Source organism: Crassostrea angulata, chromosome 3, assembly GCF_025612915.1.
Source record: "Crassostrea angulata isolate pt1a10 chromosome 3, ASM2561291v2, whole genome shotgun sequence".
NCBI lineage: Eukaryota > Metazoa > Mollusca > Bivalvia > Ostreida > Ostreidae > Magallana > Magallana angulata.
The window spans coordinates 56,047,205-56,119,293 of record NC_069113.1 but is presented as its reverse complement, the minus strand read 5'-3'; the positions used below and the strand labels follow the sequence as shown (position 1 = coordinate 56,119,293).

General features: G+C 34.8%; 5 protein-coding genes across 7 annotated transcripts; 2 read left to right on the top strand and 3 right to left on the bottom strand.

Moving 5' to 3' along the window:
• The first annotated feature begins 4,146 nt into the window (after positions 1-4,146).
• Positions 4,147-4,848, top strand: LOC128176985 (uncharacterized). The gene has a single exon (XM_052843491.1). The coding sequence runs from the start codon at positions 4,147-4,149 to the stop codon at positions 4,846-4,848; it is 702 nt and encodes a 233-aa protein (XP_052699451.1).
• A 144-nt stretch (positions 4,849-4,992) lies between these two features.
• Positions 4,993-19,108, bottom strand: LOC128178637 (deleted in malignant brain tumors 1 protein-like). 2 transcript variants are annotated; one of them, XM_052845881.1, is made up of 24 exons: positions 18,938-19,108; positions 18,433-18,472; positions 17,958-18,114; positions 13,649-13,812; positions 13,296-13,452; positions 12,788-12,942; positions 11,113-11,263; positions 10,861-11,024; positions 10,561-10,711; positions 10,318-10,475; positions 10,018-10,174; positions 9,728-9,900; positions 9,506-9,647; positions 9,200-9,387; positions 8,974-9,118; positions 8,730-8,884; positions 8,456-8,600; positions 7,969-8,135; positions 7,697-7,869; positions 6,357-6,504; positions 6,040-6,242; positions 5,645-5,905; positions 5,400-5,554; positions 4,993-5,234 (listed from the first exon to the last, which is right to left on the bottom strand). In XM_052845881.1, exons 1-24 carry the CDS (start codon positions 19,019-19,021, stop codon positions 5,021-5,023), a joined length of 3,807 nt encoding a protein of 1,268 aa, XP_052701841.1. In that variant the 5' UTR covers positions 19,022-19,108; the 3' UTR covers positions 4,993-5,020. The 2 variants fall into 2 exon arrangements, with proteins under 2 accessions (XP_052701841.1, XP_052701842.1); XM_052845882.1 differs by lacking the exon at positions 18,938-19,108 and adding an exon at positions 18,569-18,597.
• Positions 19,109-22,242: 3,134 nt separating this feature from the next.
• Positions 22,243-45,097, bottom strand: LOC128175066 (C-C chemokine receptor type 1-like). Its single transcript, XM_052840472.1, has 4 exons — positions 44,971-45,097; positions 28,468-28,784; positions 27,949-28,056; positions 22,243-23,560 (listed from the first exon to the last, which is right to left on the bottom strand). The coding sequence occupies exon 4, from the start codon at positions 23,532-23,534 to the stop codon at positions 22,401-22,403; it is 1,134 nt and encodes a 377-aa protein (XP_052696432.1). The 5' UTR covers positions 23,535-23,560; positions 27,949-28,056; positions 28,468-28,784; positions 44,971-45,097; the 3' UTR covers positions 22,243-22,400.
• Positions 45,098-56,291: 11,194 nt separating this feature from the next.
• LOC128177364 (uncharacterized) lies at positions 56,292-58,362 on the bottom strand. Its single transcript, XM_052844056.1, has 3 exons — positions 58,131-58,362; positions 57,172-57,316; positions 56,292-56,907 (listed from the first exon to the last, which is right to left on the bottom strand). Exons 1-3 carry the CDS (start codon positions 58,222-58,224, stop codon positions 56,472-56,474), a joined length of 675 nt encoding a protein of 224 aa, XP_052700016.1. The 5' UTR covers positions 58,225-58,362; the 3' UTR covers positions 56,292-56,471.
• Positions 58,363-60,872: 2,510 nt separating this feature from the next.
• Positions 60,873-70,442, top strand: LOC128177285 (heterogeneous nuclear ribonucleoprotein H2-like). Of its 2 annotated transcripts, none has more exons than XM_052843942.1 (10): positions 60,873-61,039; positions 62,972-63,028; positions 63,689-63,788; positions 64,664-64,804; positions 65,560-65,694; positions 66,124-66,262; positions 66,389-66,524; positions 66,616-66,742; positions 67,598-67,699; positions 68,801-70,442. In XM_052843942.1, the coding sequence occupies exons 1-9, from the start codon at positions 60,992-60,994 to the stop codon at positions 67,651-67,653; spliced, it is 939 nt and encodes a 312-aa protein (XP_052699902.1). In that variant the 5' UTR covers positions 60,873-60,991; the 3' UTR covers positions 67,654-67,699; positions 68,801-70,442. The 2 variants fall into 2 exon arrangements, with proteins under 2 accessions (XP_052699902.1, XP_052699903.1); XM_052843943.1 differs by lacking the exon at positions 60,873-61,039 and adding an exon at positions 61,555-61,640.
• The last annotated feature ends 1,647 nt before the right edge of the window (positions 70,443-72,089 follow it).

The following is a 72,089-nucleotide window of genomic DNA, read 5'->3' as shown; positions in this document are numbered from 1 at the left end:
GAGGTAAATATGACATATTTTTATCAACAAACATGTCCAGAAGAATTTTCGCGAGCTCTGCATGTGTTTTATATCAGTAAATACGCATGCGTATTAGTATAGAAGGCTGATTCCCGTAACACGTTGCGATGTAATTTTAGATTAGAACGTTTAGATTATACGTTATTATTAATTCTAATACAATAATTAGATTTATTTCATGGAGAACTTTGTAATTTTCTGAAAGTTTATATTTTCATGAGTACAACAATACCGAACCCGATCGTACATGTTTTTCAAGTCGGTTTTTTGATAAGATGCGCCGTGCTGTCTCTTAAAAAGCCTTCACAGTTACATCTATACTACTACAGTGGAGCCTCACTTATCCGGACACTTTTGTCCCCAGGCCAAATCGTCCGGATAGGTGAAGCGTCCGGATATCTGAATTGTGATATTTACCTTTAATATTTATGGAAACATAACTCATATATTAATTATACAATTAAATATTTTATTTTAATAGCCATAAGCACTACAAAAAAAGTTTTGTAGTTTTTTTTAAATTAACAAAACAAAATATTGTTAAAAACATTATTGAAGGTATGTTTTTTCCCACAGGCACCAAGCACAACATTCTACAAGGCAACACATGACCATGTACATGTACATAACAATCACTGTATTAAACCGATAATTTAATTACATTCGCATAACAAAGCGAAGAGAAGAAAGTCGGTGTTCCACTTTATGCTGACAAATCTTTTTCTTCAAGCTAGCGGTGATCGCAACTCTCGCTCTATTGGCCGGTGGTGTTGACATGTTTGAAGCTGCTCAACATTTGATGATTGAAATTGGGTGAAAATCTGTATATATTTCCTATTGATAATTGTCCAAGCTATTTTTTCATTGACAGAACTTACCCAAGCTAATTTTACGTATCCATCTTTCTATAGAGTTAATTGTACCCAAGCGATATTTACAAGTAGCGTGAACACTCATCCACGCCATGTTTGGCATAAATTATTATTACACTGTTAATTGAACACACGCTATAAAATTAATGTCGATACCCTGAACATCCCAAGCGGTCTTAATAACTATCGTAAACAGAACTCAAATTATCAAATACGTTTTAAAATGAATAGGTGTACGAACGATCTAATCACACTACGATTAATAGAATTTTAATTCAATCAATAGATGACTTTTTTAAACACAAATTAAACAATTTTCATGACATTTTAATCAAACAATAACAGTTCATAAGTTAAATGGCGACAATTAAACATGTCGCATCCATGGTTATCGTAATATCACCGGCGAGTACATAGCGTTACACAGGTGACCCCGATTACCGGACGAAGGCATTGTTTAAAACCAACAACCAGTGTCAGATGTTTTTACACCAATTTGCACTTGCGCATAAAAAACTTTTGTGCCCCCGAACACTTAAATGTGACCGTCCGGTTAAATGAGGTAAAATTTAAAGGAAAACTGTATTATGTGGTAAAATTTGACCGTCCGGATCCGGAACGCGGAATTCCGGATAAACGAGACAAATTATTGTGTAAAAATTCCGTTCCCAATAAAAATCGACCGGAAAGTGAAGCGTCCGGATATCTGGCGTCCGGATATCTGAGGCTCCACTGTATATGAAAATAAAAGACTTCAATTTTTGAGCTTAAATACCGAGGAATCGGAGGAGTACTGCTTTTTGTTTTATACATTTTAAACATCATTGGTACTTGAAGATTATCAATTTGTTTTTATTTTTTCTAAATCAAGCTTCGCTAATTAATAATCAACGAAAATGTCTTTTAAAAATCCGGAAATCATCTGGATTTTTTGGATTTTACATTCTTGCGCATGTGCATTACATTCACGCTAAATCACAGGAGGCTCGTTAGTTTATGTTTCCACAATATCACATTTGCATTAATCAACTCAGAAACGATATTACAAATACGTGGAAATTTTCATTGAAAGTTTGTCATATACTCTGTTCATCAAAGGAAATACGGGAAATAACTCTCAGTTCATTAAATATGAAAAATCCGTCAACATGGTGTGTAAATTCGAAGCGAGTAAAAAATGTTGGTGAAAAGTGTTGAATTCTTCATTAATATGATTAAAAGTTTTAGATGAAATTAGGTATTTACAGCCTCAAAATGGTTTGTTATAAATAATTTGACTGTTATTTTCAATGCAGCTTCATTAATTTTCTCCAAAATCTTTACTGAGCGGTTCTGCAATTTTTTGCTACATTAGGAGTATATGGGATCGAGCCATTTTAAATGTGGTGAAGGTCTGTCCCGAGACAAAGTTAGATTATTCTAACTAAGCAGAGTGAAATTAAATTAATAGCATTATTGTTGACATGTAAATGTCAACAATACGGTGTGTGGATGTATCTCAGTATTTCGTATATAAATGTCCGATATCATATGCAATGTCAACTATGACCCGTGCACGCAGGGGTCAAAGTCTAGTAGAAGATTAAACTATTTGTTTTGTCATAGTGCAAAACATCGTGCATATTGAATAATAAGTACAAGAAATTGAATACTAGTTCATAAAAATAATTGACCAAGTGTAACAATAGATCAAACCATCAATGTAAGAAAGCGAGCTATATATTACTGACGGTATCGACTTGAACAATTTAAATGACGAATGGAATCAGTCTGCCGTGTCAGTGATTCCTTTTTTAAATACATGCAGTAGACCTTTCTCTTGATTATTTTGTTTTCCAATAGAGTTAAATTTTGTCTACTTCTTTAAATATATATGTACCATAAGGTAAAGTGCATTGTCTTAGGTAGGGGCAAATCAATGACTTCTCTGCATGAACATAGCGACTCTAAGGACAGTGTTACTCCATCGACAAGCGACACTGTCCCTAAATCTTCGCCTGAGACCACCAAGTCCAGCAGCCGCGATAAGAATTCATCTAGGTATGTCAAATGCAGCCAATGCACCGAAAGTGTGAACGCTGTCTACTTCTGTGATCAATGTGATAAATATTTCTGCAGAACTTGCCGATCTAAACACAGCAAAGACATACTGAGTGGCGCAAAACATAAAATGCGGGAGATTTCAACCGAACTTACGATTGATGTTAAAAACGATGATAGTAGCCAAAATACAGATGCAACGCCGAAACCTCCTGTACGTCAACAAGCCACTAACACTTCATCTGAGGAAAACTTGAATATCAAAAAGCCCCTTCCGGATATCGGGAGGACGATAAAACCTAAAATCCAGACCAAAATTACTACAACAAAAGAGCAACCTCAGCTTTATTCAAAATTTGAGCGTGAGAGAAGCGAAGCCGCAACACCAAGGAGCCGGTTGCGTAGATGCTTTTCTCATCCAAGCAGGGATGTTCAACTCCACTGCTTGGAATGTAATCAAATTGTCTGTAGCGAATGCATTGTTGAAGATCACCAGCGGCATCAGTTCATAAGCATCTCAGAAGCGGGAACTAAATTGCGAAATGAGCTTCAGTCGCATGTTTTACCGATAAAAACATGGTTAGAATCGGACATAGAGAAAGCACTGACAAATCTTAATCTCTCAGAGGAGACATACACAAAAAAGTCCACGGAAAGCATCGATATCGTCAACAAGAGAGCTGAACAGCTTCACCAAGATATCGACCGAGTCAGGAACGCATTGATCGACGACATAACATCCAAAAATTCCTCCGATCTCGAGGAATTTAAAAAATCTAGAGAAGTTTTACAAGATCAGCTGAAAACAACAGAAGATATAATAAAAAGCATTGAAATGGCAATTAATGAGGCCGAGGATATTAGCATTATAAGATCAGAAAGGGATTTAAGATCTATGATGTCTTCGGTGGACATGAAGATAAAATTTCGAGAAGCCATACCACTCATTTTCATCGCAGGAACGTCAACAGATGAACAAATAAAAGAAATATTTGGACACCAACATCAGGAAAAGCCAATATCAACTCTCTCATGGTCACTAGAGGCAGAACCATTGAAATCATCTCAAAATCTTGATTTGATTCGTGTTTCCTCTATTCCTTGTGCGGACGGTCAACCAATCCACACCATGGTTCTTCTTGGTGAATCTCGGGTATGGTTGACATCACTTTCTAACCCAAAACAAATTCAACTTGTCGGTGTAGACGGATCGATGGAGAAACCCGGTGAGTTTGATTTTGTCATTCGAGACCTTGCTATATCTCGCAACGGGGATTTGTTCCTCTCCTGCTTTGAATCCCGTTGCATTAAACGTTTGCGTTTAAATGGAACTCTTGAAACTTACTTTAATGCCTCTCCACTGCATCCACAAGGAATACATATGAGTAGAAGTGGTGTCTTACTAGCTTGCCTCGTGGATTCTCCCAGCACTGATGGAAGACAAATCCGACCCTACAGCAAACGTCAGCTTGTCAAGATCACCAAGTCAGGAAAAGTGATGAAGCGCCTAGCCTTCAGTATAGACGCCCGCCTCTTCACATCACCAGTAAAGGTAGCAGAAACCGTCGAGGAAGAAATATGCGTCATCGACAAAACAGCAAAAGACAGAGGACGAGTTGTCGTATTCACACGTAACGATCAAATCAAGTTCATCTATACCGGACCACTTGGCCTGAAGATGGACTTTATGTTCAGTCCTACAGACATAACTTGCGATGTTTACGGTCACGTGATCGTGACTGATGCAAACAACAATGCAATTCACATGCTCGACAAGTATGGCGAGGTATTGAAAGTTCACCAGATGGGAAGGGACTGGATCGATGTGCCTCACTCAGTGGTGGCGGACCACAAAGGCTCAATGATTATTGGGGACTCGGCGGGTGTAGTGCATGTCATCAAATATCTCAAGTAGGCAAACCTAGTTTTATTTGACCGAGGAACAATGCATAAGAATAGTCAACGGCTTTAAATTCATTGTAATGTAGTGGAAGTTCTTTATTTCACTTTGAACACTTATGCCTGAATGTTAGATTAAAATGCACAATAAATAAATAAGTAGTCAACAAAAATGGTTTTATTTTACATTACACAAGATTATACAATTGACCAATGATGTTAAACCGTTTATGGTGGCATGTCTGAGAACATTTCGAGGACAGGTCACCAGTGGAACAAAACGTAGCATTACATGAAATGTAAACTGCATTTTGATTGGACGGGAAAACAAATGCATTAAACATAAAACGCGTTTCGTGAGTTCCTTGGGACACTATCTGAGTACTGAGATCAACAGAACATCTGGAAAGACAAAGTGTTATTTATCATTCTCAGAGGTACCGGTACTTAAATTAAACAGCAACGGGGACAAGACAAAAATTTCCAATTTGTTAAAAAAAATGAATTGCAAATAGACGTATACCCTCTTTCTCAATATTGGACATAAATCAAGTGAACCACAATTACCCATTCTTTATAATAATGTATGTGTTCTGTGGAGCTGATACAGCTTCAGGCTTTGTCTCACAGGTATCTAGCCTCATTTTGGTTCCAAAGTCGTCATTGTGTAGTGACACTTTGACATAGATATTTTCTCCAATATTTGCAGTAATAGGATTCCCCTAAAAGGATAAATAAAAAAATAATAACAATGTACTGTGATTTTTTCCGTTGTGTGACGGTGGCAAACAAAACGTTAATTCATATCTCACGTTTATTTCGTGGAAATATTGAGGGTCTGTAAAGAACTGCAGCATTATGTCATAATGACCCGTCCCCCCGACTTGATGATGAATCGTGGTCTGTGTTAACGGGGCCTCCGTGGGTTTGTAGTGCTGAGTCACGTGTTCGAATCTATCAAGGTCACAGTTAACGTCAACTCTCCATCGATAACCGTGAATGATTAGCGGAAATGGTTTAGTGGATTCTGGGTAGACCAACTGATTGCTATACGTCACAAACTGATCAGATACCTGTAACATTGTATAATGTCGCAAGATAAAATCTGAGACAAACATAGTATTAACTGTCTGGCTTAAAATTTTCCATTTTTAAACAATCAAGAAAGTAAGTTTTCTAGTAATATAAAGAATTTATAATTTTTTACCGTTTTTGACGTAGAGCAGTTAGTATAAGAATGGTCAAACACCACAGTGTCATCAATCACGTGACCATAACAAGACTGCTTGGACAAGTAAATTTGGGAAACTCCCGAGTCAGGATACATCATACGAAGCAGTGTCATGTTCACCACTATCCGCCAATTTGTTGGGTCGCAGTTCACCCTAATTGCGTCTTCCAATGTAAGGGCTGTTTTGAATGCGGTAAGAAAATGATACATGAACATAATCAAGGTTTTAAAAGAAATGTGCTTTGGGAAATAAAAGAAAAATACTCTGGGTGTAATAACTCTAGAATACACACGGGACCATTGAAGACTAAATCCACGGTAACTTGGACTGCCTGTGTCAGACGTGAAGCGGACGGCGAATTCCTTCCCTGCTACAACATTACTTCCTGGAGCATGCCCAGTAAATAAAGCAAGCGGATGTCCACCTACTCCCTCTGTAATCTATGGAAAACGTAGTCAAAATGAACATTTGAAATGGAAGATTACTTTAAAGCAAATATTATGCTTTGTTTAATTGCATGTAATAGAATCATAGAATTATTGTAAAATTGCTTTTCATAAAAGGTACGTTGTGTTTTATTTAAAGTGTTGTATTTTCTACAGTGCTACATTGTACGTGTTTTGTTATAAGTGTTGTATTTTCTACAGTGCTACACTGTCTTTTGTTATGAGTGTTGTATTTTTTACAGTGCTACACTGTGTTTTGTTATAAGTGTTGTATTTTTTACAGTGCTACACTGTGTTTTGTTATAAGTGTTGTATTTTCTACAGTGCTACACTGTTTTTTTATAAGTGTTGTATTTTCTACAGTGCTATATTGTGTTTTGTTATGAGTGTTGTATTTTCTACAGTGCTACTAAGTTGACGACTATCGTGTGCTATTTAGATAAAGAACGAGAAATGAAAAAAAAAAACCAAAGACATCTTTGTTAGTCATAATTTTACTTTCTTCTCAGGAATTTCTGAACAAGATATTTTTTTTCTTAACTTTTTTTGGAAAAAATACGATGTAATGTCAAGAAGGTTCAAATCTTTTTATTGTTTAATGGATAAGGATGGTAAGTGTATCCTTTATCTAGCGTCTTAAGCTATTCTATTTATACAACAAAACTCGAACATAACGAACACGAATATAGCGAATTAACAGTGTTACGCATTCTTCTTCATGTCCCGGCAAAGTTCTTATATAAACCTATAGAAAATTGCCTATATAATGACGCGGCTATAACGAATTTACGGCTATAACGAAGTAATTATAAAACCCCCGTTGGCAAAATTTTAATGTATTTTATCATGTATAATTTTTTTCTTTCATTGCAAATTCCATTGAAGATACATGCAATTTTCAGATGTATATATAAAATGCATCTGAAAATTCAAATATTATGCATATTTTTAAAAATAAAAAATGAGGCAAAAAGGATTTGCTGATATTTTGTTTTGTAAATGACGGTAATGTTGATTATTTTATAGGATTGTTTTATGGCAAATACGCTAAAATAATTAATACGAATTCGCTATAAACGTATAATGAATTCCTGCTATAACGAAGATTTTTTTTCTGTTTTGCTGTATAAAGCTGACCTGGTTAATAAAGAAACTCTAATTCTTTTAATGAAAGTGATGAAATCACCTCGAGAGAGTCCCCAGTACTGTTGATATCGAGGTCGCTGATGACGAGCTTGTAGATCTGATCAGTGTTGTTAGGGGGAGCAATGACGTAGAGACAGTCATTTCTGGGATATCCAATAGGGTATCCTGTCGAGGTTAGATTCCCAGTAGATGTGTTGAAGAAACCACTGCAATCTAGTAACATCAAGCGTACCAAAATATACTGTCAAAATATGACATGTTTGTCTCGTTTAACGTATTCATAAAAAGGTTTGGAAATTGTGCCCAACTAACCAAAGCACTGAACATGAGCCCCGACTGTAGAGCATCCACCAGAACTGATATATGTACATTGTTCGACATGCTCCTCCCAACCATCACACTGAAGATCTATCACATTGACAACGCCATGGCTACCGGTGGGGTGAGCTGGTCCAGAGATCATGTGAGCAGTAGTTTGTCTAAATGGTGAAAAATATAAAGATTCTTCAAATTCATTTTCATTACATGTCAAAGACAAATTTCAAAGTTTACGGATTGTGTATAAACTGCTTCTAATAAAAAGATAACATATAAATGTACATGTAAGGAAATACCAAAGCATGTGATTTTCCACTTGTTGTGGGTAATTGAGTTTTGCATTCAGAGCAAATAAACTATTACTTAACGTTAACTCAAGCAGCAAAGATACTAGTATTCAAAGTAAATTTTGATTCAAGTAACTATGTCCTTTATCATGTGAAAGTTTGTTTCATTCAAAATAAACAACAGCTCGTCTTACTTGAAGCCCATCATAGAACACAACACTTTTGCCTCGTTATCAGAGAGATCGGCTGAACATATTTCTCCCCAAGTGCCATCCTTGTAAATTTGTACTCTGCCCGAAAAATTATGAGCACTGTCGACAAAACGAGCCCGTATTCCATCTGTAAAGGTTATGCGTAATTCTGAGCACAATCATGAAGCGAGTCCTTCTTTATTTTCAAGATAACATATATATGGACAAATATACACCGTGGTTGTAATAGTTTATTAAATAGGCAATGCGAACGTACCAGTGCAGTCCACCCCGACAGATTTAAGTTTACAGCTCGCTTTATTTAGATCTGCCGTGCAATATCCTATGTCCGATTCATTGCCGAAACAACCCAGGGAGTTTACAAGGACCGGGGTATTTCCTTGTTGTGATTGGAAGAATGAACCTCCAGAACTTTAGACAAAACAAAACAATTAAATATAATAGCTCTGAATGGTGGAGAGAAAAAAAAGACAGTATTCGACAGCTGTAAAAACACTAACTTGTAGTGTAACATTTTGCAGACAACATCGGTATTGTTCTGATTCCAGCCGTCCAGACAGAACGACCCCCACTGACCGTTATAGAATACTTCCAGTCGGCCCTTTCCTGGGGCGTCGCCGTCCGATAACCGAACTGTGTGGAAACCTAAAGAACAAAAGAAGCATCTATCAAAAGTCTTATAACATAGATATATACTGTTGTTCTACAACAGAAAATATGATTTACCTAAAGCCGTAGGGGTACAGCTGACACCAGCGTCATCACTATGGGAACACGACTGATTTCCCCATTCATTTTTCAACCAACAAAAGGCAAGGTTGAGTTCAGATCCTTTGCAGTCGGGTTCAATGTTCAGAGAGGTACCATTGGCTTGTCCGAACCAGGCGTCCACGTAGACAGTTGGAGAGGAACTCCTGAAAACGCTTTGTTTATTCAATCTTTGAAGCGATGGATGCCTTTATTAGCATGTATCGTCCAAAACAACAAATTTACTGAATTTCAATATTTAACATGATACCACCTAAAACTTACCAGTATCCCATGGATCGACACAACACGCGAGCATCTTCCAAGGTCCACGAATGATCGCAGACGCTGTACCACTGGGTTCCCTGTACAATATTTACTGTCCCGGTTGTGGAGGAGGTTCCGACCAACACAACATGGTTGTTCACTACAAAAGTACCATTTCAGGGCAATGTGCTGACACATATACTGTAATAGTGTAAGAGGTGCTAAGAACGTATGTTTTACCTGAACAAGACACGCCGGCATCACGTGAGTGATCACAGTTCACTCCCCCTGTCATGTCTGCTGGGCAAGTCAGAAGGCTGACCTCTGACCCGTTACAATTGACTCGAGACATAGCGACTCTTCCTGTTCCCCTTCCGAAAAACGCCGACTTGTAAGCAATTCCGGTCACGTTTCTAAACAGCATGATTTTGTCAAAATCATAGAAATAGTGACATGCTTATAAGCTTAAATTTGTAGAAGACTTTAGTGTCACTTTATTTAAACAAATGAACAAACTATGCACAACTCACTGATCTATGGGATATTCAGTCAACATTCGGCAAACTGTTGTAGCATCCAAGTCGTCCCAATATTCGTCACAAATTGTTCTCCACTGTCCTTGAACTTTGACTTCTACTCGACCCTCCAATGGATGCGACCCACCTTGTAGTCGTATGTCTTTTGTATCTGATATCGACAACGACAAGGTTAGAATGGCTTTATGTTATTCCGGGATTTAAAAAAATACACATGTATTATCTTCAACACTGTTATCATTCAAGTTATGTAATTCATTCTTCCACATGCAAATAATTACGAAAAATACGTACGGCACCTTAGGTTTAAGCCAACACCAGACGTACATCCTCTTGATAATTCACAGCCATTGATGTCCGACAAACCGTCAGCACAGTTCAAAACACGGATCATATTGTCCCTCGAACCTCGCCCGTAAAAGTGATCTTGTTTTATTTCAGCCATAACGTCTCTGAAAGTGCACGTTTTACAAAATTAGACATTTTTATTATTCTCCAACAAATGATTAACTAGTATTTCTTGTGTGTCTTACTGACTTATCTGGAAACCCGATCATTCTACAGAGGATTTCTGCTGCCTGCTGATTAAGGTTATCGTGACAGACGCCCCTCCAGTGGCCGCTATTTTGAATTTCCACCTGGCCCTCCCATGGTCCAGCCCCTCCCACGAGGCGCATTGGAGTTGTGTCTGTAAGTCATGACTATATCAGTAATAACCAGTAACTTTTAACAATATACATGTAGATGAAGACTCGGGTTTTTGGACTGGTTTCGATGACGAAACTTATCATTTCAGTGCATTTATAATTAACCATAATGACAGTTTTATGGACTCACCACAGGTGACGCCCACTTCATTGCCCAGGGAGCACGGTCGCTCTGTGTAGGTAATATTAGTACAGGCTGAAATATCTGGCTCTGTTCCTCTACATTTTAGGTCAGATATCACTTCCGGTCTGTCCGCGTGACCAAAGACGTCACCACGATGCACTGTGACGTGGCTACAATTTAAGGAATTGGTATTTCATGTAAATCTTGTTAAAAGGATTATATGACATGAAAAGATGATACGAGTATATTAATACGTACCTGCTCTTGAATCCTAGACTTCTGCATATTACCATACCTTCAGTTAGAGAGAAGTTTTGAGAGCATATACTGCCCCATATTCCATTATGTTTAACCTCTATGCGACCCTCTGATGCCTTTCTTCCACCGATTAATCGAATATCATTGGTGTCTTAAAGAAAAAGGAAACATGCATTTACCCATCAAATGTACTAGACTTTGACCCGTGCGTGCACGGGTTGACATTGCATATGATATCGGAATAATCTAATTTTATTCTAATAGAATAATCTGTGTCTCGGGGCAGGCTTTTACCACAGTTAAAATGCCTCCCATATACCCGAAATGTAGCAAAAAACTGCAGAATCGCTCCGATACGATTTTGGGAAAATTAATGAAGCTTTATTGAAAATAACAGTCAAATTATTCATAACAAACCATTTTGAGGCTGTAAATACATTTCATCTAAAGATTTAATTCATATTAATGAAGAATTCAACACTTTTTTTCCCCAACGTTTTTACTCGCTTCAAATTTACATGTACACATGTTGACATTCGGAACTCTCGGGATTTTTCAAATCAAATGCACTGAGTTAAAGTTATATCCGTATTTTCTTTGATGAACAGAATATAAACATGAAGCAAACATTCAATGAAAATTTACACGTATTTGTATATTCGTTTCTGAGTTTATCCATGCAAATCTGATATTATAGAAACTTAAACTAAAAAGCCTCCTGTTATTTAGCGTGAATGTAATACGCATACGCAAGACTGTCAAATCCAAAAATCCAGATGATTTCCAGATTCTCAAAAGGAATTTTCGTTGATTATTAATTAGTGAAGCTTGATTGAGAAAAAAATAAAAACAAATTGGTAATCTTCAAGTACCAATGATGTTTAAAATATATAAAACAAAAGACAGTACTCTTCCGATTTCTCGGTATTAAAGCCCAAAAATTCGAGTCTATTGTATAGATAGACTATTAGGTGTCTATTGTATAGATACCTTGTAATAAATCTATATAACGCGGTATCTCATTGGCTCTAGCTAATCATGAGTCAGGGCAATGAAACTTCATATGTCCTTGCCATCTCATATTTTTATCTTATTCCACGTGAATTTTCAATTCATGCGTATAAAAAATCCCGAGGGTTAACATATGTTATCAAATGATTAATTCTAAATTTTATCCGATTATATCAATATCTTTAATCTTTTTATATCAGAAATCTAACGAACAAAAACCCGGGAATGGAATACAAAAAACATTCACTACATTCTTGTTTAAATTTTACAAGAGTGAAAAAACGATTAGAATCAAATGTATTATATACACATGTTTTATTATACTTTCATGTTAAATACTGAAATCTGATTGGTTTAGACGCAGATAATAATCCGTTCTATTACCCTCAGCGTTAGCAACACACTTGGCAACGGTAACACAATGAATTGTTACACGCGCGTAAAGTATGCGCGTATGGATTATTAACTGTGTCTAAACTATTAAGATTTCAGTATTTAACATGAAAGTATAATAAATTGCAAGCGTGGAAATGGAAGGGCAAGACTAAACGTAACCCCAACCCCACCCCCCCCCCCCCCCCACCCCCTCGAAAAAAAGTTCAAATGTCATTAATGTTGTTTGTGTTCTTTTTTGAGTATATTAATAACTCATGGTTATTCTTACTAGACACACAGTGGATTCTAAGTTGTCTTCCCTGTGAGCAGTTTGTTACTGCAAATGGTGATATGGTACATATCATGTTGTCATAGCAACCCCTATCGTTGTAGCTATAGTAACTTCTCGTCACGTGGTGTACTGAACTGACTAAACGGACTCCCCTGTTGAAAACAAGATCGTATTAATTTTTTTAAAAAATTAGCTGTTTGCACCTAGCCGCCCTAACTTTCGCAAAATCGCCTTCCTATAGCAAAAAAATCAAATCTCTGACATGGATGAGAGAGCTAAATGCAGATAAATTTTCAAGATTGGGATTTTCATTTCACTTTTCAATTTTCGATTTTAACCCAATTTATTTTGTTGAACATGCTTTAGTGTTTTTTGTTTTTGTTTTTTTTTTAAATTGCACTACCCAAATAAATATGTTGATGCTTATTTATTCTACCTTGACTCAACTATAAAGAATGTGTTCAATTAAAGTAGATAAACATTTAAATTCTGATTCAAAATTTACCCTTTGCTGTATCCCATCATTTGACAAATGCTATCGAATTGGGAGTCCGATGTTGAATTGTCACACACGGGGTGTGCTGTGTCATTCCATTCCGTAACTTGAAGATATCCTTCCGAGCTCACATTCCCACCGTCAAGTTTAAAGTACGGCAAAGGCTCTAAAGAGTTAAGCATACCAGTTGTATGGGGATTTTATTAAGATGTACATTTAGGATATATTTATGAAAAGGGTACCGTTTTGACAATTACGGGAAACTCAATACTATTTGGTGTAATGATAATATTCCATGACGTAAATCGCTTTGATGTGGATTCCTAACGGAATTATATATTCTCGATCAATTAACTAAGTACCGCATGATACCCCTGCGTCCTCGCTGTGTTGACAATCGTTGACAGTCCATCCACCGAAAGAACAACTAGAGATGTCGGACTCCGTTCCTCTACAGTTTACACCGTCCATAAGTATAACTCCAACACCTTGACCAAAGTGTGCTACACCGTAGGGCTTCGCAAATCTGTTGAAGCAGAGGGCATTTTTGATAAATTGTCAGATCAATAAATAGATTAATTTAAACGTAATACATTTAATTGCAAATTTGAAATTTGAATCTGAAAACTGTTTTAGTACCTTCCAATGACCATTTGAACTAGTAGCCTATGAATGTATCTCGCAAATATCTCAAAATCAGGAATTGTTTGGAATAAAAAAAACGATATAAGGATCATGGTAAATGCCTAATTCCGCGCGATGCTACTCACATCAAGCAAACAGTGAGCGCATGTAAACTAGGTGATGAATTTAGAAAAATCAGCAAGAAAAATGATTAGAGTGAAAGAGGTGAATTGCATTTTAAAAGTCCGTTAATATATTATTTCATGGGTCACTCATGGATCCTTGGTTTACGTAATAATCATGAAGCGAGTCTCCAAAATATTTGCTTCTAGTCGGCCAACAAAGAACATGGTTCGGAGACTAAGCATGATGAAATATACATTTTCCCCCCAAAATCAGTGTCGAGAGAAATTGATTTGCATTTTATTTGCTCAACCATTTTACCTATTTCCGTTCCCATCTAATTAATTCAAAATGAGTTAATTTTTTATTTTTGACTTTCTCTGTTTGAGTCACAGTTTAGTATTTAACAGGATATTTTTAAACATAAGTAGGTTTTGGTTTTAATAAAGATGTTTTTGTAATGTTTTAATTCCACCTAATATAGGCCTATATTTCGGAAGATGACCGTATAGTGTGTATTTTGTTAACATATATTAATTTGATTTCTACTTTCTGTTAAAAATATCATTCTTTGGAGCTACATGAATTAATCTTATTCGGGCTCTTCAAAATCGTCAGAGTTGAACTTACAATCATCGCATGTTTTTATAGTATCTAAATTTTTGATAACCTCGTATAGATAAAAAGGTTAAACAAATTTATTCGTACATATTTTCATTTACCTATTGCTTCTTTGCCGATTCTTTTTATGATTTTGTTTTTGCTCTTAACAATATGTACGTGTATCTTTTAAAACAACATACCCAGTTATTTCACAAAAAGGGGAAAAAAAAACAATTTTCGACATTGATTTTGAAATCCCTTATTCGGAAGAAAATGTTTATAATTCAAGTAAATAACGGAGACTTAACACAGCAAGTGATGTTGAAAAAATTAAACATGCATGCAGAATATTTTAAAATGACAATCGTTTAACGATCTCCCATCCTCGGCAATGTTCGATAACTCTAAATTATCAGGAACTTTTTTATCCGTACTATAAATCTGCCTTTTATATAGACAATTGGTTTATAGGTGTTATATTACTCTAAGCCTTTCAACGAATTGCTTGGCTAAGTTGATCAAATCCAAATTGCAATAACTTCGTAAAAGCATGGATACCATCAAAAAATTTCTTTTTATTTTATTTCATTTATAAAGTTTAAAGGATAGATAACATTTTTAGGATTAAAGAACTGCGTATTCACTCGACTATTCTGGACATGACTTCTACCGATTTTGCCTCAGACTTTGGTGGCAGGGGATAGTTTTTTTGGTCGAGGAAATGTGAAGCAGATAGTGCTCATATATGTGATTTAATTTTTCAGTGGATTTTTAAATTTGCTAAAATTGGTTTGCATGCAGGGGACACATGGTCCCGACTCTTGAGAATTTTTAAACATTTCAGAATAAAACAAGAATAGAATTCCAGGGTCCCCCGCCGGACAAGCAGTATACTAGTATCGAGTCTATCGACCAAGGCTGATTTAGGAACTTGACCAAGGTATTAGTGGTATAAACATTTGGTATAAATTTAATGAAAATCTGTCAAAATTTGTAGGCATGAGAGCGCTTACAAGGTCAATTTTTGGATAAAACGGAGTCATTATTGTGGTCAAAGTCCCATAACGCCAACAAAAAGTATCGACTAACGCTGATTTTCGAAGTTGACCAAGGTAATAGTGGTGTTAACATTTGGTATAAATTTAATGAAAATCTGTCAAAATTTGTAGGCATGAGAGCGCTTACAAGGTCAATTTTTGGATAAAACGGAGTCATTAACGGGTCAAAGTCCCATAACGCCAACAAAAAGTATCGACTAACGCTGATTTTCGAACTTGAACAAGGTAATAGTGGTGTTAACATTTGGTATAAATTTAATGAAAATCTGTCAAAATTTGTAGGCATGAGAGCGCTTACAATGTCAAGTTTTGGATAAAACGGAGTCATTATTGCAGTCAAAGTCCCATAACTCCAACAAAAAGTATCGACCAACGCTGATTTACGAACTTGACCAAGGTAATAGTGGTATAAACATTTAGTATAAATTTAATGAAAATCTGTCAAAATTTGTAGGCATGAGAGCGCTTACAAGGTCAATTTTTGGATAAAACGGAGTCATTATTGTGGTCAAAGTCCCATAACGCCAACAAAAAGTATCGACTAACGCTGATTTTCGAAGTTGACCAAGGTAATAGTGGTGTTAACATTTGGTATAAATTTAATGAAAATCTGTCAAAATTTGTAGGCATGAGAGCGCTTACAAGGTCAATTTTTGGATAAAACGGAGTCATTAACGGGTCAAAGTCCCATAACGCCAACAAAAAGTATCGACTAACGCTGATTTTCGAACTTGAACAAGGTAATAGTGGTGTTAACATTTGGTATAAATTTAATGAAAATCTGTCAAAATTTGTAGGCATGAGAGCGCTTACAATGTCAAGTTTTGGATAAAACGGAGTCATTATTGCAGTCAAAGTCCCATAACTCCAACAAAAAGTATCGACCAACGCTGATTTACGAACTTGACCAAGGTAATAGTGGTATAAACATTTAGTATAAATTTAATGAAAATCCGTCAAAATTTGTAGGCATGAGAGCGCTTACAAAAAAGTGTGACGGACGGACGCACGGACCCACGGACGCACGGACTCACAGACCCACGGACACACGGACCCACGGACACACGGACACGCGGACGGACGCCCGGCATTTCTATGTGCCCCCTCCGCGTTGCGGCGGGGGACAACAAGTACAAATTACATATAGCACTATATAGAATAGCCAGGGATGGTCTCAAACATTTCTGAATTTTTTTCCTTTTTTCACATTTTCACGGGTCCAGCACCACGCTCCAGTCCCGAGCAACTGCCATAAACAACCATAGGATTGGTAGCTCAATGTATACCCATGCAAATAATCACCAATTGATAGGGGGTCAATCACCTTCTCATCGAGTGACATTTCGTGTTCTGAACCCATCCTTCTTTTCAAGCACAAAACCGAAAGTGAAAATTTTGGCCACAGTTTCGCATTTTCATTCCATATCTGATGAAAAGTGCTACCAGCATTAAAGTGTCGTATATCAATGAAATTGATATGAGCTCCTCTATCCACAAAATGAATGCAATAAATCTTCTAGCAATTTATACACCCCAAATAACCAGCCAAACCTCAGGTTCTCCCTTTATTTCAAAATATTGACCGGGTCTTTCCTTCGAAACTATCCCCTGCCACCTTTCTCCGAAACACGCTACCGACCTCGGAAAATCAAGTATGTTAAATTTACATCGAGATCGAGAGTCGCCATTTTTACATGTTAACAAATTGCACCACATGAATTTACGGGACTGGTGATGGTGTTTAAAAGACTATCCGAGGCAAGTGAAGAGACGATACCAGTAGTAAATTGAATGAAGAATTTAATGGTACTAATTGTTTTCACAGAATTTGCGTATAAATAAATACGTAAATTAATCGAAAACTAGCGCACGTTTTTCTGCGCAATAAATATACAATTTTTTCAATGGGTGGCCCTGTAGCTCCCAGGTCCTCCATCCGAATTTTTTCAGACCGGGAGCTACAGACCTGCAGCTACATGTATAAGCGTGAAATCTGCTACATTTGTCTGTGTAACCATTTTCAAATTTATTTTTTGATCTTATGAAAGTTAGTACAAACTTTCCAGATAAAATTCTACACTTCTTTATGTACAACGTTACATGCAAAAACGATTTACATTAAATTCTTTAACTATAATTTTTTTTCATTTTATCTGCAACTCATTTAGGTAAAAATAGTATAGGAACTGCAACACCTACTTTTTGCTTAGTTTGTTTATACCATGCAGCGAAGCATAAGATATTTTAGATAGTTATTACTTACATTGATGTGTAACCCAGCATACGACAAACTACCGCCGCATCATCCGCGTCGAATCCATCGTCACAAACAGTTCCCCACCGCCCGCCGTGGTACACCTCCACTCGTCCCTCGTACGCATGCGCACCATTCACCAGACGAATAGGGGTCGTTTCTCCCGCTATAGGAAAACATCGTTGAGCACGTTTCTCAATGCAAGCGAAGGATTTAGGACTAAAAGTTAAGGCTAGTATAAAAACATGTTTACATGTAAATTTGAACACTTGGAGTCTATTTTGTAATCTTACACGAAGACGATGAAACAAAATTTTGAGTGGAAATGTTTCTGCTACAAAATTAATGCATAAACTAGAGATCGCTGAGATAGTGGTCATCTTATTTGTTAATTTACTTTAATTTTCCCTGTTAAAGAAAATAATAAAACTGAAATATAACAGACTTGTCGGTACATGGAGTTAAAACTGTATAAAAGACGTACCGCAAGTCGGAATGTGACTCTGCTGTAGCAGCAATGTGTACTGAAACAAGAAAAAGGCACTCAAGAGATAACATCTGTTTCAATACCTAATAAAGAGTTAAAGTATATATACGTAAACCTGTTTCATTGAACTAACCAAAATCAATTCAAGTAACCTCATTATGATCCGCACAAAGGTTTGCAGTGTCGTGAAAGATAAGAAAATAAAACGGTCACACAAAGACCGACGGTAAGACATCGTTATCTAAGTTGTCAGTTCCTCTATGCAGCTATGTACTTTTCATTTTCACAAATTTGCATATAACATCTTTGTAGTTTGTATTCATGCGCAAATATATCACAATTATTGTATAAATTGAATGAGTCACAAATTATGTTAACATATTCAAATGTGAAATAAAGATATAAACAAAAACATAAATTAGATAATAATTTAATGATAATAATAAAAATGGAAAGAAAATATCACAATAGCTAGTCTGTTCGAAATAAAAGAAATTCTAACTGTTGTATTGATTGCGAAGTTCCAAAGATTAGTCAAAGTAAGATATTTCTGCAGAAGCGAACAGTCCACTGGTCGACCAAACATGAATGTTCATTTTGATTGTCCTGTAGATTAGATTGGTGGGTCCCTCACGTTTGGCCCCCAGGCAGATTCGATTCGTGTCACGCAAATCGTAGCTCTGTCTGAGAGTATGATCGTTCCGCTTTGCTTTTCCTTAGCATATTTCAGGTAAAACCGAATAGTTTTTGTTTGCTTTCTTATCAGGCTTGTCGATTTTAAGGTTATAATCTACATTGTAGCATATGAAATGTTTCTTAAATTTGACATACAGTAACTATGTGTTCTTTCAGTGATGCTTCATGACATTTTTATAGTTTGTTCAATAAGAAGTACCGGAGCTCAATCTAAAGATAACTGGTGAAAAATACTATTTTAATCTGTCATTTGCAATGAAATATAAGGAACTCGGACTTTTTTCATTTATGATGAATGAAATATATCCAGATTGCATACACTCTTTCTTATAATTGTCTAAAATATTGTCATTGTTCTTGAACTATTCTTAAAAAAGATATTACCTTAAAACTGAACAAAAGTATCCGTGTGACTTTTTTAAAAGCATTTCAAATTGAATAGAAAAAATTTATTTTATTTTCTACATAACTATCTTAAAGCCATAACGTGCGGGAAAAATGCAATTATTGAACTAATTATCGTATCAAAATGGATTAAATACTGAAAAGACACTGACTAATATCATATTGAGGTTTCCATTGATATAAATGTTGCCGACACTGTTCGCAGTTACCCTACTTCGATTTTGTGATTTCAACTGATGGAAAATTACTTACACTCTAAACTATATCATTTATTTGCATATATTTGCGATTTTCAGTCTAAATGAACATGCATGTACAATAGAGAGGGAAGTTGCTTTGAATGTCATACATCACAGATAGATACAGAATTCTGTGTAAAACAAAGCAGCAGCATCAGTAAGGACACTGCGAGATTCCATCTGACTGTGTGTGTTTATAACATTTAGTTCAATGAATGAGTGCGTGTTATCTCAACATCAATGTTTAAATGAATATGTATGATTAAATATTTTTTTAACAAATAAAAGACCGTTAACGTTAAAGCCTTTTTGACATATATTCTGACATCCTGTTAGATTTCTAAATGGCTCAGTTCTATGCTGTTTTTACCAAATATGCCATTGTTCGAATTCTGTGCACTCATGACTGACACGATAAGAGGCAAATTGTAATGGTACCCATTCATCACATCTTGTGCCGAGACTTAAGACTGATACCGTGTCATAACATAGTGTCATGACGTCGAGTACTGACACATTGTATTGATACCATGTACAAACGCCAGGCTCAGGGATCATAGAAGTTAGACGATCGCACTTTTGATCTTAGTCTCACTTTTACCAAAGGAACATATAGTGAAAAAGTGAGACTGAGATCAAAAGTGAGCTCGTCTAAGCTTTATGGCCCCCTGGCAAGGTGCTTACACTGTGTACAAACACCCTGTACTGATTCCGTGTCATGCACTGACATATTACAGTGATGCCATATAATAGCACCAGGTGCTAGCATTGTGTACAAATATCGTGTATGGATTCCGTGTCATGACATCGTGTACCGACATATTGCATTGATGCCATGTAATAGCACCAGGTGCTAGCATTGTGTACAAATATCGTGTATGGATTCCGTGTCATGACATCGTGTACCGACATATTGCATTGATGCCATGTAATAGCACCAGGTGCTAGCATTGTGTACAAATATCGTGTATGGATTCCGTGTCATGACATCGTGTACCGACATATTGCATTGATGCCATGTAATAGCACCAGGTGCTAGCATTGTGTACAAATATCGTGTATGGATTCCGTGTCATGACATCATGTACCGACATATTGCATTGATGCCATGTAATAGCACCAGGTGCTAGCATTGTGTACAAATAACGTGTATAGGCATCGTGTACTGACACATTGTGATGACACACTGTATCGATACCTTGTACACTCGAGTGCGGATGCCATCATGACACTGTGTTACCCAACACCGTGCACTGACGGAATACCTTAAAATCAAACCAAAGGTTTGCAAAACAAATCCAAGGCTTACTCACGTTAGCTGATTATACTTTAAAAAGAACGACAATATCTACTTATGTTATCAACAGATATAATAATGTCCTCACAATATCGGATATACCAGCTATCAAACGTTTACGAGTCAGATATTTCATTTACAACTAATTTGGTTCTTTTCAGTACCTAAAACCTAAGTCGGTAGCGACGCTTTACGTTTCAAAATCACGGAATGCGTTGTGTGTTCTAGGTTTATTTTTCTATTAGAACCATTTTAACAAGACCTTGGACTCTCATTAGGACGTAGCTATCTATATCTTGCGTTAAAACAAGTTTAAAATGACGCGGTTTTAAGCGAAATATGCACCTATTGCGTAGTCTTAGCTCAAAAGCCAGACAATTCTTGTTGATTTCAAAGAGCCATGGCTGAGTGGCCAGCAATGAAATATACATGCCTGTGTCACATTACTGTTTGACACAACTAAACAAAGTCCAAGCTCTTGTTAAAATGGTACTGAATAGAGTGTTGCCACTTTTACTGCTCATCATTCCCGAACTCAAGCATAACTACCATAATTATAATATTATATATGTCAACGTTTTAACACTTTGAGATCAATTCAATTTCGCAATTTTACCTCATTTTGAATACAAATTAAAAAAATCCAACCAACAAAATTGAAGCCAATAATAACAATCGCCTCCTTGATAAATCCAACCACAACAACGATGTATAGGTTTTACATCGTATTTATCGTTAAAATGCGATGATGGGGTCTCTTTAAGCAAGATTTTCAATGGATATTCACTGTACGTAATGCATTTATTGTTTGCATAGAAGATGAGATTGTTGGGAGATGGGAAGAATTATGGTTATGCTGTATCGAAATTGTGTAATACTATAATAAGTTCTAATCCAATAACTCGTGTTAACCGTTTAATCAATCATTTATGATTTTTGGCTGGAATATGGATGGAAAATATCTAGTTTTCTATAATAAATTTCTTTCTGTTTTAGAAAAATTGTTTCCAACTTCATTGCATATTTAGAATCATTTTGTTCTCAGAAGATCACTGCATGAATCGATTTACACATTTATTTATCCTTAAATTATTCGAGAAGGGAAATAAAAACTTTATTTTATTTATTCATATTGACAACTTCAATTTAAAAAATGGATTAGAATCTTGTATTTTTTAAACATGTGAACATAAATCATTTTTTCAAAAATTCCAACGTTAACCTTTCCAAATGAAATAGTTATAATAAATAAATAATTTATCAAACCATTAAAATCAAACTTTCATTGCTACGTCACTGTAACGATAACATAACAGTCTCACGCGCAATTACACATCATCCTTGGGTTTGTTTTTCAGAAAGCTCATTTCCATGGAGGCTGTGTTAAAGGTATCAGAAAACTCATCACTGCGCATGAACGGCACAAAATAGAAGAGTTTCTTCATCTCACGCCGGAAGTGGTGGGCGGTGACAAGGTAGATAAATATGTTACAACAGTACTGCGACAAGCCGATCTCGTCCACGGTTTTTTTGGCTTTGTACCACGACAGATGATTTCTCCACACTCGGTCCTTCGCGATCTCCGACAGTGGCAGCTCGAAGTTGCCATACTTGAATTCTCCCTGAAGAGCAAATAGAATGGACACCGGGATGACAGTAATAATTCGATAAAAGGAGACACACAGTAAGGTCAAAGTAGTGGGACTGCTCTTGGCTTTGCTATGGTGTCCGTTTTTATCCGGAGTAGAAAGACCTCGACACAGCGGCACCGTACTTCTCCGTATTTTGTCCGCTTTGGAAGCCGCCCTCATTACAAGCGTATTCAAAACGAGTGACGTCACAGGGAATATTACAAAGACGAGGCTGTCGGAGACCCACATCCACACGCGAGGAAAGTCGCTGTTTGGTCCTTGACACTCGCCGTATATAACATCCCAGCAGAATATCTGAGGTAGAGCTAGGAGAAGGGCAAGCACGGTAATACCAGATATCTCAAACGGTCCTCGATTGGTTGTGGAAAACCTCTGACTTTTGAAAGGGTGTATAATGGACAAGAAACGTTCAATGGTGAACCCAAGGATCAACAATGGGCTCATGTACATAGCAAACATGTAAAAAACAAAGTAGATCTGACACCAGCCCTCGATGTCAATGGTAGCGAGGCCCCAGGCAAACTTCAGCTCCTGTATCACGTGCAACAACAGGTAAAACAGGTCCGTGATCGCAAGCACGATAAGATACAGAGCGGAAATGTTGGTCCGACTGACGCGTGTTGACCATATTTTAATGGTGAGAGAATTCCCAGTTATCCCCACACAGTACCAGAATATGGTCATGTAACGATCAAACCATATCGTCATTGGCGCAAACTCAGAGATGATACAGATGTACGCCTCCATGCTGCCATTAGAAACGGCGCACCGGAAGTCAGTGTTGTTTGTCATTCTTGATGAATTTTCCATTTTCGGAAACTTTTCATTTGCTCCCCCTGTTAAATATAAAAGTAATACAAATATGGATTGTTTAAAGTTAAGCTTTACTGCATGTTGAAACACTTTTTGAAAGCAAGCTGAATGCACACAGCCTGCACTGAAGTTTCAGGTAACGGATTCTGTCATGAAAATTCAATAGCTGTGCGTGAAGTTAGTTAGATGACAGTGGTAAGTTATATAGCTATATTTACATTCTACTGTGTTTTTCCATTAAATTCCGTGATGTTTAAATGCCTCTAAATGCAACTCCTATTCACTGCGTATGAATTCACGAGTAACTTACATAAGTAGTTCTCAAACAGTGATTTCTATGTTATCAGTTAAAAAATGTATTTCATGAATGTTGTCAAAACACCATGTTTTATAATAATTCAACAAAAAAGTTGACTTTATTGTTAAAAGCAACATTTCAAGAGTTATTTATCATGGATTATATTTTCATGCTCGTCGATCTCATCTCAACAGTCTATGTGAAAACCAGTTTAAACCGGTTTTACAAAACAGCTGTTCTTGCTGTTACTTATTCACTCCCTCCGTGATCTGCACTTTATATCGATTTATTTAAGTAAACGATTGATTTCTTCAGTAAGGGAATGTAAATATAAGCATTGAATGATTTATTTTTGACGTCGTCGTGTCAATAACTGCCGTCAGGTGAGCAGACAATCTATCATAACGCGCTAACGCGCGTTATTCAATTTGTCTGCTCACCTGACGGCAGTTATTGACACGACGACGTCAAAAATAAATCATTCAATGCTATAGTAAATATTTACATTTTTTAAATCTTTATTTCTACAGAACATACTTTTTTTAAAGAGACTTGTTGGAATTTTTACATCGAATTCGTATCATTTTTCACAGGTTCGTTTAAAATGGGATTGGGAAAGTCATTCAAACAATGCCACGCGACACATTAAGTAGAGGCTGTCTGATCGTGGCCATTATTAGACTAGATCAATTCTCATAAAAAGACGAGTGGTATAAAGATATTGAATTTTATTTTTATTATAATTACAAGCTATTCAAATTAATTGAATTTCTACTTTATTAAGCAACTGCTGGCAACTAAAAAGATACTCTATCAAAATTTAACGTAGATCTATTGACTAATTTGTTACTAATTGGTTGCCCGAACTCCTAAGAAAATTGTCATATGGCAAACGATGGATTTAATCAAAGTTTGTCCCATGTCACATGAATGAACGAAGAATGTGAAGTGATCGGGGTGGCATCATCTTGTGGCGGTAACTGTGACAGGTGTATCTCTCACAAGACTGATCAATTCTTTGAACCTCTTAAGCATGGTAATCATACTGATAGCTGGTAATTAGCCGGCGATCTGTGAGAGACTTGCAGCGGTTCCTACTTAGATTGGGTGTTTATCATCTTCCAAGATTGAGCGGTCGCTTACCTCCGAGGGGGACAAAAAAAGACATGGACAAGGCTCTTTTTGCTTGTAATTAAAATCAATTAACGGTGGATTAACAAGGAATTTACCTATTAGATCTAATTCAAATCTTACGATATGATTTCGTGAGCTTTGTATTACATGTAGTAAATTTAGTTAAGAAAAATTCCCTACATATTTAACTTGTATATAATGTTCTTTATTACCTAATCAAAGATATTTTGTTGTTTTATTACAAATTAAATATTTGCGTCTATTTTGAACTGCCGGTCAATAGACTGCGATCTATTGGACCGGCAACGTATTTCAGAACGCGGGTATGTTAATGTTACATCCTTTCGATAGTTCTCAGGGAATGTATATTCCTTTACATAGACGCTGTTTTTAGTACTTGATGAAACCAAATTCAAAATGGAGTATCAAAAAATTAATTAATCAACAGTTTTAAAGCCTCTTATAAGGTAAAAGACTATTTAAAATCTAATGGGTTGAAGACTCACCCTTCTTTGTGTAAACTTATATTAAATTGAGATGTTGTAATGCATGCAACAGGTTTTGTGCATGTAAAAGATGAAAAAAAATCTTAATACATTGCATAATGGCACGAAAACCATCTGCAATATGCAAATTGTAAACCCCGAAAACTAAAGAAGGAATTGGGTAATAAAACAATTATTTAATACTTGAACAGTCAAGGAACAGCTCAGTATGATCTATTGCCCTCGGCCATTGGCCTCGGGCAATAGATCATACTGAGCTGCTCAAGCATTAAATAATTGTGTACTATACTAAGCTATCTCTTCTGTAATTATCAAGGGGAACAGTATTAGTCTGTATATTGTTAAAGCCGGCCCACCCTCTTATATTCACTTACAGTAAAACACGGTTAAGGCGGACACGCTTATAATGAATTGACGCTTACAGGGAACTGATTTTCATTCCCCGTGACTTTATTTCATGTTGTTAACTTGACGGATATAACGAATTACGCTTATAACAAAGCAAAAATCGCCTGTTCCCGGGACTTTGTTGTAAACATGTTTTTACTGTATTTTTTTTTCCAAATCTTTTTGGATGTGAGAGCCAAAAAGTTAAATTTCCTCGACACTCCAAAAATTGAATTCTATGGTTGTTGTTTAAAAAAAAAAAGGTTAAGTATAACGTGGAATTTTTTTCCTGCTTCTCATCGGCTAAAAATGTTGCTTGTAGTCACATTTTCATATTTTAAATATGCAGTTACACAATTAATTTCTAAAACTATTATCTTGGAGTGTTTAAAACTGCTTATTTAGTCCAAATTATTTGATGCCATAGTCTCTGACCCATAGCAACTTAACAATTCGTTATTAAAAGATTAAAATGTTATTTTGTTAAAGATATTTTAAAGAAAAACTTAGTTGTAATAACGATTTTGTACAAGAGGTCCATGATAAGAGTCCAAATTCTATTGCAAAACATTCGGTCGGGGCGTTGTCAAATCCGATAAAGCCCGTGGGGCATTATGATAGATTTGACCACACTCCGACCGAAATTATCACCATAATATTCAAAGAATGATTCCTTATTACTTATATTTATATAATGTCCAATTTGTAATCTTTAAAACATTATTTAAAACCACTATTTTTTATCAGCACATGCGTATGTATTACTACGCGGCGCAGCCAATACCGTTTTTCGATTATGCTATAAGACACGCCTATTTTGTGTCATTCGTGTTTTATGAAAACTAATTCGGTTTTAGGGTTCAAAATTGATTCGTAATGTTATCACAGACAAAGACAGTGAGTTGAAAAGTAAATATTTGTAGTTAATGCCAATCGGGTCTAAAATGGTTCATCAATATGCCTGTGCATTGTTTTATTACCTTAAATGCTGTCGAAATACTTTAACATGCAACAGCCGAAACCATATTACGGTGTTCAATCTTATGTAAAGCCGAGATAAACTGTATGTAATTTTTCTGGTTGTGATGGAAAGTTTATTATAATAGTGTCTGCTGTTAGATTTTGTGGTTCCTTAGACTGTCTGATTTACTTCTTCATTGAGACAATTGTAGGAAACAGACGGTGTGAACGGAATTATAGGTAGGGCTCTGACTTTTACTCAGAGAAACAAAATAATGGAGTTGTTAAGGACACAAGTGACACGGAAACAGTTAGTGACAGAATTCTTGAAGAGCCCATATATAAATTTGTCCGAATCCATCGTTAGATCATCACATAACCACATTCTAAGTTTGCTAAACACTTTCAGTGTGAACGATAAAATAAAATAGTTTTGGAATTTGAAGGAACTTTTTTGATCGCCACATTTATCTAAGAAAACAATTTCTCTCAACGTTTCTGATAAGCAATTTTGTTTCCTGACACGCTTTAACCAAGATACTGGATGACGGCCTCCCGGGACCGTTTCATTATTGGAGGGCTTTTTTTATCAGCTCTGACGTATGATCTTTTATAAATATTCTGTAAATGAATCAGCGACCAGAGATGAAAACCATGGTGACAGTCTGAAAATTAGTGCTTCATGGAAAATCATTTTGTTAATTCAGTATTAACCTAATTACAGGATCTAATAAAGTAATATAGATTTTAAACTAATCTCATTTTTCATCAGTCGTACTTTAACAGACACACGTTCGGTGATGAGCGATAGTTTCCTACAGGAACTATTTCTTAAGGCTGTTGTGAATGCATCAGTATGATTTAGTGTCAGGCCAGATAGTTGTAGATCATGAATGCAACCAGAAATATTTCCTCTGATTAGAAATCGCTGCATTTTGTCATGAATCAAAATGAGAACTCCTGTAACCGGAAGGACGGATATCTGTGTGCGCACCAAGGAGTGAACAGAGATCCTTTATCAATGTAATTCACGTTACCAAAACAAATAACTCCAGATTAGTTAAAGCTACGGGGAATTCGTGATCAGTTGTTTTAGAATCAAATCAATTATTCACAAAATACTAACCCTAACAGGTTATCACTGGCCACAAGTGGACTTCTTAGTTGTTCAGCTGACTCATCAAAGATAATCTCAATCATCCATCTTGTCTCCTCGGTGATAAAAACTCTAACACTGCAAAGACGTAAGGTATTGACAAGAAATTAAACAGGAGAAAAATAATCATTACCAATACGTAGAAATCATTTAACGTACGGCCAATAAGCTTTAACATAAATCAATTCAAGTTCTTTATTTCCGAAAGATAATCTTCCCATCGGTTTACATATTATTAACATAACACAGGAACACGATAATTACAAACATCATAGACTAACAAAAGATAGTATAATTATTATAGTAGAAATATACACATTTTGATAACTACATATATTATGTAATTAAGTTTATTTAATAATGAAATATGATGAATGTCGTCCTCTCAATAATAAATAGATAAAAATCTAAAAAAAAAAGTAAATCATATCACAAAAAACAAGAAAACAATATAAAAGGGAACGGCTCCTGATATTAAATCTGTCTTACCTGGCCAGACAAATCCCCGATGTACCACGACGAAGACTTCAGATGAAAGAGGGATTCCCCCGGGAGGGATGTTGTAGGTGCTTCTTCCTGACAGTAACGGGATTTACAGTGAATCAGATACTGGCGGTACTACAGGGTGTTACACACATCAGGGGGGTACTCCCAGTACTACAGGGCGTCCCATACATCAGTCCGTGGATTCGTCACGTTCTTTATTTTTAGAGCTCTTGGAGTCCTCCTCTTTTTAGTACTCACTTCTTATTACGTGGGATGCCTCGGTGCCACGTAATTAGAGTTTTGATCGTATCGTGAGGACACTGTTTGTAAAGAAACAATATATGTATTCACTGCAAACAAAACGCCTCTAATGGCTGGTGTTGTGTTACTAGGGGAAATTAGGGGCTACGTAACAGTCAGATAGCAAGGAACCGAATGATGTCGGGTACAGAGTAGTCATAAATCAAACAATACGTCTATTCTTCATTTTATAAACAAGGGTGACTTTAATTAATTTGATTTCGTACTTTTCAATAATCCGAATCTTTGTTTAACATACAAGAACTCGACCTTTTATTACCCAGCAAAGACAACGTTGGTTTTGCTGATGTCGTATTTGCTAATTGAAATCATTGACGTCTGATTGGTGGTGAATGATGACGCCTTCGTCATAAAATGCAGCGTGTAATAAGTTATGTCGGGTTAACGTCGATCAGCAAGGCTTATGTATGATATGCACGTAAGATACTACAGTTGTTAATTCACCTGTGTGTACTTAAGAGGTCAGCCGTCTACACAGCAACCTTATCAGATACACATCTATTTGTCAATTGTTTTAACACACGGACATTAAACACGTGTTAAAGCTGCGACAGTCTCTGCGAATGACACTACCAAGTGCTTGCGGAGTTGATCAAATAATTATCGCAATCCTGGAATCTGTTCACACTGTAATATTTACATTCAGTGTATATTTTCCTTTATGTCTGCGACGTTCAATTTTCTATATTTACATCCTCTCTATTTCTAACGGAAACTTATAGCTCTATAGGAACAGCCAGACTGAAATCTACACGCCCCTTTTATCGATTGGTCGAAATCTACAGCGGCCGAAACTGACAGGACTGAAATTGCGATGCCCTGTTTATCGATTAGTCGAAGCCTACAGCGACCTAAGCAAAATCACGAACTGCACGAAATAATCATAATGATGTCAGACTCAAAGTCTCACATCTTCTCTATTTCTAACGGAAACTTATAGCTCTATAGGAACAGCCAGACTGAAATCTACACGCCCCTTTTATCGATTGGTCGAAATCTACAGCGGCCGAAACTGACAGGACTGAAATTGCGATGCCCTGTTTATCGATTAGTCGAAGCCTACAGCGACCTAAGAAAAATCACGAACTGCACGAAATAATCATAATGATGTCAGACTCAAAGTCTCACAGGAGACGATTTGGCTGTTTCTTTTTGCTAACGTACTTATGTACATTAACATTAATTTAGTGAATTTTACTTTCTTTTCGTAATCAATTTATTAATAATATAAGTTAAAAGAAAGATGTTAACATAAACAATGAAATGTTTTTTTTATTTTTTGGTGATTTATGCAGGTTATGAAGGTAGCGATCATTGCAGAATTTTTTTTTTCTGCAATGTCGCTACCTTCATATCCCGAATAAATCACCAAAGAAAGCATTTTATTGTTTTAATGAATACACTTTGCTAATGCATGCACCATTAGCACAGATACAAACGTGTTCACGTGTTTATAGTATATTTATTTTTGTAAGATTAAGTGAGACTTTCAATCTTACATAACCAATTTGATATGTACTCTTGAAAAACAATTATCAATATATATTTACATCTATCGACAATAATTTTTTCTATTTCTTACGGAAACTTACTGTAAATCATAGCTCTCTAGAAGCTGACAGGACTGAAATCTACATGTCCTGTTTATCGAAACCTACAAAATCACAAACTGCACGAAATAATCATGATGATGTCAGACTCCAATTCCAATATTTAATTTTTTTTACTTTTTACAATCAATGTATTATGATTTGTAAAAAGAAAGATGTACTGGAGCACTATCAGTAGATATAAACAATAAAATTCTTTCTTTGGTAATTCATGCACCTTCATATCATCAAAGATATCATTTTATTGTTGTTTAAATATTTGCATCCACTGAGTATGATTCCCTCCATTATTTGCGGAATCTAATTGTAATTCACAACTGTATATATAAATTGACAAAACTAAAATCTACACAATCCAGATCTAACCAGTTTATCGATCGGAAACCTTCAGCAACCTAAGAAAAATGACGGACTGCACAAAAACACATAGGTGACGATTTGATTGTTTCTTTAATTTTACATACTGAAGTAAGTTAACATTGATATAATTAATTTTCCTTTCTTTTTTACGACCAATATATTAATTTGTTAAAACAAAGGTGTAAATTTAAACAATAAATTGTTTTTTGATGATTCAATCATTGCAGAAAAATTAACATAACACGCTATGCATTTTTTTCTGCAATGCCGCCACCTTCGTATCCCGCATGAATCACCCACAAAAGCATTTAGTTCTTTAGATAAACCCTTAGAAGTTTTGAATATCTTTATACTGTATTACGATGTGAGATACTGATCTCAGATAGTTACAGTATTTAAAACTCAATGCCAAACAATTCTTCTAAACTCTCTCGTTATCGTGGTATGTAATGTGCACTCTGAGAACTGGAGCATAGCTTTAAAAGTACTAATCAGATTGAATTTAGTTAAATTATTCACCGACTAAATGAGTACCCATTACACCCTTTCATCATTAGAGTATACTTTATCAGTATAATCACAGCGTCAAGTGGTATTGAACGACTATTCATAGAGGAGACCTGCTTTCTCTTCTCCATCATCAATCATCTCACTGCGACCGTTCAGCCATTACCTCGCCCTGTTACCTCGTCCGATAGTTCAGCACCGATTTACTATAACACTGACAACTCTTTTATTGCATGGATCAGTTACAAATTTGCAAATTTGTATATAATTTTATATGTTTTATACTTTCCATACGTTGCTGAAAGGTTCTGACATCGCGCTAGATTAGTATGACGCATTCATTGCATACATTTTATGATTCTTGACTAAAAGACGAGATAGAGTTAATGTTACAATCGAACTTTCTTCTCAAGTTCCAATAAAGATTGGATAAAAATTCTCACTCGATGGCCAACAAAAGTTCCATAGGGTCAGCATTTTACCATTAATCAACACAGAATAAATAAGATACACGACAATAAAAATGGGAGCAAATATAGCTAATAGATATTTGCTTTGTATGGTAAAAATATTATTGTCGGAGACATGCAGAAGAGCTTTCAACGCCCTCCTTTTTTAAAATTGGGAATTGTCTGCTTTCGAAATGGGCAGTTATTAGGCGTGTGCCATTAATTCAGCGTGTAATATGACCGATAATGGACTATTACTACAGGATGTAGCTAAATATTTATTCAAAATGGTCGTATATAAATCTAATTACTTCAATCAATGTCATTTCTCCAAGAGGTGAACTGAGTGTCTTTGTTGTCCCTTTTTGGTTAAAAAATAAAAAACGAGTCCATCCTTGCCAGAAGCCTTGTCAATGACGTAAGTAGGACGATACAAAACAATTATTAATGCCGTATTATGAGAAATCAATTCCTGTATTTCTGCTTCATCAAATCAAGACAACTATTTAGGATATAAAGCACAAGAAACGCTTCTGTACAAAGCTGTATCTTAATGAATGTTTTTAATTACAATTATGCGCAAATCTTATCTCTTAAACATTATTAACGGAATTGGTTGGCTACTGTTTAATACCATTTTCAATAAAAATATATACTTGTATTTGTTCATTCAAAATTCCCTTTGCCATTACAATTGGTGAAAATTGAAAATTTCAATTGCTGATTTAAGTCCATTATACGAAGACAGTTTGGGTCATTAATACGAAAGCCGAGAAGGATCATTCGAGATTCGAGATTCAAAATACGAGATTCGAAATACGAGATTCGAGATTCGAAATTCGAGATTCAATATCTAAATTAACCAATCAAATCATGGATCTGAAACCTGTATCCTAGCAACATCAAACTGTTCTAAATAAAGATCATTCGTACATGCTCTTTCCTACAAATAAATGTCTTAATAGCTCTTATATAGTGGTTATAACATGGTTAAATTAACATTGATGAATTAACCCCACACAGTATAAACAATTAAATTAGAAATAACACTGTTGGCTTTGCGAATCTAAGTATTTCCCCCCGAACAATTTTAACCCGAAGTGTATTCGCCCCAACTGTGTAAAAATCGGCTCGCGATGAAAGATCTGTTTAATCTAAATGTTTTACCTATGAAACGAAACTCAATGAAATAATCGACATGTCAAAAGGTTATGATGAAGTTTTAAACCAAAGAAGATATAATGATTTACAACCTCAAAGACAAAAATCCAGATAAGAATATGTCGATATGAGAGAGAGAGACACAGACAGACAGACAGACAGACAGACAGTTTTGTAGTGTCAAATTCAGTTTTGATTTAGAATTTGAAATTGATTTGATTTGTTACAAGCATATATGGACAATAATTAAGCCTCTAAAAGGAGAAAAGATGGGAGGTAGCTAGGGAAGGGCAGACCAACAAGCAAGCTTTAATTTTAACGGTGTTAGCGCACCTGTGATTTACATCGACTCTCTCGATGCGGATGTTGTACTCCAATTATCTGGGGGGGGGGGGGGGGGGGGCTATAAAGTCCTAATTAGTTTGCCAGTTATTCTGTCCCCACTTTGTTTTCTCTTCGTTTTCCAGGTTTTTTTTTATTTGGCTCGGCAAATTAATATAAAACTTTTTGTGTAGCTCCATAACGATGCACTGTAGATAAATTATGAGTAGTTTTACTTTTGATAAACAGGTACATATCCGTACTTGATTTTTAATTTGACTCTTATAATCGGATTTAATATTCCAATAAATATAGGGTAGGAAATAGTAGACGGGACTTTTTTGCGCATATCCTACTGTACCATTCATTCAACACAGGTATTAGCACTCATCGAGTTCGACTTGCTTTCCATTTTTTCATCCACTGGATTTAAAGCTATTAATTTTTGAAAATATTTTGAATTTATGGCCTGATTATATATAAATAAGAGCTGCGCTGGTGCATCTATTTACCCAAATGGACCAAAATATAACCAATGAATCTAAAAAATTTGACAAAATTAGTTTTAAACGTACGACTCTTTTTCAATTCTAATCGGGTATGTCCTTTAGAAAAATCTTGAACCACACACATTTTAGCAAATAAAACGACAATTGTTTCATTTTTTTATGGGGAGGGAGGTGGTGCCGGTAAAGGACATGTATTGCTTGTGGCAGTTGTGCTATACTCTCATTTGTTATAATAGGTAATACTACATATTGATATAAAATGAAAGTTTCAAATTACACTGTACATAACTTCTATCATGCATTTTGACCCGTGCGATAGTTTAAAACAATTTTCAAAAAATGTAATGTAATTCAACCGATCATTTTTGAAATTTAATTTTCTGGATCCCCGCCTGATACGTCCGCCTTCTTGTATATTAGAATTACATGTGTACACATTAACTTAACCGGCTATGTTATGGGACGATAGCATTTTTTATCAATGTTTTTGCAGGATATGTAACAAATAACAGTCTATTTGTTGGTTTTTGCACTGATTATTTGAGATAATTTTATAATAATTTTATGCATTCCACACACCACTCACAGTTTCTTTATTTGGTGTTCTGTGTGTATGGCGACAAATTGGTAAATTTGCACCACTCACCCCTTGTAGCTTCATCCTGATTACATTTGATCTGGCTAAGTGTAATGTAGTAGTATATTAAATACACACATCTTTGTTTGCAGTGCTTATTTACATCTTTAGAGATTTACTTACAAAAAAAGTAAACATTTGTATGACTTATATGTTATTATTGTCAATTTTGGTGCGGGGGGGGGGGGGGGTAGGAAACTACAGAGAAACTTGGCTGTGAAACATATGCTTTTAATCTTTCTTATTGATATATCAATGAATGAATTATAACAAAATACATGTACAACAATTACAACAAATATTCATGCACAATCAAATTTTTAAAAAGTTTTACTGTTCTCTGCACAAGAAATCGGCAATGTGAACAAATTGGCACCCTATCATCCCTACCTTTAATTGTAAAGAGTAGGTATCCTTCTAAATTGAAAACAATTCCAAAAGTAAGACTCATAATAAGTTGTTTACTGAGGAAAAGGAAAATAAATTGTATTTATTAATAATTCCGTATAATGTGATAATATCTCAATGATTTGTTTATAATCATAGTACTAGTGTATCACTGTATGCATACATAAAAACGATAAGTAATGCTTATATTTATTAGTGAAACAGGACAGGTTATTTATATTTAGATTATTTAAATACATGTACTAATCTTCATGCGGGGATCTAGAAAGGAGGGGGTCAGGGGATCTGGACCCCCTCTTCGGGAAAATTGGAGCTTATTAAATTTACATAGTAAAATTTTTTTAAAATTGGCCTAGGACCTCCTACAGAAAAAATTAGCTACGCTTATGAAGTTCTCTACCATAAACGCATTTTTACACAAAAGGGGTGAATAAACCCGGGTTGGTGGTGAAATACCCCAGGGTTCAAACGCATCAGGTGGAAATGCACCACGGCAAACAAAATCACTTAGATCCGCGAAGCACACTGCATTATTACTAGTCTACTTAGATATTCTGTGTAAAAGTAAATAATTATTTAGTTAGGTAGGGAGAAGTGAACATAGCATTTATTAAGAGCTATAAAGACATTTATTTGTAGGAAAGAGCATGTACGAATGATCTTTATTTAGAACAGTTTGATGTTGCTAGGATACAGGTTTCAGATCCATGATTTGATTGGTTAATTTAGATATTGAATCTCGAATTTCGAATCTCGAATCTCGTATTTCGAATCTCGTATTTCGAATCTCGAATCTCGAATGATCCTTCTCGGCTTTCGTACATTCATGCAAGTCTTCATTTCAGCTGAGATGATTTGATACACTATAAACGACGGGTTAAATCAAGAATTTATGGGAGATGTCTTCACTAATTTATGTATGATTTTTTTTACAACTAACAACGCCCTTAAAAACTTTAGAATGTGCCCCTTTAAGGAACCAATGTATACAATATAAAGGTCACCCATCTCTCCCTTACCCATCCCTTCAACCCCCCCCCCCATTCAAACACACACACACACACACACACACACACACACACACACACACTCACTTACTTACACCATATATGTGTTTGCATTCTTTGTTTCAATATCTCTAATAATGTAAAAATATGGAACCACTTACAATAAAATTAATAAAATTTGAATATTTTGTTGTCCCCGTATTTTATCACGTATTTCATTTGCTATACTGAAATTTAATTTGAGAGAAAGAGGGAGTCTTGAGATTGCCTCATGAATTTGTCTAATTTTTTTTTTATTCATCTGTTTACTTAGAAACGGTTAATATGCATTTGCTGGGATGACTTATTGATATCAATAACTATCTTGCCAAACAATTATGCAAGTTTTCTTTTCGTCAAATATAAGACTGGTGGTTCTTGCGTAATGAAAACATCTGAAATGATCCATAGGAAGACAATATCACGCGTCTTCAGCCTAATGGCCAGTAATGTAGCGATGAACACGTTTTTATGAATCTCATCATCTCAATATAAAGTCAATTTTATCTCTTCTTCAATGCTGTCACTGCACAGTAAAAGTAATCGCAATTGTTTCATTGAAACCGCGACTGCTCCAGCATCACAGACCACGATGGGATTATCTGTCTGGCGTGAAATCTTTCCTGCGCCACTGCGGAAATCTTGCAAACATGCTCTGGTCTCGTAAGATAATGAAAAGAAATTTTACTTAGGCCACGCCAATATAATTCCTTGTTCGTCGGACATTCAGTGAAAAAGGGTACGAGCGGACGAGCGATTAAAAAATTAAATTATTATTTTTTGTACCCAAAACTTTTAGGCGGTACATAGATATATTTGAGCGGAGAGTTATATTTCTTCTACTTGTACATGATTTATAAATTAAAACTATAAACAATCTTAAAAATAGAGCGGAAACAGAACAAGAAATAATGCAGATGCGGGAAATTAACAATATTATTTACAAGTATAGTTTTATTTAAATACGAGCGCGCGGGGTCCGACAAAAAAGGAATTATATTTGTGTGGCCTTAAGCACTTTCATTTCTGCATCCAAGAATACAGGCGCTTGATACATTTATGATAAATGATGTCGACGTACGCACTCATCAGATCCATTCTATCCGCAATGCGAAGTAGTTCTTTACAGAAGTAAGGTCGTGAAGACCGTTAATCATTTAAAGCATTATAGATAACTAAATAATTCTCTAAGCACAAATGTTACATAGAAACAATGAAAAATGAAATACATGTATTTAAATCCTAATTTCACATTAAAGCTTGTTAGCACTAATTCATTGAATATATTGTCATAGCAGCCCAAAGCGAAGACAAGAGCTAGCAGTAGCTAACACTAACCCCGTATCTATAGACTTGCATTAAGGCTCAATTGACTACTGTTGAATACGGCAATTACATATATTCCGGAATGGATAAGGAGAGCAATATATAGCCCAGAAAAGACAACAATTTCTATGTCAATGACAGCAAGTCAGTTCAGACAGTTAATTTCCTAAATATTGATCAACTCATATTTTCTTATAAAACATTTATTTTCCATTTTTATTAAGAATATTTCCGAAGCTAACTCACTAGATAATCATATTAATCTATATAATCTATATAACAACTTTTGCTAAATCAGCAATGCTTAGACATTTGTCAAACAATAAATAATCTTACAAAATATAATTTTTTTTAATCGTTTCACCATTTTGATTGGTTAATGGTCACTGTGGGAAACTCACGACCAGTTTCAAATGCACTTATCCATACTAACTGTTGATATTTCTTGATTTTTTTGTTGATTTCAAAGATATTTTTATGAATTTAATCGAACAAATAAGGTAATTTCCCGAATTTTGAGAGGTTGTCAATTAAGATGTTTGCGTGCGTTTGCAATCACTTGATATCATACTTTCTTTCTAAAAAATTGAAACAATAGCATAAAAATGCAAAAAAATAAAACAACCAAAAAGAAAAAAAAACAACATTGGGAGCGTTCGTGAAACCGATCGCGAGAGAAAGATAATTGAGTTGGCTTGCGGTCGGTGGTCAGTGTATGAGAGACTTGCTTGGGTTTCCGACGATGGTTTTCAGCTCACCCACAAATCACCATACCCGGGGCTAGATCGTACGGTATATCTCATACACTGCCACACAAAAAATTATCCATCTCTGGAAAAACAAATCTTTGGAGATATCAGTGTTTCCTTTGACACATGAATGCGCTTATCCGCATCCACGAAACGCCCAGTTTACCTTTAAACTTGAAGGTGCTGGAAAGATTTTAAACTGGTAAATACGGTATTATAGCAAAAATAGAATAAGTAGGGAGATAGCAGGGGACCAATTAACACTAATTAGGAAGATTGTTTAACTGTCAACGATATGTTAAATATCTGTAGATTTCCGCAAAATAACCGGGAAAAGGCTAGATGACCGACTTGATGAGAAACGATGGAACTTTCATACATGAATAACTCTCTCTCTCTCTCTCTCTGTTATCTCGTGGCCGTGGTGAGGCTGATCGGCGAATAAGCGTGAAATATTGATACCATTTATGAAATGAATAAGGTATTGTTAATCACAAAGTGTACACAGTTTGACACATACACGCACATTGTTAATAAATATGCATAATGGGGCACAGACTCACTGAGCCCGGGACACTGTATAAATAGATATATGACCCAGATAAACACGGTATAAATAGAGATATGACCCAGATTAACGCTTTATTTGACTCGTTCTTACTTTGCACGTTCAGTAGCACGTGTAAATATATCAATATCACTCTGAATATATTTTGTCACCTTTAACATATTATAATAAAAAAAATCATAACGCAATTTTGTTGTGATAAATGATAGAATGACTGGACTAATTATTAATTTTTTGCTCTAGAAAATCAGCATTCAGTTTTCAGTAGGAAACAGCGCGCTTTGGTGTTATATAATGACTGTAAATTTCTTTAAAGAAAGAACTTGTAACTTATCATAAAAATAAAGAAAATAAATAATAAGAACTTCTAATTACAAAATTATACAAGATATTGTGGTTTTTCACACAATATATACTATATTTGAACTGGTTATAGATAAGAAAGCCATTGTTTTACATAAGAAAAAAATACTAGTATTCACGATGATTTAACTTTTTACAAATTAAATTATTAAGTTTGTAACTTCCCACAAATTATACATGATACTTGTATTTTAACTGCTCATAAAATATACACGACAATTAAACTAACAATGAAACACGATATTGTAAGTAGTCATAGAATATGCACGTCAATTTAACTAATGATGAAACACGATATTGTAAGTAGTCATAGAATATGCACGTCAATTATTCTAGTCATGAAACACGATATTGTAAGTAGTCATAGAATATACACGACAATTTAAGTAGTCATGAAACACGATCTATATGTTGTAAGAACTAATCGATTGTCTGATCAAGATATTCATGCAACACATTTGGACCATATTTTAAAACGAAAACATGCATAAAACCAATTGAAATCTATGAAAGGGGAAAATTTCCAAGATATCTTTATTGACACATTATCATTTTCACACACAAAAATTTACAGGAACGAAAAAAAGACTTTTTGCGCAGATTTATAATGGGGAATATTAGCATACCGGATAATGTATAACAGTTAGGGAACCCCATCCCAACCACCCCGCATGTTGTCAATCGTCGTTTTTTTTTTTATAAAATGATAAAAAAAATAAATAAACCAATTGCCCCAGAGAGATTCAGAACTTTTTGACAGACGATTCTATGCACCTGTTGAATACCAAACAGGAAAATTTGTTTTCTCTACTGTGACAGATGTTGAACAAACTGAAAAGAATATAGTGAGTACTTCATATTAGCGTGGGATAAAAATAGTTGCTTCAGGTGTATCGGATAGTTGTTGGCGCACCTAATATTCATTAACGTATTCCTATACATCCGGGTATTCATAACGGTTCATATTTGCAGATAATCCGACAGTTTCTGATGATACTCTATTGTCTGTCCCAATTTATTGCTTCTGTCGAATTTTAACGATTTTAATAGAAAGAAACTTATAAGTCAAATATATAAGTTCAATTGAAATCGATGAAGGGGGGGGGGGGGGGATTTGAGATTCATTCACTGACAATCTCTCTTTTTGTTCGGAGCAAGTCACTGGAACGGAAACACATTTCTTTGGGAGATTAATGATTAAAAGTGGTAACTTCTATTTCCATTCAAAAGTATTTGTGACAACTCGCACTTTCTTTAGCGTTATCATCCGCGGTACTTTCATCCCATTTGCAATGCAAAATCCCCGTATACTTTTTTTTATGTTCAGTCGTGTATCTGACGAAATCTGACTAACTAGAGGGAGTGTTTCATAGAAGACAAATCTTCCGATTTGTTCATAATGTTGAAAGAACATCGTTTGCACTCTGATTTATTGATAAATAACAAATACTTGAAGGAAATGCGCTGTATAAATGGGACTGGGACTGAGTAAAGATGCAGATAATCCAAACCCCAGTGATTCCGACAGCTGTACGGGATCTGGTACATATGTAAAAAAAAAATATGCTATCACTATGAGTACTGTCACTTACAGCAAAGATATTGCTCTAATTATTGCGACTAATACTTATTTATGTAAGATAGGAATAGTTGAATCAGAGTTATGTACATTTTGTAGATGTAATGCAGAAACTATTTGTCATCTTTTTTGGGAATGTGAATATGTGAGTGAAATCTGGGATAATTTACTAGTTTGGATGAAGGACGAATTTGAATTAGATATACCATTGAACAAAATAGATGTTATATTTGGTAGATATTACAAATATTATAACATTTTCAATATAATAATATGTATTGTAAAGAGACATATATATAGAAAAAGGAGTAGAAAAGAATTACCCTCCTTTACTGGAATCAAACGTGAAATACTTTATTATTACAAATGTGAAAAATTTATTTACACGAAAAATTGTGAATTAGAGATATTTCATGTAAGATGGGCGAGGTTGTCCTTTAATAATGATTGTTGATTTTAAGCCTTTTTCCCCTATGATCTTAGATATTACAAAGTAATTTATTTTTGTTTACTGTAAAATGCTGATTTTTTGTACTTGATTATGATGTAGAGTAATGTGCATATACATGCAACTGAATGAGTGGGTGTATGAATGATGTTATTTGTAAAAACACCCCGTTTCAAAATTTTTTTCAGTATATATAATGTTAACTTATAGACTCCAAGGCTCCCCAACCTCGGCTGTAAGAATACTCTTACATGTTCTGGGGTAATAAAAACAGTTACAAAAAAAAAGAAAAAGATATTGCTCTATTAAAGGTAGTACTCTTCATCATGATATACCTGAACCATACTGTGTACGACTATTTGCTGGAGTTCGTGCATGTAATAATACGTGGGCCTAATTCATGCTTGACTTGCAAAGGAAATTGTTCTTCTTGGTATACTAGTATCTAAGTTGATCATTCCGATAAACAATTCAACAAAAATATTTATACCCAGTATTAAGATCTACTTGCCTTACTATTAGAATAATGCACGGGATAATGATTCATTTTTGACTTACAAAGGTAATTGTTCCTCTTGATGTATCTTAAGTTGATAATTCTGATAAAAAAAAGTGTTTCCTCGCGGTAAAACTATATACTGATGATCTACATGGCTGCGGTTGGATTACAGTAATGTGAAAGTGTGCAAACTACATAAAATCGCTGTCAGCATACCAAGGTTTCGATAGGAAATATGGCTCCACTGCATGTCTCAATGCTAGGAGTCATTCTATCCCTAGAACCATTCCAGGACAACCTGTCTGTTGGGAAGAATCGCCAGTGCAGACAAATGGTCGCATTCTGTTTCTGGCATCAGTAGATTAAACACAATGAGAGAACTTTGACAAGCCCCATTTCCCCTAGAAACAAAATTGCTATATCAGAAATAACAACAGCTGCCTTGGCCTTGAGAGGGAGCCTTTGTTCAGGGAACCTTAACTTTTCAGTCCAATCAAAAACCTTGATATTGATGTTTTTGATTAAATTTACATGTATAATATCTAAAGGTACAGTAGATAGGCCACCAATCTTACGGTAGCCGCGGTAGATAGAACGATAAGACTTAATCTACGGAAGGAAATCTTTTTCTTTTTTTGTATAAACATAAGGATATAAGATTTCATTAAGAATGTTGTATTTATCTTTTGCTGACGAAAACCTGTGTGAATGTGTCAGACGAAATTTAAGGACCTCCGTGACAAAGATTACATCACAATGTGAAGCCACATTTTACTTGATATATATTCTCTGTGTTAATCTAGGTAATTAAGGAATTGTAATTAACGACAATTTTTCTTTAATTAACTAAACATACCCTTCGATTTCGTCACACCCGATTGCACACTGAAACCAGCTACAGTGGCCAACGTCTGGTCCTTTGCTGGTCTTTGATTTTATGCAATTGTCCGTTGTTCTTTTTGTAAACAATGCATTAACCGATAGACTGTTGCTGATCATGATATTTCCCTCGCGTGGAAAGTGTGTAAAGTGTTACCATTTTCATCATCTGTTTCTTATCCGAAAAATCCTCTACATAAAAGCTAATGAACTATATAATATGTAAATGAAATGGATTTATTTTGTTTCAATATTGTCGCTGAAATTATGATTTTTTGTATAATCACAGGATGATAGAGAAAATATGACATATGTTTATCTCTCATTGAATGATATGCATGTACATGATACATGCGCGGAGAGTTCGTTTTAAAACTGGTTAGATGTTGGTTTTATATAAATCACAATCGATAGAAGAGGGAATCCTGAGTTACTATACATGTACATCACATAAAAAGCTCGGAGTTTAAGATTATAGTTATTTACTTGATCTAACATATCTGATACTGTTTTGAATGCCCATTACAGTTCCAAGGAATTAAGTTAAATAAAGTGAAACATACCCTATAAAGACACAAGGATTACAGTTTTGTATTATGTAGGTTAATTGCGATCTGCGTGCTTTACGTAGCAGAGATGGGAAACTAAATATTAGCATCAAAATAGCAGAATTATGTCAAATGGTTTACTAGACTTTTACAAAAATATAGTTTTTATAACAAATTGCCATCGCTCCCTATTTTTACACCTCTGTTTCTCACCACATTTCATTTATTTAGCAGCTCTAATATTTAAGATTTTAAGGATGAATTTAATAACTTGATCATTCAATAACATCAGATGAAGGACTCCCCACCCAGGTTTACATCAGGGTTATGAGTAGCACAGCAGTAACTGAACATCCGGGCTCAGCTATAAAGGAAATGAAACTTTCTTCAATTTTGTTTTCAAACCACACAACCATTCTTGCTGTGTTTAGGATACATTTTTCGTGCTTTGATCTACTATTATTTACAATAATGTTATTTTGGATATCATTGAATACACGTCTTGCTAACATACATTATGTATTCAGCAGATTCAGATGATCAGTTCAAAAACTTGGACAGAACAGAGATCTTGATTTTCCTTGAATGTTGTCAATAGTTGTCCTGAGTTGTTCTTTCACTATATAAGCCTGTGTGGTGAGATGTTTGATTCTTTACGACTATCCTACTCTATTATATGTCTGCAAAATCCAGTTCATCATAGAACAGATTAATTACAATTCAAAGTGAACTAGTCAGTAGTCTCAAAGTACAGAAGCTCGATTTTGTAGCCATTTGGTAAAGATAAGGCACCATGAAAAACCCAAACACCGATTTTATTACGTCTTTTCTTCTTTTTTGGTAGATTTTTTTCCCGTACATTACAAATGCTACAAAATTTTAGTCACTGGAGATTAATGATACCTTAATTAAAAGTTTACCTCAAAAGTTTTATGAAGTTTTAAAATAGTATCAGAGTTTATGGATCACCCTGTACTATAATATACTAATCTATACTAATATCAGATTTTTTTTATACATTAACGCCATCTTTCTACAATTTCATTGTTCACGATTTCTGAAACTTTTCATTCAGAGCTTGGTAAAACAGATTAAGTATGTTTTTATCCCCGAATGTTTATTTTAGATTTTTTCCATAATTTTTAAGTATTTATGAAACTGCTTTCGATACCAGTATTTAATACAAGAAATCTCTCTCTCTCTCTCTCTCTCTCTCTCTCTCTCTCTCTCTCTCTCTCTCTCTCACATACATTAAAGGCATTTTAGGGAAATTTATGCAAATTAAAGTAACTGGAGATTTGGGGTAATTTTAAGATATGCTGCTAATGATCGGAGAGGGCTACTTTGAAGCAATCGTTTTTGGATCGTGACAAAAAAGCCGATATCTATAATTTTGGCCATTTCAATCTCCATCATCATGTTCATTAGAGGTACTAACGACTGGAGTTTGATGGATTTCTTTGGACCCCAATCGTTCATTGCCCCCGTCTTTATTTAAGTTTTATTTTTTCACCAATTGTCATTGCGGAAAACATATCAATCTTTTAAAGGCACGTAGTACCAGCGCTTTTTGTCGCATCAAATATTTTTCTTAAATTTACATATAAATAGTCCCTCCCCATTTTTGGACCATGTAAAAATTTAAAGCAAAAAAAAAAGGAAACTGTGAAATTGAAAATATAGGTATACTATGCCCTTCCCCCAAGATTTTGATGATTTTCAGAAGAAAAAAACTTGATACACATGTATTTTGGATTTTGAGTCTGCCCCCCGCCTTACTTTAAAAAACGATGCTACGTGCCCTTTTTTAATATATTTATTCAAAATCAATTGATGACAAATTATTGGCAAAAATAAACAGCAATCAATGCTTGATTAAAAAACCAAAGAACTTTATCTGTAAAAATATGACATGTGATAATATATAGCATGTGCACTTATTTTTTGTTTATAAATTCATTTCAATTGTTCTTTAATCATCGTTTCATCTAATTTTGTCGAAGTTTAAAATATTAAGAGTAAGTGATTAATAAAATATAAAACGGTTTGTATTTATACAATTGTATCAAAAATAATAATTTAATAATAAGTTTACAACAGCTAGATTCTGCATAGATGAATAAAAATACAATATGTTAAAGATTCTACGTTTAATTTTTATATAATAGTCCTATGTTTCATTTTGTCCTGACATATCAACAAAATAAAAGTCTCTTACCCCCTGAACGATGACTTCCTTTCTATCGGTTCCAGATAAGATACGGGAGAGTTGGATTTGAATGATGCTGGAAATCGTTCAACGGAGGAGAGAAGCGCACTGACTGATGAATCCCGATCCCGATCACCGGCCGACCTACAGATCGAAGTAGTCCTGTCGTTAACCGCCAATGCGGGAAATCGTTAAAATCCCATGGGAGACAGGAGCAGTTTTCTTCATCAAATCTCTCCAAAACAGACATTTATTAGATTTTTATATTAAAGTTCTGATATAATAAAGCTTTTTTTTCGCGAAAAATAAAAAAAAAACCACACAGCTTAAGCTGTTAACTGTGTTTTGTATTTCATTCGTTTCGTCTGGTTTTTTTTTTAGCTCACCTGATTTTTCTTTTTTTCTTAAAATTTTAAAACTCGGCAGTGTTTTAATAAAAAAAACCTCCAAATTTAAATTCTTATCAGCAGTTGCTATTTTCACAGTCGTGTAGCTGGAAAAATATCACTATTTTTAGTATATATATCTCAATCATTTTAGAGCATTTGGAATTTTTTTTTAATCATGCGGTTTTTCTTTACGTTGATCGACAATATTGCTAGTGTATGTCTTGAGGTTTAGAATTCAACTGCTGATTAGACCCGAAAGTAATATACAATCCGCATCTCTTATTATTTCATGTATATATCTTTTAACATCTCTAATTTATGGTATCATTTTATATTAGTTTACTTTTTCCTCAGTTTTTATAGATCTGTGTGTGAGGTCTGTAAAATATGTCAAATGAAAAACAAAATGAATAAAAGAGAGAAACAAAATATCACAGAAAAAAAGTTGGTTACTAGAACTCCGGTCAGATTTGGACAGTGTTCTTTATGAAAGAAATGTGACCCATGGACCTCTTGTTTCTTGATAAGTTTCTAAAAAATGACAAAAATTGAAAGAAGAGAAAAATAAGAATCATCATAAACCGACTGTCTCAAAGTCTACAGCATAATAAATGATGAACTTTTGCGACGACATAAACTGTTTTATAGCAGAAAATAATGAATTTCACGCAAAACCAATTCCTGTATTTTTTCATTCTACAAGAGGGGAACTCGAGACATCGGTCCATGCTTCAGAACCATCATTAGTTTTCATTGATTTTTATCATACGAAACACAGTTAAATTTTCGAACTCTTAAAAAAAGCTTTATTAAATGGGTTTTCTATGTCTGAATTAAGGAGGGGAACAGTCAACAATTTACTCGTCAGATCCGCCTTTGAATTTTAGATGTGATAATTTGGACCATAAAATAATATATAATAATAAAAAATCCACTTTGTTTTACTTTTTTTAATTTGAACATTTTCCCGTATCTTGTATTATGGATATAAGTATATAAACGACATCGACCGTTCTACAAACCCTCAGGCAAGGCAAGGGAATATATAGTCAAACTATTCTTGTTCTAACTTTATAAATATAATCCAAAAAAAAAAACAGTTAAAAACTGAAAGCTTGAACAGGTAACTAGTACAACAGGTATAAACACTAGTAAAAATGCATGAAGAATGTTATACTTATGTATATACATGTATCAGTAACTCTGGAATATGTTCCATGTTATACATATTTGTGAACACTTATATTTTGCATCTTTTGGGTTTGGTAAAGGCCTTGTATGATTACATTTACAGGTAATGAATGTTGTATTTCTTTAGGCTGTTGTTTCTGAGCTCTCTTGTGTCTTGTCGAGTGACGACCGAGGGAGGGCCGCTGATCGGTCTGTTGTTATGCCTTGTCATTTTATGGCTTGTCTGATTAATAAATGGAATGGAATCCTTTCAGACATATTAGCCAATCAACGGGCATCAATCGCTAGGGAACACCAAAATCCTTTTTTCCCTGTAAATTCCTATTTTTTTTTTTTTATCAAGATTCAGCAATGTATGATTTCCTTTCACGACTTTCCATATCCAACACTAACTCTCCAAGCGTTATCAGAGATATCAATCGTGTGGATCCTATTCATCTCAAAATCACGATAAATTGCGCGTGTTTAAAGGTTTCAGGTTTGTGATGGATCCTTGAGAGGTACAAAAAATAGTTCCTTCGCCAATTTCAAGTACATTGAACCGTGAAATTGTGTAACTTAAGTTAAATTGTCTCTTTCTTTTTTTTTTTCAATAAAAAGAAATCCATATGTGATCAATTGATAATGATTATAAAAAAAAAACAATGGCAGATTTGCAAATGGTAGGAAATATATAGGGAAGAAATTCGGGTGAATTTATAGCGGCATCATAAGTAAAAGTGAAAAATAGATTTTGAGGGCATTAGCAATTGAAATACCCCATGCTCACATTTATATCTATAACCCAATGGGCCTTAGCGAAATTTTTCATAGCATTTTCAACCAAAATTTTCTAAGACTCATCATGCAGTTAGAAGTTCTGTACAAGGTTCATTGTGCCAATAAAAAATTCAGGGATTAGAAAAGTGTATTTATTAAAGCATTGAATGATTTATTTTTTACTCCGTCCTGTCAATAACTGCCGTCATGTGAGCAAACAAATTGAATAACGCGCGTTATGATGATTTGTCTGCTTACCTAACGGCAGTTATTGATACGACGACGTCAAAAATAAATCATTCAAATCTTAAATTTACATTTCCTTATTGATGAAATCATTTTTTAAATCAAATACATTGGTATAAATTGCAGATCACAGAGGGAGTAAACTAGTAACAGCCAGGACAGCTGTATCACTTGCACTGTTGAGACGAGTCTTGAAAATATAATTCATGAACAATAACTAATATGTTGTTTTTTGGTGTTTTTTTATACAGTAAAATCAACTTAATTGTTATAAATATTTGTAATGCATGCATGGTGTTTTACCAACAAATTTGCAATATATTTTCATACCGATAACATAGAAATCAATGATTGTGGACTACTTATGTAAATTATATGAAAATACATGTAAATACGCAGTGATTAAGTTGTTGCATTTAGAGACATTTAAAGACTATAATGAAAAAACACAGTCGAATGTAAATATAAGCTATTAAACACCAGAAGCATTACTTGTACATGTATGTCTTTGGTGGCATACTTTTGTGTGATTTTTTCCGTTGAGTATTTTTATATAAATAAAATGTACATACATGTACATGTATAGATATTCTCATAAAGCGGGGTTTTTTTTTAAATAAGATATGCTGACATACGATATTCTCCAGCCAAAAATAAATGATATTTGTACGATGTAAAGTCCGGAATAATCTAATTAAGAGTCGACCTTTGTCACGCGTTTTGTTATCTTTTGTAGTCCCTTCACGAGAGGCAGCAGATACTACCGATTTAGTTAGCAAGGAGCGAGTTATAATTAGATTGGAATTCCTTCTAACATGGATGGGATTTACAGGAAACCCCAGGGATTGAAACTGACACCCCGAAATCCACCGCTGACGTCGCCCTACAGTAGAGTTAAGGGTGCAGGCAATGGTAGAAAACCGGGCTCTGTGAATATCAACTATACCACGTGTTACGATGTTCTTCATTATCTGTCTTTGTGATCTGGTCTGAACTTGCACTTTGCAATGGACTTCAATCTTAGTGAAAATAGAGATTGACTTCTATATGTTAATCTAAGAAAAATATATGTTACGAAAAAATGTGTATGTGTGTGTGTGGGGGGGGGGGGGGGGGGGGGTGCGGCCCGCTGGCCTCTCCCCTCAACTCAAACTTTGTGCCTAGTTATATCGAGGATGTAAAATAAGATCAATAATCATAAATATTGTATAAAAAATATTCGACGTATAATTATTTACGTTCAACAGTCTTCTTTAATTTTCAGGGTTCGGAAAAGTAAAGCACCATTAAACCTTCTTGGAATACTGCCGTCAAATTCCGCGTACAATAAGACTCAAAAAGATGATGAAACACAACACAAGTTTGGCGTATCCCAGAAGGATTTCCGCCAAAATTAATTATATCCATGTCTTATTCGACTTTAGAATTACAATGACAACCTCTTTGCTTCACAAGCGGCCAACAAACCCCTCTCGGCGTTCTCTACAAAAGGTCCGTGGACTTTTTGTTAGACTGGCGTTGTGGCTGCGATAATTGGATATGGCTGGTTATTTTTTTTTCGTCTTTGAGAAATGAAATGACGGTTTCTGACTTGACCACGCACGTTCAGACACGACCAGGATAGACCGGTCTGAATCCTCCAGCTGCGCGTGAGCTAAATAATAATGGTGGCAGAAACCTGTGAATTGTCTTGAAATAAAAGAGAAGATAGTAATTTTTTTCTCAGCATGCTCTCTGCAATGAAAACGAGTGACACATGTTCGATTAAGTTCTATTTAGAATTCATTTTCTTAGAAAGAATAATTTATCACTAAACGATTTAGATTTGATTGGCTAAGCCAAACTTAGTAAGTATTTGAACTATTTGAAATGCTATCCAGAAAAATATTTAAATAAAATGACGAATGCTGAAACTTGTAGTTTTTCCTTAACAAAATAGTGTATGGCTTACAAAAAATAATCTTAATATTTTACCTGACTTTGATGGGTCCCGTGTTGGCCACAAATCATCTAAACTATTCTCGCCAAGTATACCATTGCATTGTTTCTTTTTAATAAAATCATACTCGATAAATGACGTAACAAATGCACTGGAGAGAAATGGTACTAGAACATGGTTTTTAGCCATTAAAGAACAAAGGCATTTTATATATAAAAAAACACTTAAATCATCCATAAAATTCAAAGTAAAACATTACTTTAACAAAAAAGAAAAAAGAAAATATTTTCAAAAACAAATTTATTGAGAAATATTTATGAGAGAATTTAAACAAAAGACAAGACAACAATCTCATTCTACATAATGATGTTGTTAATGCAAAAAAAAAATGATAAAATCATCTTCCCAAGTAAAGGGTGCGAACCAGAAACCCTTGGGAAGATGGATGATATGGAACAAATTAATGAGGTCTCAAAGGTTTGACACTGCAATGAGAATTGCACACAGTAGAACTACTTATAAAGGAAAAAACATTATTTTATTTTCCCAATCTTTATTTTTGTTGGTTAAATTGATAATATTTCAAGACAGTATTTCAATGAAATATGATGATAAAAAACGCAATGACTCTGATGTTCATAACTTTGAGAAAACGATTACACTAAGAGGTAGATTTAAAAAGACCAACAACTTTGAAGTTGCTAACTGCAAACACGTAGTACCTTTTTTTTAAATGAAGAGTCAGATAAAATATGGATACTCCAAATGACGTGTATGCATAATGAGTACAAAAAATGTATAATTAACTTTTTTTTAGAAGTTGGAAGGGACCCCCCCCCCCCCAACCTTCGTTGATACGCGCATCGCGCGCGCTTACTCCATGATGACGGTCTGTGGGCTGTGGGTATAGGTGTAAAGTGTTCCCTGATCAGATTGGCTTGAGGTTGTGTGCTTGGTTCCAAGTAGATCCCTTGTATCAAATCAAACTTCCCTGTACATGACATGGCCGACACAAGTCCTGAATCTAACACCACTCCTCCAACCCGTCCATACATCCATCGCCATTACTCGCCAGCACGCGTCAGATCTCATTATTGGGGACACGCTTACTGTACATGGCCATCAATTCATTTCGGAAATTTGAGTCGCACTATCATAACATTGATAAATGATCCACGAGTCTTGTTACAGTTTTTATTCCCTGAAAATCTAAAACCACAGCCATAAAAAGGACAGCTTTAGTACGTGTAATTTATGTAGAAAGGTGAATAGTATATACTGAATACAAGTACTTATAAAATTATACATAATGTTGGCTTTAATTATATTTTTGTTAGTGCTACAAAATACAACTACCTTTTTTACTAACAACCTAGCTGGTGCCAATTGACAATTACGTATATGATGACGTTAGTCCTGTGGGTGCTATAAGATATTGTAACTACGACTTAAAAAAAGGCTGCGGCATAAATTCTGATTAAGGTGAAATTGAATTGAACAAGAGCTCACAGACACGGTCCTTCCATGCCATGATGACGAGATAACCCTGTATGTATGTGTCTTTCATTGAACGGCCATTAGGCATTACCCAATATCGCACAGACGGTTTGCTTGTCATTTGACGGTTCAAATCTGCAGCTATTAAGCGCCTAATAAGAGCATTTACCGGATGCCTTCGAAATAATCAGGCCATCAGAACGTCGTGGCATCTCGTCTCTCTGATCGATGCACGGTACAAGAATTAAAAGGAAGCGAGCATTGAACGCGCGACCTTGGGGACAAGGTATGGCACCCTACCGCCTAATGATGATGCACATTTTGACATCCCATGAACTCTTTTAAAACCACGGTTCTCTTCTCTCTCTCTCTCTCTCTCTCTCTCTCTCTCTCTCTCATTAAAGAGTAAAAGGTAATAGTATACCTAATTCTGATCAAATTAAATGGAAATTAAACGCTCTTTATAAAGGTGATGGTATTATAAATTCTTTCGAGTCAACGTTTTTCGGTTACATGTAAGTAGAAGATACTAGTATTATCTACCATAGTATTCTATGTCTCCCCTTTTACTTGCTATTTTACGCTTTCATCATTTGGAATTCGAAAACACGTAAAAATGTATAAATTGATAATTGGTAGGTAACAATTTATAAACACAAGACTAAGTTAATGGAGAGCAATTCAGACATGACACAGTGTAAAATCCAATGGTGTGCTTAAGCTAAGAAGTGTGGGGATGTGCATAATTGCCTTGATTAATTAACCTACATGTGTCATTATTTTACATCAATAATTGTACTCCCCATCGCCCCGGGGGAGCTCCTGTTCGTGATTCCCTGTGTGAAAGAAAACTAGTCTTGTTCGATATATAATGATATAAGTCCCAGTTTCTCAACAAGGATCAATTCTTACGAATTCCACTGAATGGGAAATATCGATAGGAATTGAATCAATTTGGCACCAACATCACTTGCCATAAATCTCTGTCATAAAAAGGTCTTAGCTTTAACACACACATTGACAAGACAAACTCGATTGCGAACGAGGTTGATGAAACTTTACGATTTGGCATCATTTTGTTTATAGAGTTGAATGCCTCTCAATTGGGGAGAGGTTTTATTGTTATGGGACATTGCCAGTCGCTGACAACTCTGATGTGCAAGTTTGCTACTTGATTAAAATTCATTCAAGGGTAAACATCACCCACTTCAATATCGGACTGATATACGATACATCAAAGTCCTGATTTGTAAAAGCAAAAGAACAATTAGTTCATATATTTGAGATAAAGAAGAAATTTTGCAAAATTTGATTGTCAAATTCATGTATTGCACATTTAATTTATACTATACAATTATAGCCTTATGATGAGGTCAATACATGTCTTTATGGGCCTGATGATGAGAGTATATAGACGGAGGACGACGTCCGAGGTTGATATACTCTCATCAGGTCTAGAAAACAATGTAGCACATGCCAAAACCAGTATTTGTCTTGAATATATATATAGTATAGCGAGGTTGCGATTTTCTATTTTTAGGCTTGTAATGTTTATAACAGAATTTATAGCACGATCGTGTAACGTCAATCGCATATGCTTGAGATAAATACGATATTATAATAAACTGGATTGTCTTTCTTTTCCCCCTTACCTTACATGCGATACTTCGGTCATGGAAATGTACGCACGTATACCGAACATTACGGACATTTTAGTACTTTGATTTTGAAATTGAGTTCAACCAATGGTTTCGAATTTATTGCACTTTGTGGGCATTGCGGTTAGGTAATCGGTTAATTTATTATAGGATGAATACCTGGAGAAGGTTCCATAAATCGTGTGGATATAATTATAATTATTGGAAATCTAGTGTAAAAGATCAGTTTATTAAAAAAAACAACCACTTCGGGAAATAATCTCTCAAAGTTCAATTGATTTTTTATTAATTTAGTCGAATCAGAACAAATTTAGTCTCTTTCCTTCTGGGACTTGAACAAATTAAAACAAAATCCATTTAACTTTGTGCAACATTTTCCCTTTGAAAACGCATAATTATAGCGTATAAAAAAGGGACTGTCTAGACAATATCTGTATTTTAGAAAATACTGTACCAGTTATCGGCTAAGACCAGTTATCAGCTAAACTGAGAGTTCAGGTTTATAGCAAGCGACTATCCGAGATTTTTCAATTCAGTCGTCTGTTTCGAATAAAGAAAAGTAAGTTTGCTTGAAAACATTCTTGAATATGTTTTAAACACAAGCTTAATTAAACAATCATTGTTTACCGCTGATTTACATCTTTGCACTTTCAGCAGTGGGGGATGTGCCGTAATAAGTTAAAAATAGAATAATACCTCTTTGTAATACGTTATTATATCCCTTGTTTGATTTGACATATAAAATCAATACATATAACATGCATAAACAAAGGGAATTCACTAAATTCCCAGAGATTCATAGCGAAGTTGAACACCTGATTACACAATTATGTATTGAATTGTGAACGATTTTGTGTATTACCGTATGATAACAAACGAATAATTTTATGAGGTTTGTTGCGTGGACCCTGAGGTCCACGTAGAAAATATATAAGCGAGGTTAAACCGGATGCTATGGGGAAAATTCAGTCTGCGCATGAGCTAGCCTGGTTCCTGTGCTTAATGGGTAGCTCAGGGAACCAGGCTAGCACAGGTTTATTTAAATCGGGATCGGGATTCCATGCCATATGCACATGTAAGTTTAAAGGCGCTGTAATTGTAAAGTTGTCGGTAAACATTACAGAAACAAAGTATTCCTTTTAAAGGAATGATCGGCATGTGACATACACTGTCAGTATTATGAAATAAGGTAATATCATGCCGAAACTATAACATGCATCAAATAGCTTTTAATTTGCAATGTTTTGTTGTTTTCCGAGTACACATGTAGCTGAACTTTACTTTTATAGATGGCGAGGCTAGAGTACTTCCCGATTAAAATTATTTAAGCATTTAAGTATGATTGAATAATTATGTGACTGTATATAATACATGATTGAATAATTATGTCACTGTATAAAAGTTTAAATCTCAAGAAAAATGCATCAAAATATGAAAAAGATTTACACAAAGCTGTCACTGCATAGTTAACAAAGTAATGCAAATCGTAATGTGTGCGCAAATAGTAGAATTCGCCGAATGCCTGATACTATACATGCAATCTTCATTAATATAGATCATAATTATTTTAGAAGTATGAACCCTTTAAATTCTGAGATTAAAATTTAACTATTGAATTGTAAGGCTTTGGAAACACATGCAAATGGTCCACGTATTGCAGTCCTTTTTTAAAGGACAGCAACTTGTTTATGTATCATAACCCCGACGACCTTTAGTCTGACACCACAAGGGGCTTAATTCAAATTACATTTTGCAGAGTATAAAATCAACATGTACGGGGATTTTACTAAGTTATTATCACAAAGCCGATAGGTACAGTAAATCGTGAAAACTCGGCAAATTCGGGGTGTGCTAAAAATCACAAAACAAGTGGTTTTGGGGCTCTAAATAATGATATAATCTAACAGATGGATAAACAAGGAGTTCACCATTTGAAGAATGTCAATTGATATCCAAAAACATCAAGAAATAAGGAAATACGAAAAGAAAACGTTAAATTTTTGCCGATAACTGGTACAGTGCCAGTAATCCCTTATTGTTGACAGGTCAAATTTTCTTGTATTTACCACGTATACCACAACATTCGGGGTGTAAACAATGTTGTACACGGGGTGCGTGCTTTCGGAACGCGGCGGAAAGGCGGTCAATTTAAGATTAACTTTGTGTTACAATTTCTAAACTCATGGCCTATTTTTCCTGTCAGAATGTGTTAACGGAAGAAAACATTTATTTAAAATTATAAAAACACCGTCTAGTTTTCTCAAACCTCAACAAAATTCCAACGGCCAGAGCGAATTTCACTATGACGTATGTTTATGATCAAATATAAGGACAAAGCTTCGATTTACTATGATCTTTATATGATTTTTTTTTTCATTTGAAACTCGAATGACTGAAAAATTACAATGAAATTATGAATGTGTTCTATAGACTTGATTCAAACGAATAGCAACAGTTCTTTTGACCCTTACGTCAATTTCTTTCGATTGAATGACTTTTCACAGATTTATTTAAGGATTTATTTGTTTTATACGATATAAAATGGTTTGGGGCAGTTTACGCTTAATAAACTGCGAAGCTGTTTCAAACCATTCTATATCGTATAAAACTAATAAATATTGAATTCATTGCTTATAATTAATTTTTTACTCTTTATTGCAGATAAAAACGGTCATTTGACCTTTAAAATGACGTAAAATTGTACAAAATTCAAACGTAACGTCAGGCGTATTGATACGTTTTTGACGTAATTCTTACTATGACGTAGGCAACATTCTTTATACATTATAAATTTTTTTTTAGCCAATCAGAAAGCGCGTTACAACCAGAATTAAATTATATTAACGAGGCCGGGTCTAATTAGTTCTGCCCTAGATTTTTTAATGAAATTTTTTACCTGAATTTCTACTGATATAATTATTATTTTAAGATTAAAAAATAAGACATTTACCACACCGTTTGTTTAGGGGGTCATCTCAAATTTTGGTAACCTTTAACATAGGACCCTATGGGATTTCGCTTGAAATGTATCAATTTTGCACATTTTTTTAAACTTCTGCCCTAGGGATTTCTTTTTCTGTTCTACATATTAAAATTATTGCTAAAAGGCATCAAATGGTCAAACAAAAAAAACCTTTTACCTCCTGGTTTGTTTTAGGGGTCTTATCAAAGTTGATTTTTGTATGCCCAATTTCCCAGATTTGTCAGATAATGGCTATTTTTTATTTGACAAAGGCGGAAAAGGTGATCTTTATAGTATTATTAAAGCCTTCAGACATATTTAAGTAATAAAAAAATATATAACATCACATATTAAGGGTCATTAATATAAAATACATGGTTACTGTCTTGAAATATATGAATTAAGCTATATTTAGGCGGGTTAAGAAAACGTGACAGAGGGTTTGGCCTGCTGAACCCTCTTCACTTTTTCGACCCGAGCCCAAATATAGCTTATATTTCGAGACAGTTATGTTTATTCCACAATATAACATTAATTTTACGCATTAAACGAGCCATTTTCAACAAATTTCGCTGAATATCTGCAGATAAAACTATCACGCCATGGCGTCAAACAAGCAAAAAGATGACGTCACAATACAAATGAAACGCTGCGCGAAAGCGTGCGTACTCGTTCTGTACTCGGCCTCGTTAAATGCATTCTTTAAAAACATCTTTATTGTCAAAATCAAACAATTATGACATCTGGTTTAAAAAAATAAAATACATACTCATGTTGTGTCAAAAATTGATAATAACAAACGTCTGAATATTTTGCATCTGACGTTTACACATGATGTCAGTCTATGACATCATATGTGCGGAATCGCACTACGCAAACATAGCGGACATTATATCCATGGGTTGATATCCTCCGTAAGTAGGGCGGCCCAACATGGCAGAAATCATCATGGCGTCCAAGTGAGCATCAGTGATTATTGGTTTCGCTTCCTGTCCACCTTCTGCTGCACCCCCTGCGCCGGCCTCACCACCCGCGGGACCCCCTTGGCCATTTCCATGACGCCGCGGTGGTCTGCTAAACTCAGGACTGCGTAATATTTCCATGGCACGTGGATTGGAGTGAGAAAAATAATCTAACATCATCTGTTTGTCTTTCATTTGTCTTTGTCTTTCATAAGCCATGGGACTTTTGACGTAACAATCAGTGCGCATGTCTTGCAATGAGACGAGAACAACCTCGCAACCATCAGCAATAGCAGCGCACCCTGGCGGCACGTGTAGAGCAGCGTCATCTGCAACCCCAAACCTGAAGTCAAAATATTGAATAAATCAATGCTATACGCTAGTCCAAACAGCTTTTCTGAAAAGTTTCAGAAGTTATCAAATTTACAGGTATTCATTTTTGTACACAACTATAAATAAATGCAACTGGAACTTAGAAGAAAAAACAGCACTGTATTTGAAGAGGTTCCAACATGCAACACTTCTGTTTTGACATACAATGACAAACAATGTTTAGATGTTGTCCGTCTGTTGGCAGACAATGTTTGTTGTCTGGCTGGCTACATACCCACAGCAGCTCATGCCCATACGGGTACACTTGCACCGGATGCAGTCCGCTGTCTGGAACTGGGAACCAATCAAAATCTCCACCGGAACACTGACATTCCCTTGTGTAACATTGTGAACACAGTATTGTCTTCTGTTGCCTAATTCTGAATTGGACAGAAAAAAAAGATGCATTGCATTTTAACATGAAAAATAATTGAATGTAAACAGTCAAGCAGATTGATATTGACTTCTCAATTTTGAGGGTGTAATTTTTTCTTTTTTTATGTTAATGTTTTGTAGTAAATTTTGAATTTACCGGGTGGTAGTAAATGCAAAATGTACAACATCACAAGTAAATTTTGCATTTTGTGTGCCACCCGGAAGATTTAAAATTTACAACAAGACATAAACTTGCGACTAGTTAGGTGCAGATATGGAAACTCAAAAGTTTATTCAAATAAACAGGAAAAAATAGTCAGCTTAGGTCCCTTTGTAAAAAAAAATCAAATCGTTCTGTTTTCATAAATATATCATACAATGTACATAGTCTGTAATATAAAATTCAACTACATTGATCTTAACCTATCAATTTCTTCTAGATGTTTCAAAATTAAAATTGTATGAAGCGCTCTAACTTACTGATTTGCACTTGAATGTTAGATAGTATAAGGGTTACCGTTTTCGATGCTATTTAACATTAAAGAGAAATCACGTACAATGCATTATGTTTTTTTAGTTTTCATCTTTATAGGCTTGTCTTTTGAAGGACAAATATGTTATCCTAACAGTTCAAATATTATGGTCCAGTATTTTTCCTTCACCGGGCGGACACGAGCAAAACTATGAACTTAAAGTTTATAACATAAGATTAGTACAAAATGACTTTTGCACAGAGAATTTTCTATAAGATTGAACAAACTCAGGTGTACATGTATTAACTGAGCTGCCAGGGAAGTATACAGCTTTTCTATAACTTACTTGTAGTCTCGGTCCTGAGGGGGGTGACAGTACATCTACAGTAGACGTCAGCAGCGAATCCCAAAACCAGCGCAAAAACGGCGAAACGAATCATTCCACTGATCACTGCTTAATGAACCCAGAGATAGAAAGGACTTAAAATAAAGAACAAGGGTCTATAAACAGCGGAGGAGCCCCAGTAGCAGCGACCTGTCCAACGGTCCCCGGTTTTGTGTTTTATCAATCGCGTGCATGCTGCCATCTAGAAAAAGCAAAGTACTCTCTGATTTAATTGCCGACTATTAACGCAGAATTTTATTACATTTTGCCTAATGTACAGCGTTCATTACGAACGTCGTCTGTATTACTGGGCTACAGTAAATAAATTAGTGTTCCTTCGTCCCGCTGTCTTCGTCCAATTAGGCTGCATGTGTACCTGTCATCAACAAATATATGGACATCACAGGTTTGACTGACAACTTCTGGGTGCAATAGTAAAGTCAATTATGTTTTGTTACATATAGTACTACTAATTTCTTTTATGAATATATTGTAAAATGAAAATTTTGTATAAAACCGTGTATGTTTACGTTGTTTTGGGGAGTTTTAATCGCTTGTTTCATAGTAAACGGGAAACCTAGCTATATGAAAGTGAGATTTCGATCCGTCATATCAATAACACTGGCACTTGCAAATCCAGAAGTTATTTTTTAAAAGTGGAGGGTGTTCGATGTCTTTTTTATGAAGTATAGTGAGTAGAATTTTTTTTTAAATTCCTATTCTAATACAAAGAAAACGATACAAAACCGTGCACTAGCGCACCTATTGTTTTGAGTACTATAGTATGTATACCGCAGGCACTCCGGTGATCTAGTACCTATGGCGCAGCAAGCGTGTCCGTCAGACAGGTGTCAGCACGTGCGATGCGCTAATCATCGCCAATAACATCGTTACGTGAATTATGTAACTACAACATGCTTTATTTAATTACAGGGCTTCTCCATATAAAAATGGAGCGATTCAGATCAAACTATTTTACACGGTGGATGGTCCTCGGTTAGTTACAATATAACGTGGATTGACTGATCATCAAACAGCAAAACATCTTGTGGTATTAATGGTGACAGCTAATTAACTTTACCAGGCTTATTCATTTTTCTTCTATCTGAACCATATTTTAATCATGTACAATATGATGATAGAATACATTTATGAGTATTGTAGAAATAGACATAAAAGAACTCGGGGTGATTATCCTTAACTATGCAGGCAATATTATAGTAAGCCTTACTTAAGTCGTTGTTGTTCTCCTGTATATGTGTATGCTGCAATATATTTGCAACATTCTGTTTTGCAATTGCTTAAAACTACTGAGTTTGCATGGAGAATACATTCCAAACCTTTGATAATAATTCATGTAGTGGTCAGAAACTTCAAGTCGCTAGCCTACTACCTTCCGATTTATATTTAGATATACCTGTTCTTTCAATATGTTTTCTTTCGCTTTGCTCAGCCAAAAATAAACTTTTCACGTGTAATAAATCTCCAATAAAAAAACTAGGTTTTCTCGGTTTGCACTGATGTACATACGACACACTCTGTTGGCGTCCTGGCATCTGCAGGATGCACAATGCACAATCATTATCCCTAATAGATAGTATGGCACTGGATATCGAGCTCAACTTGATCATATCTTCATAAAACTTTTTTTTCTTACCCCTTTTTAAAATAATATTTTAACTATGCATGTAAATATTAATTTGCTGAATTTTTACCAAAATCGCATTAAAGTGTTTTTACACTTACTTGCCCAGATCAACAAATTAGATCAACGATAATAAGAATAGATCTATGGAATTAAACACAACTTGTGTTTTTCCACACAAAATAATTTATGACATATGAAATGAATCTCATATCTGTTCCTGAAAAAAAAGAATAAAAAGCATGATAAGGCGTAAAGGGTAGATCCAACTCAGAGAAATAATTATGATCCCTATCATAAACAAATTCCGTAAGTAAGCGTCAATTATCAAGCTATATCTAATTTATTTTTAGATGTGACCCCTACTTGTTTCACTTTTAAATGAGACATTAAATGTATATCTAATTGTATGCAAAGTTTTGGAAAGATGACACTACTACAATTGTTTTTAAATTTGCGTTACAATTTGATTACTCCAAAATGTTTTAACATCTGTTGCTGTGTTATGTACTGGCCTTTGAAGCCACCCGTAAAGCAAGAAGTTATAAACTTTGACTTAGATTTTACTTTTATAGTCACTACCTGTGTTCAACTTCGTACTATATTAAAATCATAACTAAATAATAGTTCAAATCATAAATATTTGTTTGATTTCTTCAAATGATCAATTTCATGCCAATTTTTAGCAAAAGTTTCAGGGAAATTATCAATTCTGTTTGGGGCCATATATTTAAAAAAAAATGGCATGTGACATTGGTCACAAATAGAATAAATGAACTTTTTAGGTCCCCATCTTTATATCCAAGTGGTTTTCGGATGATTGACATTACTATTATTTCAGGAGCCAACCTCCTTAATTACAGATTTTTTGCTCCCAATGACAGGATTTAGAGGGAGGTTGGGTGTACCCTGGAATATTGAAACGCGTATTAAACTCACATTCATAGGCCTCGAACCCCATGGAAATCAAAATTATCTTTTGGACCCGCCCCGGATCCGCGATTACATTTTATTTTTATTCACATTACAATCGGGTTCGGTGTACAAAAATGACCAAAAACAGCGTGACAGTCGAAACAATTTCATGTATTTGATTTTCAGTTTTCTTCAACGACAGTTTTAATATTTTATAAACGCGTTTCTTTGATCTAGAGGAGTTTGACAATTAAACCGAAGAATGTCATTGATAAGGACAATGTCAGTGCGTCTGACACGTCAGTCTCAGGTAGAGCCCAACACATGCACCACACGTGTTTGTCAGTTTGTGTTGAAGGTTACTCATATATTGCATGGTTCTTTTTTACATATTGTTATTAACAGAATACATTTGTTTTAGTCAATTTTTTTCTCATTTTCATCTCTCTCTTAAGACCTTAGGATAGCTTGATGAAATTTTCTTTTGCACTTTAAGGGGATGGGTAGATAGAATGTTCTATCGTTAAAATGACAGATGTCCTACGGACCGGATTTAACGATAGAATTCGTCCCATATACTTGCTTTGTAGCAAATAAAATAATTATATCGCACTGTATCTCGCCTCAATTTTCATATGATTGGTCTCAAATTCCTACAATTTTGCTCTTTTATAATCCCATATTACTACATTAACTGTTTTTGCAACGAAGCTAGTCGCTGCCACTTTTAACATCACGTTTGAAAATTCGCTGTTTATGGTCGCCATGTTAAAGATAAAATCTGAGACATTCCAAGTGCGATTTCCGACAAAATGGCAGGCAAATTCAAACGCGTATTTTAACAGAATGCCTTGTTACGACTCATTAATTGGATATTTTGTGGTCTTATCTACATATGCATGTTCAAAAAGGTTTGTTATGTATAAAAATGTATTTTTCCTATGTAGATTATTTTTAACAGACTTAAAATCGACGCGAAGCTGATGCGCTTCGCGGCTGCTACATTGCAAGTATATGCGATGAATTCTTACTGTGACCTGAGCGTAGCCTGGTCACGGTAAGATTATTCTTTCTACGAGATTGGAGAATTAATGACGGACAGACAGAGATTCAAACCTGGGTCCCCTGAATCTCTAGTCAAATGATCTATCAAATGAGCTATCTGGCTGACAGACAGACTGGTCTGACTGTCACATTTCTCCTGGGCCCCCTTAAATAACATTTGCCCTCTAAGATCATTCTTAGGCTAGGTTCATCTCCAGGCAGGAGTTAACCTAATAAACATATTGTTATTATAGGTTAGTAAATGTGAGGTCTCCTGACTTATAATTTAGACCTTATGTTCAGAGTTTGAAATGTGATCCTATGCTTCAGTATTTCCTTGCCTATTATATTTGGTGCTTTTTACCAGAATTTGCAATTGATCCACCTGATAGTAGGGCACAGAATATGTGTTGAGGCAAAGAACCACTCAATTTTTGTCTTGGGGGTGGGGGAAGTGTACATCATAGTAGTATGATGTACATCCATTAAGCATCCATTTGACATCTATCAAATGAAGGTGCCAAAGTATAATAAATGGATGCTGGAAATGAGTGAACTACAGTGCCAATCAGACCCAACCTTACACCTAGTCCAAGGGCCATATAAAACTTAGACAAGCTGATTTTTGATCTAGGTCTCACTCTTACATAAATAATATATATAGTCAAAAAGTGAGACTGAGATCAAAAGTGAGCTTGTCTGGGTTTGCTTTTTGAAAATTAGTGTCCATTCAGGGTTTACTTTGGGTTTACTCGGGGGTTTACTTTCCAAACTGAAGTGTGAAGCAGACCCGTCTTTTATCTTACCATCCTACTGCCTGTGATTCCTGCCCCTTGTATATTCCAAACATACATACAGCGTCTGCTTTCAGGGGTATACTTCTGATCAGGGTCACTTTCTGTGTCCACTCTGGGTTTACGTTAGGTTTATTTGGCGTTAACTCTGGTTCCACTTTAGTAAACCCGGAATAAACCATGAGTAACCCTGAAAGTAAACCCAGGGTTTAGTTGGGATTTATTTTCTGTCAGTTTGGGTCTGAGACTGATCAGCACTGTACAAACTAGTTTACAAATGTATCATACCGTTGTGTAAAATGAATCTTTTGTAGTGGGAAGGAAGGATTAAAATGTGTAGAATAGAGGATAAAATATCGTCTCAATGATCTTCAGCCTAACTACATTGTATATATTGTTTTCAGGGTTTACTTCAAGCCTGGATTTGTGGATCATGTACACCTATCAGAAACTTTGCAGCGGTAAGTAAATATACCAGAAAGGAAGTGTTGAATGAAATAGGTCTACCTTTTCAATCACCACTATTAATATCATATTGAATGGTGGGGATTAAAAAGTAAACTTGTTTCATTATATTAAAACTATATAATAGTTAATTATCTTTCAATAATATTTGAATTGATTAAGATGTAAGCCAATACTTTATAATGAAATACCAGGTGGTTGAATATGTTGAGCATCTTAAATAGAGTGTTCTATCTCCCATGACGGAGTAAGATATACATTAAAACATGCTTTTAACAAAGTGCCAGGGATGAGCGATTTTGCTTTGTTATAAGCTTAATTCGTTATATCCATCAAGTTTTAAAATCACTTCACTGTAAGAGTCAATTCATTATAAGTGTGTTCACTATAGCTGTGTTTTACTGTACATGTATATTTAATTGGGTGAAGCATGTATGTTGATTAGAATACATTCAGCATTCAGTTTTCCATTAGCTTCGGTCTAAATGGTGACCAGCGGTGACAGCTGGAAGTTTTATGATTGGATTTATAAAAAAGAAGAATCATGGTGTAGTGGGTGAAATCATTTATGTGATGCATATTTTCCACCTCACAGGATGACTGTAACTAAATTAGAGGTACAATAGACCCCTGATATCTCTGTATTTATTTACTAGGAGAATCAGGCAGATAAACAACAGAACAACAAATGTACCGTCATGCTGAGAGGGCTGCCTTACAAAGCCACTGCTGCCGATGTCCTCAGATTTTTTAAAGGTAAAGAATGACCTCTATGATTAGTTATAATTATTTTTTCTGACAAATATTTAGAATCTGTTATGAACAAGTAGATGAACTATCACTTTTTTAAACAATTTCTGTGGTTACCAAGTGACTTACCATTAGCAATGGTCCTCATCCCTTACCCATAGCAAGGGGTTCTGGTGTTAGGACTCAGCTCTATTTATAATTGGGCTGTACTGAGATATATACCAGACATGATGTTTACTATCTCAATTTTGCCAGATGGATTTTCATGTCTTTCATTTTGAATATGGAAAAGTGTTGTTCCAAGTATGAACATTTGTTTACAACAACCGAACTACAAAGTCAATATATCAATTATTATATGATTGTTTATAACAACAGAACTACAAGGTCAATATATCAATTATTATATGATTGATTGATTCCTAGCTCTCTGATTGGCTGACACCCAAACCTCTAGAAAAAAAAGAACATTAAATTTACCTGAATATGACCTAAGAGGTCAATATAACATTTGATTTTCTCAACATTGGACTATAAATAGATCGTCCAATGAAATATTGCGTTCGGCTATGGCTTCAAACTAAAATCTTTGCTAGATAATACTCAATTTCATATTATGTCTGTATCAATTTTTCGTTGAATCATATAATAAATAATTAATGCTGTTTTTTTTTTCAATACAATGACTTAACCACCCTCGAAGTACAATATTCACCTTGCCCTCGGCTTGATGAATATTGTACTTCTTGGGTAGCTAAATCATCTTTTTGATAAAAAAAAAATGTCAGTGTAAAATTGCAAAATATATTTATTTAGAAATACTTGGTTATTTTTTGGTGTTTATGTTAACAATGAGCGATCAGTGCCTGTGATGTTTGTAGATGTGGATGTGTTGGGGGGAAAGGACGGCGTACATTTACACGCCCGGACAATGGGCACCTGCTTTGTGGACATCAATAAACAGGACCTGGCTAAAGCTAAGAAGTACAACCTGAGGGAGATTGGAAACAGATACATTGAAAGTAAGGTCAAAAATCAATCGCAACTTCTCGGGCCTATCCAGCTAGCTCGGAAAAACACCTCGAATGTATTAACATCACCTGATTTTAGAATTTTATACAAAATGGAGTCGCTTCCCATTAAAATAAGTATCGGCTAGACAGTCTTTTATGTCGCTTTTGTGTTTTATTTCAGTGTATATCGTTTACTTTAATGAAGAATAGCTCACATCTCAACAGATCATGAAATGTGTTGTATTTATATCAAGTTTTATAAAAAGGGGGGTTGTCATGGACGCCTTGGTAATACATTCGAGGTGTTTTTCCGAGTTTGCCGGAAAGGCCCGCGAAGTTGTGATTGGGTCAAAAATAAGTCTGCCTGCTACGTTAAATGTTTTGTTCTTACTTGTATGTGTATTTGCAGGACATTAATGTAAAATTAAATGTAAAATAAACATTGGATAGACTTAAAGTTGTCCAGAGGGATCACCACTTTTTCAGATTTAGTATTTTATAATTTACCTACTGGTATTTAGTAATTTACTTACAGTAAACCAACTTTAATTAGCCAAGTCGTCACTAATATTTGTTATATTATTTTCCACACAGTCTACATTTTGTTTGCGAAAAATAGTAGCCGCAAACCAGTTTTTCTATGGTAAATGACGAAATTAGGTCGTTGCGAATTATAGTTGGTTTACAGTATTTCTATTTTGTTGTCTTTTGTTGTTTTTGCTCCTTAACCTATTTCAACTATCACAAAATTTTCTATATTTCAGTTCTGGAAGAAACCGATTTTAAGAGAATATACCCTGGCTACACCCCACCTACACCTCAAGAAAAAGAAACACTGGTCAAACTTAAAGGTCTACCTTTTGGCTGCACGAAACAGGATATTGCCACATTTTTCTCAGGTAAAATCACTATAACCACTTGTAAAATACCGGTACTTATTGCAGAGTTATTTTTGCTCATCATTTTTATTTTGGCAAAATTACAGTTGTTTAGATGATATTGAAAATTTTGTTTAATTTTTCCTTGCTCATTAATGGTTTATAAAAGTACAATGTATGTTCAATTTTGCACAGTCTATGAGGGCAAATTTGAAGATAATGAAAAGATGGCAAACTTTCCTTGGATATAATACTTCAGTGTACACAATTAGTAATTCAATTTTCAACTGTTAATGGGTACTTTTGCAGGACCCAAATGGGATATTAAGCCTTGCCTCACTAATATTAGGCTGCAAAATGTCAACTTGTTGGCAAAGTAATGACCTCTCAGAGGTGTTGTTTCTAGGGGTATTCGACTTATGAAAAATAACTTTTGTTCTTGGTCTTCAGGGTTTGAAATTGCACCTCATGGAATTATGAAGCCAGTCAAGAGACATGCCAGCTTAACTGGAGAAGCCTACGTCAAATTTGCCTCCAAAGAAATCGCTGAAAAAGCCTTAACTAGACATAATGAATACATGGGCTCACGGTAAGTTATCAGATAATATCTACAATATTTGCAACATATTCTGTGACATTTAATCATGACTTGATTCAATAACAGGTGAAGCATTATATATGTGGAGCTCACTAATCTCTGATTTCTCTGTTTTAGGTATATTAATGTTTATCCAACAGATGCATTGGAAGTGGATCACAAAATGTCTGTGCCAGAATTTACCATGTCACCCCCTCATGCTGTGTTTGTGCACAGTCGTAAATCTGACCTAGGAAAATTATACATTGAAAAGGTATTTGTTGTCAAGCACCTGGGGTATGGTTAACATTGTCTGGTGTTTCATCAAACATGTACATTTGATATTCCTGCATCTTTTTTTACAGCTTTTTTCTCCATGTGAACCTATTCATATCCATCTGTCGGCTGCTGATGGTATACGACTGTGGCAAAATGGAACAGCTGTTGTTGAGTTTAAAACCCATTCTGAAGCTTTAGAGGCCATGTCCACAGGTACAATCCAATTAAAAAAAAGCAAAAATATCTTATGAGGATCCCCTGTCCTTGTTATAAAAATAACCCAGGTTAAGACTTATCAATAAAATGCAACATGAGAAAAATAAGAAAGACTTTATAAGATACATTACATAGACAACAGAAAGGGGAACAACAGACACACACTGTACAGACAACACAGAAGTTACTCAGACAACTGACACTGAACAGACAACAGATGTTAGATAGACAACATACACTAAATAGACAACAGACACTAAATAGACAACAGATACTGATATTTGGACAATAGATACACCGAAGAGACAACAGATACACTGAAGAGACAACAGATACACTAATTAGACAATAGATACACTGAAAAGACAACAAATACGCTAATTGGACAATAGATACACCGAAGAGACAACAGATACACTTTAAAATAGACAACAGATACACTGGTTGGACAAGAGATACACCGAAGAGAAAACAGATACACTAATAAGACAACAGATACACTGAAAAGACAACAAATACGCTGATTGAACAATAGCAACACCGAAGAAATAACAGAAACACTGATGAGACAACAGATACACTGAAGAGACAACAGATACACTGAAGAGACAACAGATACACTGATTGGACAATAGATACACCGAAGAGAAAACAGAAACACTAAAAAGACAACAGATACACTGGTTGGACAATAGATACACCGAAGAGACAACAGAAACATACCATAAATACAACTTCTGTACTGCAAATTTGGTCACAATGATTAACAGAAATAAACCTTAAGAGTTCAATTAATGACATAATTTTCACAGTATGATATCAATTATCAATCTCTTTTGTTTAATTTTCTAGCTGATCAAAAAGGAAGCAATGAGGAGTTCTATTTGTATTCTGTTGAAGATAAGTGACATTCACTAGTTTCTAGTGGTCAGGCCCAGAGCAGAGGGTCACTGGGTAAGGGGTACTTTTAGTAGACGTCTCAGGGTTATTATATTAAACATAACATTATTTTCCGTGCAGTTTCTTTGTAAGTTTTAGAAAACAATTTGTGAAAAACACTTGGTAAAAACACATTTTAATTTGCTAATTTATATTGTAACTGGAAGGGAGAAATAATGATGGACCAGGGCCCCCTGTATCTCTAGTCAGGTGCTGTACCCACTGAGCTATCTGGCGGCGATATTCAACCAGTCTGTCCAGTCCCCCTTTAAATGATTTTTGCCCTCAAAGATCACCCCAGGATCTTCCCTGACAGGATTTAACCTGTCAATTCAATAGGTTGCAATAGGTTGCACATCAACAAATGTAATGGGATGGGAGAAATAATGATGGACCAGGCCAGGGTTCAAATCCCAGTCTGGTCCATTCATTATTTCTCCCACCAAGCTACAGCATAAACTATTGTCTATTTAATCATAATTATAAACCACTCAACGGAGAGTATTATATAGAAATCAAAAAGTAATGGAGAAGAAAATTAAGACATACAATAACACTGTGCAACCATTTTAGATGATGCACAAAAATATCTGTCTTGTAAGAAAAACTTTGCCAAAGTTACATGTTTGTCTCTGTATTCTTTCAAAAAATGTTTGTGTGGGTGATGGTCATACATGTACCACTTTGAATACCAGCACTAGATTGTTCAGTGGAGAAAGCACCTGACTGGAGATCCCTGCAGGGGGACCAAAGACTGCTCCGTCACCATGTCTCTTTAATAACTGGAGTGGTCGAAATATAAAATCTGTAACATCACTTTATTTCATGTTAGATAATCTATACAAATATTGCGCAAATAATGTTGTTACTTTATTTACCAATGACTTTATTTAGATATACAGAAATTTCACCTGCCTTTTTAATACAGTCGAAACTTGCCGTACAAGTTCAATAGAACATAAACATTTCATCCTTATTTAAATTTACTAGCTATTATCAACTAGGTATGGTGACAAATTGACATCCTTTACATTTAAAAGCATGAAAATAAAAACATAAAGTGAACTTTTTAATGTTTAATACAACATTTATCAACTTTTTTTTCTTATTTTTCAGGTGAAACCTTTTAAAAGTTCTGAAGAAATAATTGCTGTGATAAAAACAAGACTGTTATCAATGAGATGCTCTCAAGAAGTACATACATTGTACATGTTATAATGTTTATATGTCATGTGCCTAAAAGATAACTGAACTTGGCATGGGTAATAATAATACCAACATTCGTCACAGTATACTGTAAACATTCAAAGCCTGTCAGAGGGGTTAATCATCTTTACCTACATGTATATACATGTAATACTAATTATTGTGCAAGTATTATGTTCGGTGTGTGTTCAGAAAACTGTAATACATTTCAAATGTCAGATTGAAAATTTTGTGGAAGAAATAACAGTCCATCAAGAAAGAGAACTGTTGGTATTGTAGATGTGAAAGTTTTTCTATTTCTAAAATTTACTAGTACATGTAAAAAAATTTCACATACAATTACATGAGTACTGGACATGTACCGGTAATTATACCCCAGGAAACAAGTTGCAAGGGGTTTAATGTTTTTAATCATCAGTAATTCAGCCCAGTTTTTTTTGGTCAGCTTTAATAACTCCTTTGAAACGGCTGCACAGAATTTCAAAAATCTGTTGGGACCAAAAGTGATATGTTCATAATTCCTGGAAATTCTGATTTCATTATTTTTCTGGGAAATTTTGGCCCTTTTGATCCGCGAATGTTGGCCATATACCGGTATTGAATATAGTGGTTAACAGTTTTTCAGTGGAACTCCTGTTAAACCAGTGCTGCACATATTTTCATAAAACTTTGTAGGTTTTTTACACAATGTCTACTATGATTCAATTACAGTGTATTTTTCTCAGAATTTTGGCCCTTTTGATCTTTATATATTGTTGTTGTTAAAGACAAAAGTATAGATGTGCATATTGAAAGAAGATTTGATATGATGATTTTTTTTTCAGGAGTTGCATATACTGTATGCCCCTTTGTTAAATTAATTCAAACCTAGCTGCAATAATGTAGCCTTGTCTGAAATTTTTTTTCTCCAGTTAACATCAGATATAAAAAATCGGAGAGGGTATATATATACATTATTGCAGCTAATGCGAATTACCCTGCTAATATTCATTACTGTGGTTCCATCAATATTCTTAATTTGGCATCAATTATTGCAAATTTAATAAAAATCACAGTCTCTAGGATGTGTAAATTTGTGTGCTATGATTCTTATTGTATTCAATACAATTTGTTATTAAAAATTGCACTTCATAGAACATTTCATGTCAAGATTCTTCTTTTATATAATGATCATTAAGTAACCTTCTCTCATTCTGTGTGTGTGTAGGTGTTGTATTCTTTATATTTTTTTTTAATACTTTGTTATCATCTTTGTATGCCCAAAAGGGCCCAGAATTATCTTTTCTTATCTTTCAAGGGATTGACACAATAACGAAATGCCCAAAAATTGATATTTATTGAATATTAATTGATGAAAGCACAGTATATGAGTAGCAGTGTAAATTAATGTAGGAGGGTGGGGTGTCTGAGCTGAGCTTGCCTAATTAGTTAATTTTTCTCTCATTTTAATGTTTAATAGTTATTTGACAATTATACTGTAGTTGTTTCTGCACAAGTAACAACTAAAATTGGTGCATCTTCCATGGCTGAATAAATCGAGATTTTAACAGACTTTGCTTTTCATGCCGTTATCTTTTAGCACATATGTCAATTAGTTGCTAACAAATACAAATATTTTATTGGAACAAACACAATAAGAATAATTGGTAAAGGCGGATATATGCATAAACAGAGGTAGTGTTTTTATTACAGTTAAACTTCGGTATCTCGAACACCGATATCTCGAATACAACGGATATGTCAAAGTGATTTGTAAGTCCCAACCACTTATTTTTAAAGTATTTCACCCTTGATATCTCGGATATCTCGAACTATTTAAACAGTCCCATCTAGTTCGAGATAACGATGTTTGACTGTATATATCAGTATTATGGAAGATACTCGTGTATAATTATATTTTTGCATTCACAAGAGATCGAGGAATTAATTCTGACAATTAAGTTTGTGCACTGTGTGTGTGTAATGTACATATATGGATTTAAATGAGAGAGTTATTTTCAACACTTTTGAAGATTTACTATCAAAACAGAGCTTAGCCTTATAAAGGGTGTCTGACATTTTTCAAAAATTATTTCTATATAGTATTAAAGTAGTCCGAGTATCGCACTACGTCATAATACGGATTTTACAATATTGGTTTGACTTTTACAGAGCGTTTTTGATACCCGGTATTGATTTTGCTCTACATCACTGTTGTAAACAATGGCAATAATAAGCAATTAGAACGGTAATATATGTATTCTATGAGATATAGAAATGATGAATGTTGAGAAACTCGATTCTGTTAAAGTAAAATGAAAAACGAAGTTTCTGATTAACCAGGATCTCAGGTATGCTTATATCTTCTTTGTTTTGACCCCCCCCCCCGAATTTTTCTTTTTCTTTTACTAAAACCGGTTTAGATTTAGAGACAGAAGCTATTTCGAATTTAATCAATCGTCAATTAATTAATGTTTAAATGATATCTAACATTGTTGTCAGATCTAGGCAGAAAACTGTAACAAAATGTGATTTTTACGGATTTTTTCGTCAGGGTCTGCTTATTTTAGAGCTTATAGCGTGAAAAGTAATCCGTCAACATATAATTTATTTTACTAAATCTTTTTTCTAAGATGTCAATCTATAGAATAAACACCATGAATTTAAGTTTGAGTCCATAAAATAGTAAAAAAATTACCAAACGCGATACTAGCATTGCATTTTAGGTATTCTATTTTAATACATCAGGTCCATGAAGCGTACTTGCTTACAAAAAATTGCGCAAAATTATTGATGAGATATGGCTTAAATAAATATTTATACTCTATTTTGTATGTTCAATTCTAATTTTTCCAAAATTGGTAATTATTTTTAGGAAAAACGGACGTCTGGCAAATTTCATAATTGTCAATAATTTTCGCAAGGGGGTACACCCGTCTGAGAGGTGATAACAAACAAACTAGCATGAAAACATACATATTTTCTTTTGTATATGTATTGCTAGAATGTATATTTATCATTTAAAGCTAAGCTTTTAATGATTGAGCCCATTTAGTGCCGAGTATAGGACTACCTTAAAACATGTATATAAATTTCTTTCAAAAACTGCCCTTAAATGAATATATTTGGAACAGCTGAATAAAAAAATGAAATTCATCTTCATTGCTCCAGTGTTATATGTAGCACGTGTAGCAGTATTGCCTTTTATTTCAAACAAATA

What these genes read in the sequence shown, in the direction of transcription:
- LOC128176985 (XM_052843491.1), top strand. Translation starts at nt 4,147, where the DNA reads ATGGAGAAACCCGGTGAGTTTGATTTTGTCATTCGAGACCTTGCTATA.
- LOC128178637 (XM_052845881.1), bottom strand. Translation starts at nt 19,021, where the DNA reads ATGTTTGGTCGACCAGTGGACTGTTCGCTTCTGCAGAAATATCTTACT. An exon ending in ACTGAATATCCCATAGATCA is followed by an intron (nt 9,901 to 10,017) that starts GTGAGTTGTGCA and finishes CATGCTGTTTAG; the next exon opens with AAACGTGACCGGAATTGCTT. An exon ending in TACATTATTATAAAGAATGG is followed by an intron (nt 5,235 to 5,399) that starts GTAATTGTGGTT and finishes TTGTCTTTCCAG; the next exon opens with ATGTTCTGTTGATCTCAGTA.
- LOC128175066 (XM_052840472.1), bottom strand. Translation starts at nt 23,534, where the DNA reads ATGGAAAATTCATCAAGAATGACAAACAACACTGACTTCCGGTGCGCC.
- LOC128177364 (XM_052844056.1), bottom strand. Translation starts at nt 58,224, where the DNA reads ATGATTCGTTTCGCCGTTTTTGCGCTGGTTTTGGGATTCGCTGCTGAC. An exon ending in CCTCAGGACCGAGACTACAA is followed by an intron (nt 57,317 to 58,130) that starts GTAAGTTATAGA and finishes TGTCCAATTCAG; the next exon opens with AATTAGGCAACAGAAGACAA. An exon ending in ATGGGCATGAGCTGCTGTGG is followed by an intron (nt 56,908 to 57,171) that starts GTATGTAGCCAG and finishes TTTTGACTTCAG; the next exon opens with GTTTGGGGTTGCAGATGACG.
- LOC128177285 (XM_052843942.1), top strand. Translation starts at nt 60,992, where the DNA reads ATGTCATTGATAAGGACAATGTCAGTGCGTCTGACACGTCAGTCTCAG. An exon ending in GTCTGACACGTCAGTCTCAG is followed by an intron (nt 61,040 to 62,971) that starts GTAGAGCCCAAC and finishes TATTGTTTTCAG; the next exon opens with GGTTTACTTCAAGCCTGGAT. An exon ending in CTATCAGAAACTTTGCAGCG is followed by an intron (nt 63,029 to 63,688) that starts GTAAGTAAATAT and finishes TTTATTTACTAG; the next exon opens with GAGAATCAGGCAGATAAACA.